Here is a 72089-nt window from a genome sequence, read left to right as displayed (position 1 = left end):
CTCATTGACTTATACATTGTTAATCAGCGCATATGAACGTTTGGGATTGACATATGATGCATTCAATGTTCTCAAGCGCATGTTGGATGCTGGTTGCGATCCTTCCCACCGTACGTATTCTTTTTTAATCAGGCATCTGTCGAAGATAAAACTGATAAATGAAAACAGCCATTTGGAACAACTTGATCTGGTCCAAAGTGTCACCTTTTTTAATGCTGCTGATGTGTGGAAGATAATGCAATTTGAAACGGCTCTAGAGCTTTTTGAGAAAATGATGGAGCATGGTTGCACTCCTGGTGTCAATACTTATGCCAAGCTCATCATAGGAGTTTGCAAAGTGGGGCGCTGGGGAGTGGCCAACAGTTTATTCAACCATATGATTGAAAGAGGATTGGTTCCTAATGAAGATATTTATAATGCTCTTCTCAGTTGTTGTTGTGAACTGAGAATGCTTTCATCTGCTGCGAGACTAGTGGAGGCCATGGTGGAACATGGTCATTTACCACTTTTAGAGTCTTGCAAGCTGCTTCTATGTGGCCTTTATGATGAAGGGGAAAATGAGAAGGCGAAAGCAGTTTTTGTTAATTTGCTTCTCTGTGGGTATAATTATGACGAAGTAGCTTGGAAGATTCTCATTGATGGCCTGCTCAAGAGTGGTATTGCTGATAGATGTTCTGAACTACTGTCTGTCATGGAAAAAAGGGGTTGCCAAATTGATCCCCTAACATATACGAAGCTAATTGAGGGACTTGATGGGAGTCATGGGACATAAATTTCTGAAATTGCTTCTTGTCTAATAGGTCTTCTCTGGGAAGAAGTCCTTTTCCATTGTGAACATAGAGAATAATGCAAATAGATGCACACCAGATTCGTTTGCCATGCAATCTCCAAATAGTGGACTGTGAGTTTAAGGCTTGAATCGACGAATCTGCAGCAGCCTGTCAATAAAGGAAATGTTGTTTCATGAGAAACACTAACTATTAGATGCAGCAGCTGCACCATGTAAAGAGAGCAAATCTTAGTGACAATAACGAGGCAAGTAACTATTAATCTTCTCTGGTTCTATCTTGACATTTCTTTATGCGGTAATCTTTATTTTGCTGTATTCTAGTTATTTTGTTGTAAATAATTATTCTCAAGCTTTTTTTTTTAGGAAAACAGTTACTTTATAACAAGGTTAACAGGTGCACCATGGCAGTGGTTCATATTTTGTTCAATCTATTGTTAGATTTCTTCTGACTTTCTGATGCTTCTGTTAGGTTTCACACTCAAAGCAAATTGGGGAAAGAAACATCCACAAGTTGTCGTGTACTCCTGTATGCTCGTATCAGATCTGTCATACATATACAAAACCTTCATCACAGGTCAAGCTTGTTCAATTAGCATATTGTATATCCCTCTCTTCAATTGCATGTATATTAAGGAATTCGTTTGGGTTGAAACAACACCCATGCTTTTTGCCTGTTCCCTTTAAAATGAGAAAAAGAAACAAAACCAAAGTTTTAACTTTCGTTTTTACTTTCACATCGTACCTCTGTTTAGGCAATGATAATTTTTCTTTATTTGTTCAGGAAAAATTCCTTCCAAGGACGGATAGAACAAGAGTTGATTGTCTCTTCCCATTGGCCTCATTTTAAATAAAAAAGGCCGAGCATTTAAACCTTAAATGTTGCTGCCCTGAATGTCTCAAGAAATAACACCCAGCCCAGAAACTGGTTCCTGGAGCATAGGTAAGTTTAGAAGTTCGGCGATGGATTTTTATTATTGTCAAATTCGTGCACGTTTTTTTTTCATTTTGTAATACTTGAAAACTTTTTGCTATGCATGTAGCTTTTTGGCAGCAAGAACTACATATTATCACAAAGAAATGTAAAATAGGCGGGGAAATACTGTAGCTAAGAGCACTATGTATTGCCATAACGGTTTTTTTTTTGGGTCCTTCAGCATTTTTTACACTGATTATTGATTTTTTTAAAAAAATTTATATTTCAACATCGTATTAACTAGAATTATATTAATAATTTGTTTTGATTTGTTTGTAAAGAGGATTTTGTGGTTGTAAAAAAAGCTCTCGACTTTAAGTTCATGCTTTATTTTAGAAAATAAAATTCAATTTTATTGCTTATAAAATATTGACACTACGAGGATCAAATTTAACACTAGAGCAAAAATAATGGCTTTTATTCTTTTTTTTTTTAATGAGGCATGTTTAAATAATTTGGCCTCCAATGTTTTTTTGTTTTTCAATTTTGATATTTGTTTATTGAGGTTTTATCATTTGGGTCCTACACTTCATTTATTTTGCTTTTTGCTTTTTGCTTTTCATTTCTTGGGTTTTGTGAGGAAAGAGATGTTAAAATGAAGGAGAGAAAAAGCTGGACATATTCCAGGAACAAAAAGTGAAATTGATGTCAATATATTCTTTTTGAGGAGAGAAGTGCAATTGATATGTTTTTTTAGCTTTTATATCATTGAAAAAATTATATCGGGATTGAAAAAGATTTTTTTTAATATGATTGTGTTTTGAATTGATTTAGAGGTTTTTCGAGTTGAGAAATTGATTTATTAAGATTTTAAAAGTGCATAGTTATGAAATTTGGCTTGGCCTGACATGTTGACCTAGGATTTGGGTAACACAGGGCCTTGATCGAGTTTTAAATAGTCAAAACCCAGGAAACTCACCAATCAACTCGAAACCTGGGTGACCTGGCATAACTAGGGTGAAACTTGAATTTTTTTTTTTATGACATTTTTTTAATAATTTTTAAAAAATAAAATTAATTTATGAATACTTAGCTTCATATAATTATTTTTTAATCTAAATTCATTAATATTGTTTCTTAACTTTTCGATATAAGATAGCTATATATAATTCATATTTACATGAATTGTTTATTTAACTTTTTGATATGAGATAATTATATTGCACTTCATAATTTTTTTTATATATCTTGCATTCACATGAATTGTTTTTAAACTTTTTAATATGAGATAACTATAATACAATTTATGCTTCATATTTTTTTTATAGTCTACATTCATATTCATATGTATTATTTTATAATTTTTCGATGTGAGATAACTATATATAGCTATATTCATATAAATTGTTTATTAATTTTTTGAAATGAGATAAGTATACTACACTTTATATTTTTTTTTTATAGTCTATTTACATGAATTGTTTCTTAAGTTTTCAATATAAGATAATTATATTACATTTCATGCTTTATATTTTTTTTATAGCCTATATTTATAAGTATTATTTCAAAACATTTTCATATGGAATATTAAAACCCTAAACATATATATTTTTACAATTTTCTCATATGGACTCGGGACCTGGTCCTTTAGTCAGGTCAATTCTCGGGCTGAGTTTAATAACAATGTAAGAGTGTTTGTTAGGTGTTTTTAGATGAAAATAATTTGAATAATGTGTTTTATTTTGTATTAAAAAACCTAGTTTGTTTTTTTAGTGGCCACAATCAAGACAAGTAAGCAATGCATTTTTTTATAAATATTTTTATGCCTTTAAACATAAAAATAATTGTAAAGAAGGTTAGACGCATGGGCTTGGTCTTGTTGGTTCATGAGCCTTGAGCTATTTTTAGGTTGGGCTACAAGCGAGAACTCTTTTTTCTTTGACTTGGGTGCCTCGAGCCTTATTTCTGTTAGGCCACGAGCGTAAGCTCCTTTTTCTTTGGCCATATACCTAGTCTCTTTTTATATATTTTTATTTTTAATTTTTTTTTGTGTTTTGATTGAAATGCAATTTAAAAAAAAATATTTAATATAATATTTAAATTATTACTTAGTTTTATCTTGATTGTTAAATAATATTATAGGTTTTAATAGGAATATTAACAATTTCCTTTTCATGAACCTAATATGTAAAAGGCTCATGAGTATTCAATGAAAATAATGTTTAATTTTTTTTATAGATTTTATTATATTTATTAATTTTTCTTTCAATCACATATTGATAGATTATTTTAATTATTTTAATCTTGTTTTTGAGATTATAATAGGTTGTTTTATTTCAAAAACAATGTTTACAATTAAAAAATATATTTTTGTTAAAACAATAAAGAGATATATCATTAAAGAAATAAAGTTTAGATAAAAAAAAATCATGCTTTTGTTTTTAAGAAGATCATAACTTTTTTATTATGATATTATCAATTGTTTCATGGACAATTTGTATTAGCTCGATATGCAAATATGTTTTTAAATAATTTACTTAATAAAATTGATTGAGAATAAATACATTTGTTTTCTTAATTTTGTAATTGTAAAATTTTTGTAAGTTTTTTTTTTCTAGTTTTGTATATAGTTGCAGAAAGATGATTAATTAATGATGTTTTTGAAGCTTGCTTGCATGATGAGTTTTTCTTAAAAAACAATGCTCATCATAGAAAATTATTTTCATGGAAAGTATAAAAAAAAGCATGAACAAGAAAATTTAGTTTTTTTTTAAGATATACATCTTTTTAGGGGTGATTATTTTCGGTTCGGTTCGGTTTTTACCTTTAAAAAACAACCAAACCGGAAGGTAAAAAAAAGAAAAATAGGAACCCAAACCGAACCGGAACCGGTCCGAACTGACCGGTTTCGGTTCGGTTTGGGTCCGGTTTTTTAGGTCCAAAACCGGAAAAACCTATGGTTATTTTTCTGGCTTCGTAATGGGATTTTAATGGGCTTTATAATGGGCTTTTAGTGGATTTCTGATGGGCTTATAAATGATATTAATAATATCTAATTTTCTTTAAAAAATCCAAAGTATATTTAATTTTTTTGCCACCAAATATTCATTTATATTAAGTTGTTATTGTCAATCTTGTGTTCAATATATTTTTTACCTTTCTAATTTTTTTCTCCTGCTTCAAAAACATTTAAATAACACATAGTCACACATTAATAAGTTAAAATCCAAATTAATCCAAATTACAAACCAATACCTTCAAAGGGCTTAAAGAAAAAACAATAAATAACATTATAATAAAACAATATTGTATACTTGTAGGAGGTAACAATAAATAACATTATAATAAAACAATATTGTATACTTGTAGGAGGAATTTTGACTTAGTCGACAACCTGAGGCAAGATTGAAGTTTCATTAACGATAAATATCAAAGATTTGAATAAGAATTTGCCATATAAATAAAGAGCACAAATCCAGCAGTAGTATAGCTTATTAAGACCAGAAATAAACTGGCATCATCATTCATGAAGCCCAATATTGTCAACATAATTATCTATCATAAATCAAGCTACACTTAACATCAGCACTAAAATCAAAATTGTGCATTACCAATACCTTTTTCTTTATAATCAATCTTAGCAAACCCAACTTGCAGAGGAAAGAACTAGTTGCACCTACTCTAGCAACAATAACCAAGAAACATAATTATATCTTGGTTCCATCAGTTCCATTCAGAATTGATGTAGATCAAACAATCAAATCTAGAACCCAACAGAAAGCAAGAAAACAGTACCTTATCTGTGCCATAATATTGAACTATGTTTTCATGTTCAAATCGACTTAAAAGAGCAATCTCCTGAAAACGACAGGGAAAGTAAATGATCATGAAAATAAAAACAAAGTTGTTGGTAAAAGATCAAATCCAGTTATATACCTCAGGATAAATTATTTTTTGTTAGCAAAGGGTAGAGAATATTGACACCATAAAATAAGATAAAGATTATCTCACCTGCTCAAGTTGATAAATACTTTGTTTTCCCTGACTTCCCTGAACAAGCAATGAAACCTCTTTGACAGCAAAAAAGAATCCATCGCTGAAGGAGATAAACAACCAATAAAGCACAGTTTACATGAAATCATTTCTTTTGATAAGCAAAGACACAAAGCATAGCATGAGTTTCTTCAGAAATTCGCCCTTCCAAGCCACACTTAAAGAGATTTGAAAATTATTTTCCCAGCAATCGGTTAATCCATCTTTGTCAGACTATGTTTCAAGTTTCAACTCATATAAACTTATTCATAATCATACAATATCTCAAAGCTTAAGCCACAGTAAATAATGGGGTCAATTTTCAAAAAGCTAACTTCAAATACAAACTTTTGTTGGCAGTTCCAAATTCCAATCTACCAGTGAGAAAGAAAAGAAGGAAAAAAAAATGAGGACATACTGTTTGCGATTAATTGTCTTCTGAGAATCTGAGACAGGGACAACGATTCCAATTCCCTTTGCAAATTGTGTTCTTTCGTCCACCTTCATTTTTACATTGTTCAAAATAATTAACACATCAAAATAGAAAAATAGAAACAATATAAAATCAACAAGCAACAATTAATTAAATCTGTAATTACATGACAAGATTACCTGAGCGATGTAATCGGCTTTGATAGAAGCAATAGATTGAAGAAGATCTGGAAGTGGTAACAGTTTCACCACTTCACAGGCACAATGGTTTCTTTCGAGATTCGAAGAATGGTCGTCCGAGAATAGCCTAAGCTCATTGACTAGTGAAGAGGAGGCGACTGTTAATGGGAGTAGGGGTGATTGGAGGGGGCGGCTGTGTCTGTGAAGTGTGAAGGGTGAAGTGTGAATGAAGATTGAAAGGGTTGGAGGGGAGGGGGCGGCTATATGAAAGGGAAAGCAAATAAATGGTCTGCTAGGGTTATTGAAAGGGAAAGTAATGGGAGGAGGCGGCCCGCTTGGTTTATATATATATTTTTTTTCATTCCTAACCCGAACCGATTCGGTTCGGGTTGGCCGGTTCAGACACACCAAAACCAGAAACCGAACCGAACCGAATATTTTCCTAAATATTTTAACCGGTTCAATCGATTTTTTTTACCGGTTCAGTTTTTTCGGTTAATTTTTTTCCGGTTTTCTTGGTTAAATCGGTTTTCCGGTTTTTTTTGCTCACCCCTACATCTTTTCCTTTTTGTCTCAAATCATTATAGTTTTTTTTTTCAATTTTGTTTTTCTGGTTGTTTTTGTATTATTTATTTAATGAATCTATAATCCTAATAAAAAAAATATTTTTTGTAAAAAGAAATACATGGATTAGAAGAGATAATTTCAATGAAAAAAATAATTCTCTCTTGATAATTTTATTAATATTTTTTATATAATTGTTTAATGAAATCAAAATAAATTCTAGAAAACACGATTATTAAACTTATTAAATGCTATGACATAAATCATGTATTAAATGAGTTGATAAAAGGTGCACTCAAGAGGTTGAATGAGCCACACTATATCAACTCTCTCTTGATTTACTTTAAAACCCGAAATGGTTTAGAGGTTAGGTTGAATGGTTATTATGTGAGCCCACGGGGCTTGATGGAGTTTACTAACATTATTGAAAACTTTCTCGTGGCAATGAATCACATCAGTTGACAAACAAGCACCGCTGAACTTACACAGCATCTCATTGAGTCATCCAACTTGCGATTGCACAAAATATACTATGAACTGTGTAATTGTTGATTTATGAACAAAGCTGCTCTTTTCTTAGCAGACTTTCCCCTTGCTTGTGGTGAATTTATCATATAAATAATGGGCTGTGATGGTCAAGAGATCACTGCTCTTTAAGAAATTATCATTTGCTTTGCTGTTGATATCGAGGCCAAATTGGATAGGCCCAAGTCCATGCAGTGTATGATGGATGCCCTTGTCATGTTTCCCTCCTCTTGTGTGCTCCAGAATCAATGAATTAACTCCAGCATATTATTTTACAACTCGATTCTCTGGAAGTTCTTGAACACTTCTCCATGCCTCTCTCTCTCTCTTTTAATTTCTATTTCTGACGTCAAAGGGATGAGAGTCAGGTTTCTTTCAGCTTCTGGATTCGATTCATCTGCCAGATAATGATGCACTCTGTCATATGTTGTCTTGTCATTAAGGATGGAGTGGGCGAAGGATAACTAGGGCATGTCGGGGGGAAAACGATGTAAATAAGAATGCAAGTTATAGGAATGTATCATGAAATTAAGATAATTTATATAAAAAAATTATAAAGCTTGATTTTATTGAAAAAATTTAATATTAAGAGATTAAATTAAAAAAAATCAGTTAAAAAAAAATCTAATTTTAAAAAAATTACTATCAACTTAGGTTAACTTTTCAAACTCATAATCCAAGTTTTGAGACTAGAACTAACCCATCAAGGAAAACATTAGAGTTTAATTCCCAACTAACCCATTAGTGAATGATTAAATTGAAAAAAAAATAGTTTTACAAAAAGACCAAAAAATATCAATAAAAAAATAAAAATTAAATTTCAAATAAAATAAATTTGATGGAAAACTTACCATTTCGGATTGAAAGATAATAATAAAAAACATATTCAATTTTAAAAAGGAAGTTTAAATAAAAAAATAACAAACAAAAGAATAAGGATCAAGTTTTTTTAAAAAATTAAAAGGACAATTTAAAATTTTGAATTGAAGAATGAAATTAAAAAAATAAATTTACCAAAAGAGTTGAAAGAAAAATTATCAATAAAAAAAATAAAGATTAAATTTAAAATAACAATAAAATAAGAGGTCAAATTTTAATTTTAGATAAATTACTGAAAATCTCAAGGAAAGGAGAAAATGAGGGAAAGAAGAAAAAAATGTTGCTGATGATAAATCATTGTGTTTTTTTGTTACAAGCATTGATTTATACAAAAAAAAAAAAAAAACATATCGAAGACCCTTTCAACATCAATTTAAAAAGAATTGAAGGATCAAAACATAAAATACCAAAGGAACAAAAAAAAAATAAAATCATTGTGAGTACATGCAACTCACAATGATCTCTCTTTTGGTATACAGTAATTTCAAGAGAAGATTTAGGCTTTTTATAACGTAATGTTTTTTCGGGTGTTTGGGAAAGTCAAGAATTGGTTTGGTTAGAAATGAGATAATTTCTTCACTTTTATCCAATTATATTGTTTGGAAATTAGAACCAAATTTGATTCTAGTGAATTTATAATTTTTAAAATTGACTTCAAACATCATAATTGTTATATCTCCAAAACAATGAATACTCATTATTAAAAATTATAATTTTAAAATCCAATTCAAAACAAGTTTCGATCATAGTTTTTATAACTGTAATTTTTATTTAAAGATTGTTTTGATCATTTTTTTTAAATCAGCATAATTTTTATTGGATTTTATCTAAGTCAATCTAATCACGGGTTAACTCAAGTTATTGTCAATTTCTTTGGTTGTACACATTTATTTTGGTATAGAAATATATTCACAATTAAATTATACATTAGTTTCTTTAGTTTTAACGACTTGATTGTTTTTTTAAACTAATCATTTAATTTTTCTATAATTTCCTTTTAATTTATTTTTTAAATAATAAAAGGAAAATATAAATGTAAATCGTGAAAAGATTATAAGAAAAAAAGATATTTTCTGAATAAAATAATATGAAAGTAAACGTTACTAATTTTGGTACTATTCAAATAATTAATTAATTCATTTTCAAAGTTAAAAGGATTAATTTATAATTTATTCATACGATCTTGAATATGAGGATTTTTAAAGGGGGCATGGAAAAGCTCCTGGTAAAGAAAAAAAGCGGGTAACATAAAGTTTCTCCATTATATTGGCCGGGGGGCTTCCTTCCTTGTATTGTGCAAACAAATAAAGGTAAAAAAATAATAATTTAAAAGCTTTTTTTATGTAGATATTGTAGTAGCGATTGGTTTTTAAAGTGTTTTTTATTTGAAAATATATTAAAATAATATTTTTTAAAAATTTTATTTCTTACATCAACACATCAAAACAATTTCAAAACACAAAAAATATTAATTTAAATAAAAAATCATTTTTTTTCAAAAGTATTTTTAAAACATAAAAACAAATAACATCTTATCATATTTATCTTTTTTAAGTCAGTTTCTAAGATAAATATGTCGACAACTATACTTATCAGTATAATCAAATAATGTTTTTTTTTTTAAAACACAAAAATAAATATGCAATTAGTCACGGTGGAACTTGATTAATAGGATAAGAATGAGGAAAAAGAGATAAGAAGATCGATCTTGAATAATTCCAAATTGTTTCATTTTCAAGCAATCTTTTCCTGTTGGTTTTTCATCTCTTCCTTCCTTATTTTCTCATGTGTAATCGAGCTACGTAGAATTCAAAAGCTGATAGTGAAATGGTTTGACAGATTGACATCATGTTATTTTCTCCTTCTCATATTTTAAATAAATTCTAGGAAAAATCCTCTAAGGAAAACTTATAGTATGTTAATGATGTATAATCTCTTAAAATAAATATTACATAGTAATGCCAAATTGAGCTGAAAATGTGAAAACCAGCTTTAATGAGTGTCTAAACAATCTGTATAGCAATAATCTTACATAGAAATGAGTTTCGAATGGCATGATTTAATGTTTGTTTTATGTTCTAGCAATACTTGTTTTTCAAAGTATTTTTTGTTTGAAAATATATTAAAATGATATTTTTTATTTTTAAAATTTATTTTTAACATCAGAATATCAAACCAGTAAAAAAACATAAAAAATAATAATTTGAGCATTTGTTTTTAATTTTTAGCAAACAACGTTTTAATTTCAATGCTGAACATGGTATTAATAGATTTTCACTGTTTAAAATTTATTATAATTAAAAAATAAAAATAATGAGGTATTTTATTATATACCAAGATTATTCACCATGAAACAAAATCACTATGAATTGCATGGCGCAACACACAGTGCACTTTTTTCTATTCATGAAGCATAAATATGTGTACTTCGATATTTACATTCCAATCATTTCCTCATTCAGGGGTTTTTTTGGTCATGTGATAAAAAAAGTATCAATCTTGTTATCAATTAGTTTCTCGTTAAATGAAAATTTAATAGAATTGATTTGGTCATTCAATCATATAAAAATAAAAATAAAAATAAAAATAAAAATGAATTGAACTCAAAAGATTTATTTTAAATTGGATTGATTTTGATTTTTTTTAACTTATTAGAGCATGTATGGAATTGAAAATAAGATTATTCTAACATTTTTTTTTTGGGAGGGGGGTTGAGGTGAATATATATTGAAATTTAGATCTTATAATCCTAGAACTTGAACCATGATATTTCAGTCAACAAAAGTGATCAAAATTTATTTTAGTGGATGACATGTATCTATTCCCCTTAAAAAAACATATGCATGGGCTTTATTATTTTTAAAGTCATGTGCATGAACTTGACTTTGTAAAAGGTTGGCTCGGCTAGTTTTTTTTTTTAATATTCTAAAATATTTTTTTTTCAAATAAAACAACTAAAATGATATTTTAAAAATCATACAATGATACCATATTCTTCTAATGAAATTAGAGTTTTTATAATGGTAATGTTAACAAATACTTTATGAATAATTATATATGAATTGCATAATTTTCTTTAAAAATCATATTTTTTTTAAAAAAATGAAACATTTTTTTAATGGTAATGTTAGAATACACCATATATGCTTCATATGGGTTTTTTTTTCTCTTCTTTATCATATGATTTACTTACCTCTTACTCTTACTCTCCATTCTTAGAATTTAATAAAATACAAAAAAATAAACTAATAATGAATTAGAAGAAGTTTAGGTTTATTTTTTTTTTGCTTTTTTATGTTTTTTTTTATTTTCATCATTTAATATTGAATTTTTATTTAACTTTATATTCAATAATGAATTGATTGTAAATCAGTTTTTGTGTTTTTATTATATACTAAAATAAAAAAATAATTCAATCCAATAGATTCACAACTAGATCAGGGGTTTTTATTGAACTTAAGAATTGTCCCATTACAATATAATCCCACTAACACCCTTCTCTCTCTCTATATGTGTGTGTGTGTTCAAGATAAGTGTTATTTTTTTTAAATATGAGTAATAATTTATCTTGAATGATTCAACTTAAATGAATCTCACAGTTTTAAAATCTATTTTAAACAAATAAACACTCAATTAGCAAAATTTAACAAAATATAAAAACCTACTCTTATTCTTAATTCTTACTCTTAAAATTTTAAAAAAATATAAAAAATAAACTAATAATAAACTATAAGAAATTTGATTTATTTTTTGTGTTTTTTTATGTTATATATATATATATATATTTTTTTCAATTTTATCTTTTAATGTTAAGTTTTTATTAAATTTTATTATTTAATATTAAGTTGAGTTGATTGTAAATTAATTTATATATTTTTTTTAATAAAATAAAATAAAATAAAATAAATCAATTCAACTTAATAGAGTTCATAACCTGAATCGCAAGTTTGATGGGTTGATTAAGATGAATCTAAATTATTATTATTATTATTATTTGAATCTATCTAGTTGACAAGTTCATACTAGAGAAATTTTACATGATTTAATTTAAAACCAAGATTAAATCAAATGGTAGGTTAGAAGTTTTCAGGTTTTAGCTATTATATTGAATTTTTTACGGTTTAGTTAATGCCCTGTAATTGTTATGCCACTTCCTACACCATACTTCCCAGAAACATTGTTTCACACAAATAAATTTATTTAAATAATTAAAATAAATCAGCTTAGGATTGCATACAAATAAGCGTTTAGACAAGCTGCAGTAGTAATTTGTACATCGCTGTGCTATAGGTAATTTCGAGTTTTCAACACTCCATGTACAGATGTACACTTGCGGAGCTGTGATTATTTGATAGGAAAAAAACTAATATAATAAAAAATATAGTTTTTAAATTTATTGTACATAACTTTTTAAAATATAGTTTTATTTAAAAATCTTAATATAAACATATGATGATTTTTGTATAAGATAAAAGATTTAAAACAATACCAAATTAAATTAAAGTTATGAAGTTAATTTCATCTATGTATGTGCTCTTGAAAGCTGGACATGTGTTCTTCATAGAACTTAATTTTGTTAGAAAAATCGTGTTTAATTGTATATTGGACATGATGATAGTAAGTTAGACATGAAAAAAAAAATGATAATTTTGGTAGTTTTATTAAAAACAAAATATAAAAAAATCTAAGTATAATTAAAACAAATCCATAAAATATATTTAATTAATTAGAAAAAAAACATTTACTATAACAAGAAATAAGAAAAATGATAAAACTAGCAGATCTAAAAAGAAAAAATAGCAGAATATATATATATATATATATATATATATATATATATATATATATATATATATATATATATATAAAACCTTATCAAATTCTTAACAAATATAAAAATAAAATTTTAAATTTAAATCACTAATTATGTTGTTTTGATAAATAATTAACTGACAGCTTTGCTTTAATTTTTTCACATTGTGTTGTATTATTATGTTTTTTTTAGTTAGAGTTCAAAGAAAAAAAGGAGAGAAATGATAAAGAAAAGTAATTAAATTAAAAACGTTATTTATCCATTACTTGTTGTATTCTTTTCTTAATTTTAATGGTAAAGAAAAGTAATCAAATTAAAAACGTTATTTTTCCAAAGAAGAGATAGTTTTAAAATCAAAGATAATTAATGAAATAATAAAATATTACTTGTTATATTTAAATAAAAAAAATCTAAAAACGTTATTTTTCCAAAGAAGAGATAGTTTTAAGCCAATGCCATGCACTGCACTACCACTACTCCTATGACGATTCCCAGGCGGCAGACAACTGTTGATCAAATGAGGCCACAAAGACCAACCAGATTCTTTTTACTTTTTGAGCAGTGTTCAGGATGTGGTAGCGATTTATCAAATCATGCCACAAACACAGTCCCGAAAAGGGTCTTCAATAATATCTGACCGCAACTTTTCCATTAAAAATGGACCAAGAACAACAACACATACAAAAATTATTACAATGTTGGAACTTTTCCTAGATACCCCATTCCCCATTCTCATAGCACTTGTTCTCTTCATTCTTTACTTTCGCTATGCTGTCGTTCTCTTCTTTCTTATCCTTCTCTTTGCTTTCTGTTCCCATTTCATTCTCATTCTCTTCGATCCCCTTTCTCGTCCATGACTATGGCTATTACTAATCATTCCTCACCTCCTCCATCACCCTCTACCAAAACGGTAATGAAAGATGATAAGAAAGAAGTGGGCTTTTTTGTGAGTTAGCTAATGGGATTTGATTCTTATTCATTTTTCAGTAGAGGATCTGTCTCTCTAAATTGACTAGCTCAATGCATAAATTAGAGGTTTTCTAGTAATGGGTTGAGAATGAATATTATGAGTTGAACGGAATAAAAATGCTACCTTCTTTGTGAATCCAATAATGGGTTTTGATTGTTAAGCATGAGTGAATAATGGTTTTCTCTAAATTGACTGTTTGAATGTGGAAATTTGAGGTTTTTGAGTGATGGGTTTTCTGGATGTGCAGGTGAGGGTAATGATTAAAGGGAAGGTGCAGGGAGTGTTTTATAGGAACTGGACAGTTGGAGTATGCAACCCAATTGGGGTTAAAAGGTTGGGTGAGGAACAGAAGGGATGGTTCTGTGGAGGCTCTATTCTCTGGTAATTCTGATAATGTACAGGAAATGGAGCAGAGGTGCCGCCGTGGCCCACCTGATGCTATGGTTACTGCTTCCAGGTTTTCCCTTCCACTGATGACCCCGGAACTGGATTTCAGCGCAAAGCAACAGTTTGATGAGTCTTAGCGAAAATTGCCTATAGAAGATTTCTGCTTCAGTTTGTATAGTTCCTGCTCAACATAAATTACAGTTTTATATCCTGTTTAGAAATTTACACGACGCAGTTCTGAATTATCAATTGTCTTGTTGAATACACAATGAAATTTCAAGTTTATGATATATTAGTCTTTTAATATTCTGTTTCCATTGGATGCTCCTCTTCTTCTTGTTTTCTTTAATAAACATTTCATAAACCGTCTGAGATGGGGGGAAACGATATGCTTGGTATATCACAGCACTTCAAACCTCAACCAGTGGTATGTTCTTGCTAGTAGATACTTGTTAGCTGTTCGACTGTTTCATTGGTCACACCAAACCAGTTGAAACTACAAGGCTTTGATTGGTCTGTAGATTTTATGTCTTGGAGAGGGTCCAGCTAAGACCAATGAGCATGCAGCTAAACTGGCAATAAGGTCCCTCTCCTCTCAAGAGTCTTGAGTTCGAGCCTCTCCCTTGTAAAAATAAATAAAAAACTATAACGTAGTTGATATTAGATCCCAGAAGGGTCACAAAAGTTTTCAACTCGATTTATAGGATACCTATGTAAATAGCACAATTGAGCACAACAACATAATGACAGATGGAGACTATTATATGCACACATTACCAGGTTACTTAAGGCTGGCACCGTATGAAACGCGGTTTCATGAAATCTCAATTTTTTTTTTATATATTTTCAGATAATTTTAATATATTAACATTAAAAATATTTTTTTAAAAATTTATTTTAATACAATTTAAAAAAAAAACTTTTAAAAACAACCATTATCATATTCCCCCATGCACCCTTTTTAATCTACTCCATCATTCATTCATGATTTCCATATGTTACCCAAGCTTTGTTTATCATATATGTTTGGTTCTTCGCACTGAGAGCATTTGGTTAAAAATATCAACTCCTGGATCTTTCAAGGGAAACATTGGCATTTGATACTTTTCAACTCAATCGATTGCATATCCAGCTATTCTGATGAGCACATCATTTTGGTTTTTACCAATATTATAAACTCCTGGAACTTTACTTCCTTTTGTTTTGAAAACCACAGCTTTATGCTTCAGTTCCTCCCATATCCCATGCCATTGGGCTTCAGCTAATATATATCATTGGGGTAATTCTGGCGAGTATGCTTGCATGCCATTAATTTGTTCTGTCCACATGCATAAGTTTCAACTCAGAAAGCCAGGTTTTCATGTCTTTGTTTGGTGTCACCTTTCATTTTATATTTGAACCTAACTCAATTTCAGGGATCCATTTTACTCTCTTATCACTGGTTTGAGCATGATTGTTTCTATACGGACAGTGCACAAGTATGCTCATCACTTCATAATCTTGGACCTTCATGAAAAACATTTCTGGTTATTCATGCGAAGTGAATTATGTTTCCATTTTCAAGTGAGTTGAAGGAAACATTTCTGGTTATTCATGCGAAGTGAATTATGTTTCCATTTTCAAGTGAGTTGAAGGTGTCACGGTTGTTATCTATGGTGAATATCATAGCCTGAAACTTATTATGCGCTGCCCAACTGTGTAAAAACTTTCAAATGAGTGCGTAAATAAATAAAAAGAGGAAAATGTATCCTGAGCATTTCTCAACATGTCTTAGTAATTGGCCTGTGAGATCTCTATCATCTTTGTACAGATCTCTCTTGGCTGATTGGATGCAAGAAAATGTTTTGAAGCATGTAAACCTTCATCGTCAAAAATGGTTAGCACAGAAGGGGGTTGGTTGATGTTTAAGCTGGCTAATAAGAAATTCACATCATGCCACCAGTTCTGTTGGTCCTCTCATCTATGATGATTTGGGTCCATCATTCGAGGTGCCAGAGGATGTCGAGGAGGTAGATTTTGTGGGTGAAGTGATGCGGATCAAGAACTAAAAGAATTAAGCAGGAAAGAAAAAGTTTGTCTAGAAAGAAATTAAGGATTATCCAGTAAAGAAATAAGCTTTGAAGAAAAAAAATTAAGAATTAAAAAAAAAACCCTAAAAAGAAGAATGGAGATTGAAAAAGTCTTAATTCATCAAAAACTTCCTAACATTTTAAAAAATAGAATATAAATACTAAAATTCTAACTAGAACGAGCAATTAAGCTTATAACCCACTAAATAAAATACTCAACAACCATTAAATTAAAGTCAACAAATAAAATCTAATTAATAAATCTCAACTAAAAATTCAAATAAATTAAACCAAAACATAAGCTAAAACCCAATTTCTCAATGATTTGTATTACCTTTAATCGTCTATTATCAAACGAGTGTGAACAATGTCCCGGGTTCAGTGTCCCTATCAATTCTTCCAAGGTTGGAAGAACTCGACCTTGTCGAGTATATGTCAAGGTAGCTCCGATAACGCTCCCATAGATAAGGATCAAGCCACTGTAATGTCTATATGATAATCCAAATATAGTTTTATATTACAATATAAGCTTGGTTAATAGTGAAAGCGTATATGAGCCTGATTTATTTTTTAAAATCATCATTCATACTTTTGCAAGATCTACGTGAAGTCATGACTTTATTTTCCTTTATGGAACATCTCATTCTGTAATCATTAAATTGTGTTATAAATTCATGGATAAATTTGTTCCATTGCTAAGATTATTCCATTGATCTAAAAGTTTTTCTCTATAAGATCAGGTAGGTGATTCTCCTGTAGTTTTTGTTTTATTTTAGTCCAATTAGTTATGGAAGGTGTGCCTCTCCTCTCTAAATAATTCTCAACATCTCTAAAAAAAATTAGACTTCATCAACGATCATCATCTTAACAAATCTAACTCTCTTATTATCAAACAAGTTGTGCCACTTAAATAACTAATTCATGTCATAAATCCACATATAAAATATCCAAGGGTCATGACTCGCTCATCAAAGTTATCGTGTTTTGAGTAACCTAAATGATAGCTATATTGGTGGAGCTTAGGGTGAATTTTCCTACAATGGTTAATCTTGTGATATTTATTGGTTTTTGAGTGTCTTATTTGAGAACTCTTTTGGGGTTCAATTCTTCTAAACATATTGGTCATTTGGGTTGATAATTTTCCCTGAAATGACCCTAAGAGTATCACTAAGGATCGAGTTGATGATAAGTGTAGACCTAAACTCGAACGTTAGAAAATCATGACACAAATACATGCAACACTAACTTAGAAATGAAATTGAGATTACAAATGGTTCTTGCAAGTGAAATTACAATACAAAAATAAAACTATTTTTTTTTAATGTGGAGATTAATCAAGAGTAAAAAAACAGTAAGAAAACTTTAAGCATGTAATGTTAAACCCTTAAGTATAAATAATTAATCAAATACAATGTCACATGCAAGACTCACAATTATCAAAGATGATAAAATGCAAGATATCAATGATGAAAAAGGTTGATAAACAAAAATTAATAGATAAAAAGGTATAATTTTTTTAAATTTTTTTTAGACAAAAAATAATATTAATAACAACTTTTAATGACAAGTGTAAAAAAACCCAACAAATCAAAAAATAAAGTAATTTATTGACTAAATTGCTTATTGGGAGGATGTTGGAAGCTGCTGGTTCTGACATGGTGCTGACATGAAAATGTGCTGTGATGTGGCAATTCATTGGTGACATGGCAATTCATCGGTGACATGGCAATGTGCTGTTGACGTGTCTCTGACATGACATTATACTGGTGACATGGCGTCCCGATTAATTTTCTTTTGCTGCTTTCACTTTTCATTTTTTTATGTTTATTTTTTCTGAATGTTCTCTTTTTTTTTTGTATTTTGTTTTGTTTTGTTTTGTTTTTTTTCTGATTTTTTATTTTTTTAATAATTCAATATAATATAAAATATAAATTAAACTAAAGAAAGTAAAAACATAAAAATAAAAGCAAAAGCTACGGTGAATTAATATTATAACAATAACTAAAAAGGGTTAGTATGCTTCTCAATACTGTTTAGCTAAACATAAATTACTGTGGATTAAAGCAGTGTAATAACAAAATTATTCTTAGCAAAAAAACTTGCTAGGCATGCAGTTGGGGGTAAAATTATCTTTTTCATGGGATACATTTGCATTGAAAGAATGATTGGAGACAAAATAGTCCGTTTGAGTTTTTTGGGCTACAATATAGATACTGATTTGCTTTTTAGGGAACCAAATTTTGACCTTTGGGTTGGAGGCTTCTTTTATCTTTTCAAAAAAAAAAAAGAACAGTGAAGATACAACCATGCTTCTGAGGGGGGAAATATGCATGTGTTGAGGGGTTTCACTGTCTTTTCTTTTATTGAAACAATTTAAATATGAAAATATCCTTGGGTTTCAACAAAAACAAGGTTTCATATAAGGGTGTTTTCGTCGTTTACATATGATTGCAAGACCTAAGTGCCTTGGATCTGACATGATTTTCAGACCCTTGTCACTTGGGTCTAACATGCTTGCCAGACCCATTCTTTGAGATTTATCTTAGGCAACCCATTCATCTCGTAGCCCCACCTAAACGATTCTAAGTAAATCTTTTGTCTTTTACTTTTGAACTAAAAAAAAGATAAATTTATTGCCTAGAGCAAATAATGAGGTGAAGGAAGTTTCAGGACATTGTTTTTTTTCCCTTATTTTTTTTTGCTCCACAATATAGACATTGAGTTTTTTTCAAGATAAATATTATATATACCATTGATAATTTTATATCTAAATTATTTTTATATCAATCTTACATTAAGCTGTGTATTTGAGATTTTCTATCGTTTTACTAAACCTAGTTGTGGATTTGATATGGTTACCGATCTAGATACGTGAGTCTAGTATGAATATCAAACTTACATGCTTGGTTCTGGAATGATTGCAAGGCTCAGGCATGAGGGTTTAGTATAGTAATAAATCTAATATAGTTACTAAACTCAAAATACCTCTATGGTTACCTAAGTCTACAATAATGTGGATACGATACTTCTAACTACTATTATAATAACTATTTATATTATTTATTAATCAGCTTGCAGCAACACGTGGGCCATTTGTCTAGTTACAAATAAAGAAATATAGATTTGCAATCCCATGTGGAGCTGCCGTGATTGACTTCTATGAGGGACTCCTGTGACTGGAGCATGACGTTGATCCAACGTGTGATTTGGCTGGTCTGGCTGCCAAGGCTAGTTGGACTACTGAGTTGGAGTTGCCGTGGTCTGAAGTTGGTAGTCGAGTTTGAGACTTTTGTCTTCCGTGTGGTTGATGACAGTGGTTGGCTGGTCGGGGCAGAGGCTGTGGTGGCGTGGGCTGTGGTGTTCGGATTGGGTAGTGGACTGATCTGCTGTGACTGATGGGTGAGTAGTGGTGGCTGGTGGATGTGGACTGGGCTAGGAATTTGTTGGGGGAAAATATATTTAAGGGCATGTTTGGCTGAGTGTATTTTTTTTTTCCAGATCTGCTGCTGCCATCCCGGGAAAGAAAAGAACAAGTCTTTGCAAGCATGACTAGTTTTCTTTTGTTTTTGTTTTTTTGCAAGCATGACTACTTTTCTTTGCAATCATGCTATTTAGAAAAGCAAAATTAATAATAAGGTTTTTTTTAATAGTGTAATATGACCTTTTAATTTATGTGCTTTCCAATGATAATTTTTTTTTTAAAAACTAATTATATTTTAATATATTTAATACACAGCTATTTTAACAATGTAATATGACTTAATTGATTTGATATGTCTAAAAATAATCAAGATAATCTAATATTAAAAAATAAAATTATAAAAAAATAAAATTTAATTAAAAAAAGACCTAATCAACTTAGGTGAACTAATTAAACCCATGACATAGATCATGAAACCAAAATAATCTTATAAAAATAATAAATAAATAAATATATTTAAAAGAAATCAAAAGAAAAAAACTAATTATAAAAAAAATACTATTGTAATGAATAATATTTTGATATTTTTGCAAGATATTTAGGAATAGTATTTTGGAAGGGAAATGGTAAAATAGTATTTCGTTAGCACTACCTATATAACATATAAAATAAACACTGGAAAGCCAATATATATATATATATATATATATATATATATATATATATATATGTATAATTTTCGCTTTCCATTTCGATATGCTCTTACCAGCGCACACTGTTTGCCGACACATGATAAAGTTTTGTCTAGGTTCCTACATTATTTCAAACCATGATATACTACCCACTTTTCCCTGTTCGCTTGTCAACTATATGGACCGGAGAAAAGTGCGAAACTGATTAAGCAAGAAGAGCTTCCAGGTTGTTTCACTAACAGTTTTGTGCTTCAGGAATCTGGAACAATATTTATAGTACTTGATGGTTATCAAATGCTGAAGAGAATTAGACCATTAGTTATACAAGCCAAATTAGATACCGATCGAGAGCTGCAGATGATGGAAAATGTATCAAAATCAATGGATCTAATGTAATGGGAAACAAAAACATTTTAAAACATTTCAGTAGTAATCGATGGAAAATATTATGCAACAGAACTTTTTAAATGATTATTGTTTAAGAGGGCTTTGACGTCGGAACCTAGCTTTATGCTAAATATTGTGATCCTAATCTAACCCTCATCACCTTAATTATGGTTTGATTTGGACAGTAATTGGAATTATAGTGTTCATTAGCTTGTAAATAAATTAAAATAATATTTTTTATTTTTAAAAATTTATTTTTTTAAAAATAAAAATGCCTTTTGAAATGTATCAATTGAATTAATGACAAGCGACCACTTTCTTATTAATTTCATAGTCAAGCAAGATACACAGCACATTAAAATCAAGTTGATTAGCATGCGTGTGATTTTCCATATCCGTACCATGCTAGCTCATTTTGTTGCCGGAGTCGAAGCAATGCAGTACAATCTTGAAGGTACGTGTTCCCGGCAAACAGAGACGTTTAAATTTTAAAATAATGCGCAAATTGAATATTGTAATGGGTAGCTAAGATATCTTGCCAGCTTAGAAACAAGATCAGATTCTAAAACACATTAAATCAAATTCATGAGTGACACTTGTTCAGTGTAAAAGCATTTCTCATGAACCAGAAAAATCATACCTGCATTTTCTAGTTCATCTTCCAAAACTGTTTGTTTTCTCCTCAAATATAGCTTTAGTTTTCATTATTTTACCTTTTAACAAGCTTTCCTAGAAGAAGAGACACTATCGAAACCATTCTAGCTTGAATACAGCAAACAATTTTGTGGTTTTTTATGTAAACTTAATTTTCGTTTTGCTGGGGCTGCTAAACTAAGGATCAAGAAGAAGGTATATATTATTACTAGAAGGAAGGTAAAAGCAGGTCCTTGCACAGAATACTGGTTCTTACAGGCATTCTACCTGCAAGAGAAATATAGGGCAAGCCTGTCAAGACGAGTGATTTTATCCTTTTGTATGGTTAAGGAGTAGCAAGTCTTTGTCAATACTACACCTTGAATGTTAAATATCAAGGAAGCATCTAAATGTTGACATAAAGCAACCTAGACCGAACCCAGCACCAGCATGCTTCCATCACCCCCACCCTGAAATAAGACATATCCTCAGTAATCAAACGACAACCTAGATTGTCTTCTTTTTCAATCATTAGTGACTCCTCAAGTCTCATCCATTAGAATTATTTGTGATTATCCGAATTTTTTTTTGAAAAATGACACAGTTAGAATAAATTTTTAAGAGAACGATATTGTTTGAAATAGTTTTGGGGAAATAACATAATTTAACACACTCGCTTTTCAAAATCATTTTTTTTAAGACAACCGCTATTTATAAACACGTTTCTAATATAAATCGCGATTTAGAATCATGATTTTAATATAAATCAAGATTTAGAATCACAAGTTTAATAAAAACCACGATATTGAATAGTAGTTACATAATACAATTGTTTTTCAGAATCATGTTTTTTAAGACAATCTCTATTTAGAATCACGTTTCTAATATAAATCATGATTCAGAATCATGATTTTAATATAAACTGCAATTTAGAATCACAAATTTAATAAAAACCACGATCTTGAATGGCAGTTGCATAATACAATTGCGATTTTGAATCGCGGTTATGATGGGTATACAATCCCCCCTTTGTTTTTAATTGTCGTCGCTCCTTCAGAAAAAAAACTCTAAAAATAAAAAACTCCAGAACAAAACCAGCTTCCAATCGCCCAAAACAACCTCCAATCCTCCACTAAAACACCAAAATCATCTTTTCTTTGTCCCAACAAGTCTTTTAACTATTTTTTTATAGTTGCAAACCACTGGCTATTGATAGCCTCCCCACCGCTACAACCGGTGGAATAGCCACTTAGACATAAAAAAATTAAGGTAAAACAGTTGCATTGTCTCTTAGTTTTATGGGTTACATTATTGAATTGATAAATTTTGAGTTTTGATTTATGACTATTTGTGTTGTCTTTGATAATTAGGTATTTTGTTGATCTTGAGATAATGTTAGGTTTAGAGTGTTGTAATTATGTATTTTTAATATAATTGATGTTATTTATGGAATCAATTAGGTTTGAATTAGAGAAATTATGGTTTAAATTTATTATTGGGTTACTTGCCAAATTTAATAATATTTTTTAAATTGAGATAATTTTTTTTAATTGATGTAAGGAGATAGACTTTTAATCAACTGGTGTTATTAATAAAGTTATGGTCAAAATCATAGCAACTAGAGTCTGCATTGAATTTTGATAAAAATCATCATAATTGAGGATTTTGTTCAATTAAGATCATTTAGTTTTTAATTGATGCAATTAGATATATTTTTATTTATATTATTAAGGTCAAGTAATATCAATTAGGGTTTGCATTGAATTATGAGATAAAGTTTTTTGATGAAATGTGTATTCTTATTTTACAGAATATATCTTCAAACTTTTTTTATGTTGGTCATTATTGTTGATGTTGGTAAATGATGAAAAATAATTGCATTATTGATGTTTCAATAGGTTGTTTGGAATCCTTATTTTGAAGATGACACATTAGTTGCTTCTGTTATATGTACATTGGCCATAGATTTATGGACAACAATTGCCCCCCTCAAATTTTTTATCTTGTTGAGATGCATTGCTCAAATCGTGTAATGCAACAATTTATATTTAAGCAACACATCTTGTCTGACATAAATACGAGCGATCAATTGCATTTCATTAGTTGTTCAGGTAGATATGTTGATTATAATTGGATGATCCACCATCTCTAGTATATATTGAAATGGGATGCATAAAGAAATTTTATTTTTAGAGAGGTGTATGCTTAATTTTTAAGGAGGAATACATGAACTGGTATCTGAGTATAACATGTCGAACCATTAGACAAAACCCTGTGCAGGTTTCTTTATGCAAGGAGATGGAGTATGAGATATGCCAGATTCAAAATATTATAACTATTTGTTACTTTTTATAGGCTTAGACAAAACCATTGCATTTTTTATGAATTAATAATTTCTATTTACTTAATATTAAGTTGGAAAGTTTTTACGTGATTGTCAACGTGCTACAACTGATCTCGATGATGATAGACTTGCTCGTTATTATATATGCATCTTTTTAGCTCGAGACATGTCGTACTATATTTGACCTGTTAAGAGAGACAATGAGCCTAAATGAAGTTGTCTATGAGGATAAGACCACATAGACAAGTGGAAGTCGTGCTATTCATGAAGTTATCCCCTCTACTCGTCATCGCAGAAGACATAAATGGATTTAAATGTATTATTATGTTGTGTTATTTTTTTAGTTATAATTTATTTTTATTATTAATACTTTTGTAATATTGTTTAGCTAATTATCATGTTGGTTTTAATGTTGTCTTACATATTATGCATTTTCATACTTATTTTAGATAAGCATGATTTAAAATCATTAATTAACATGTGAACATGTCATAAATAGGTTGTTTAAATTTTCAAATCATCCATTTACAAGTTAAAAAATGCACATTGTTATGTTTTATTATTGTCATTATCAATTATCTTTATAATTAATAAATAAAAACAATGTTTAAAAATAACACGTATTAATTTAGAATTATAATTAATAAATAAAAATGATGTTAAAATATCACACCCTTAATTATAGGTTTGAGGTTTGGTAATTTATGGTTTTGGTTGGGTTTTGGTTGTGGTGTTTTAGGTTTTGATAACACAACCACTATCCAAATTAGAGTCTGTGTATTGAAGAACTACTATTGTCATTAGCAATTATTTAATACAGACACAAATGTAACCTTTTGCTTTATTAATAAAACTGCAATTCTTATTAGCGGTTGAAAGAAAATGTGTTATTCCTCTAATACTTTTCTTTTTTTATCTTGTGCTATATCATGAAATCTTTTATCAAACTGTGTTAGTTTGGTAAAAAGACCTTGATTATCGTTACCCAATATTGTTCCTAACCATATGTTCCCTTATGGATATATATGAAATGTGTAAGTTAAATTTTTTAGATACATATATTAGACTAGTGAGCAATGATATTTAATTTATCATAACAAGACATGCTAAACATAAATTTTTTTTCAAGGAAAGCTTGGAGTTTAAACAAATTTAAATCTATAAGCATGAAAAAGCATAACTAATGGCAAACATGCTTTCAACACAAAAATAATAATAGAATACTAGTATACATACTAAGCATATATTCAAATTTGCAATTAATATAAAGTAAAAAACCTAGCATGTATATTAATAATAGAATTAACAATGCTTAAATTAAAACAAGAAGTGTATTGGCTTGTTGAAGCACTTTAAAGTAATGAATATTTTGTTATTGTCAATGATGAATCCTTTATCCTTAAAGTTTTATTACTCTTTATTTGTGCAAACTAGGATGTTTGCAATATATTTATCAAGATTCCAACATCATCACCTTGGTTTAGATGCACTTCTAAAAAAGGTTTTTGAACAAAAAATTTATGTAACTCAAATATCTCTCAATAAGATGAACTTAAGCTCTAGATTTTGGAGGAAAATCAAGACATAAAAAGGAGAATAAAAAACACTATAAATGAGGTGAGGAATAATGTTTAATATCTGAAAAATTCAAGATAAAAACTCTTCATTCGCTGTCATTTTTATAGTGAATTTTGAAAGTTAAAAGGTTATAGAATTAATAAGAATTAATTCCTATCATTACCAACATTTAATTAGTCACCATAAATCAAGAATTAAATATAGAAAAACTAATGGATCTTTGAGTAGAAAAATCAAGAATTTTTTTAGATTAATTTCTCATTCATCTATTATTTATTTAATAAAAACAAATTTCCAACAAAATATTATTTTATCAGTGAATTTTATATAATTATTAATGTAATATACACACACCCTACTATAACAATACCAAATAAGGCACATTTCTATGCATTGGACTACTTTCAAGATATTAAATACATCATGCTAGCCGACACTATAGAAACTATCCCAACTAAAGTAATTCTCAAAGTAAATGCTTATGAACTAATTGCTATCGACTCCCTGTAATTGAACACGAAGTTGACAAAGGAATATCACAAAGCCTAAAAAATTCTATTTCACATATATAAGATCGATTGAACGTAACGTAACGTAATGTAATAATCTAATGTTCAATTTAGTCAGCTTCTCATCCATTTATCAATTGCCAGATATATGAGGGCATAAATTAAAAAGAAAGCTAAATGACATGGAGATTTCACTGTAGCTCTAGAGACATATTATTGTGGATTGAGATAATAAAATTACCTTTTAATGGCTTAAATTTACGCCTTTGATTTAGGGGTATTTAGATTTTTTCATCTGCTTAGTAGTTATTCGAAAATTGTTAGGAGTTGTATGCGTCTTTTCTAATTTTTTAACACAGCAAACCTACTCTTTTACCCCTAAAGTCAAAAAAATATAGAACTGATGATCAAGGGTTTTTTTGGCTTTTCACAATATTTATAACAATAAAAATACTTCTTTGCCCCCAAAATAAAAAAAGGATAGGTTGCTGGACAAGGGTATTTCAGATTTTTCCAATTTTTATGTACAATAAAATAACATTTTTAGCCTAAAAAAGACAAAAAATAAGCTTTGCTTTTGGGTATTTTGGTATTTTTACATGGATATTTTGTGTAATTAAGAGGATCATAGGAGTGTTTTAGTATTTTTCATAATTTATTTTTTATTTTTTAATCAAAAAGCTCCTAACGCGTGTTCCACATGCCCTAGTAAGTGGCTGGCACCCGTGCCATTAAGGAGGGGCATATGACGCTTCCTGGTGGTCAAATCTAGTCATCCGTCATCTAACTAAATGCGCAGTTGTGCCCTTTTCGACATGGTGTGGCGTATCTAGATAAATAATAGTTGGATTGCTGCTCGTGATTGATTATTTATATTTTTTTCTTTCTTTTCTCTCTGCTTACAACTAAAGTACACAATTGTCCTCTTTGTTTGTTGTTTATTAAATCAAACATGTTTGTCATACCCAAGTAAGTGGAGTCTTGCATGATTGCTAGACCCAAATACCTTGGGTTTATCATGATTGCGAGACCCAAGACTTTTAGGTTTGATATGGTTGTTTATATGTGCAGCCTTGCATTGTTTTGTTTTAATTATTGCTCTATAAATTTTATGTGTTATGTGCAACCTTGTATTATTTTTTCATAATTATTGTTCAATAAATTTTATGTGTATGTTGGTATCTATTACAAATTGTATGTGTTTTGCTATTACAAATTTATTTTGATAGAGGAGTTTATTAAACATGACCAGGTAAATTACCCGTGTTGCAATGTTAGATATCTTGATCTTTTTTTTTATTGGTTTTTTCAATTTTATTTTTGTTTATTGTTGATGATTTTTTTTCATTACTTTGCACAATGGTTATTGAGTTGTTTAATTAGATGCATGAATAAGTTTTTCAATTTACATGTAGGAGTTTTTGTGATATGTGTGTGTGTGTGTGTGTGGATTTTGATGGAGAAAACTATTTGGCCAATGCTTGTCCAAGAAAGTTTAAAGGTTTTAGGTGCTTTTAGGTTGCTTTCTCTTGGGAGAAAAATTCACCTTCTAAGACAAGTGTTTAAGGTATGTACCATACTCATTTTATATATTGGGTCCAAATACATAAATGAATACATAAAATATTTTTGCAGACACTTAACTAAGTTATTCAAGTTCTTGCAATAACAAGAAGTTGATAAGTATTTGTTACTCTTTACTTACTAACAGTTGTTGAGACTTTACTTTTCATTTAAAACTTAGGTTTCCATACTCTTTTTGCTCATCATGCCACCTTTTGTTTTAAGTTGCTCAAACAATACTAGATGAATGTTCATTTACATTTTACAATTTGATTCTTATATGAAATTTCAAACAATTTAAACAAGTTTTTTACATGCTACTTAACTGTTGTTTGAAAGCCAAATATATATCTTTTAATGCTACGTCCCAACTTTTGATTGCATGCTTAGAAAGTTTTTTTTTTTTTTTTATTGTCACACAATTAAAAGCAGCGCGTGGACAATCTTTGTTATAATTAGTGTGCTCTCACGAAAGTAAATTGTCTACTTCTAGGTTACAAGGTTATGCCCGTTTTGATTTGAGATTACACCTGTTTGTTAAAATTTAAATTTTGTATTTTAAATTAATTTTTTTAATATTTTTTTTAACAATTTGATGTGTGTAGCTCTACCTACCCTAAAACACCATGAAAAAAGATGCGATGCTAAGAAAACTACAGTATAAACCGTGTTTCAAGACCCCACTAGTTACAGAGAGCTTGGGAACAATCAAATGCTGCATTAATTTAAATGTTAAAGGATTGAGTACATATGGTCCCGTTCTGTCCTTCAGAAAATTCAGCTAAGCTTCCAATGCCCTTGCCCTAGACCACCTAGCTAGTATATATTTCCTCCTAGCTAGCCTAGATTCTCCATATTTAAGAAAATTGAGAGAACAAAAAATATCGGTTCTACGCCAAGTCTCCACCACTCTTTGAGAAATCCATAACCATGAAAAACATGGAAGAAAGCCTTAAAAGAGCAATGATGCTGAAGCTTTTCATAAAAAAGCTGAAGCGGGTTCTCTTACTCTCAGCTTCTAGAGGAGCCAATGTGTGTGAAACCGGGTTTGATGAAGTGATGGAAGCTGCAAAAATAGTTCCAGTTGATGTAAAGAAGGGACATTTTGCAGTAACTGCGATCAAGGGTGAAGAACCAAAAAGGTTTGTTGTGAAGTTGGATTGCCTCGCTAATCCAGATTTCTTGAGCTTACTGGAGCAGGCTAAAGAGGAATATGGATTTCAACAGGAGGGAGTTCTTGCAGTCCCTTGTCGACCAGAAGAATTACAGATGATTCTAGAAAAAAGGAGAAGGAGAAGGGCAAGCACCGAATGGTAGAGTATGTGTTGCTTGTAATGCTACCACCAAATTAATTTGCTCTTGAGGAAGAAATTATGTGACTTTAATTTTCAGTTTAAGATTCTCCAACACAGTTGTTCTTGCTTTCTTAGACTAGAGACAACACTGTTGATTCATTTAACTGTAAATTCGTTTATTATGTTAGAATGTTGTTCTCCTTGATCTGCCTTCTACGTAAACATATAAACCCATATGAATCATCATGTACAAAAGAAATCAACTCACAAATTTGTTCATAAAATATGAATTTTAAGATTTCTTAATTAGTCTTAAAACAATTTATTATTTGTCCTTTAGTGTTTACAATGTGATTGCCACATATTATTTCTCGGATCTACAAAATCTCTTATTCTATATATCACAAATAATAATAAACAACTAGCATATTTGAACGTTGTGTGGATTTGTGGAAAAAATAAAATAAAATTATATGGAGAAAAACGGTTACAATCCATAATATTTTCAAAGTTAAATCTTTAACCAGATTAATATTTAAAAAATAAAATGAACAAAGAAAATTTTGAGAAAAATCATAAAAAAAAACGAAAGGAAAAAAAACCATGCAGGGAAACACTGTAGCAATTTATAGTGTTTCATGAGGAAATCTACCTTTGTAATTCTCAACCAGTTCAATATTAAAAATAATAAAATCGATAAAGACAATTTTGAAAAAAATCATAACAAAAAAAATCATGTGAGGGAACACTGTAGTAATCCGCAGTGTTTTAAAGAAAAAAATCACAAAGCTAAATTCTCAACTAGCTCAATATGAAAAAAAAAATAAAATCAACAAAGATAATTCTGGAAAAAAAATCATAAAAAAATGAAAAAAAACCGTGTGGGAAAACACTGTAGCAATCCACAGTGTTTTAAAGAAACAAAAACTACGAAACTAAATTTTCAACCAACTCCATATTAAAAAAATAAAATTAACAAAAACAATTCTGAAACAAAAACACAAAAAATTTAAAAAGAAGAAGAAGTCAATTTTGAAAAAAAAAGCAAAAACAAATGAAAAAAACATGTGGGGAAAGTTAAAGCTGGATTCTCAACCAGCTCAATATAAACAACAAATTTGACAAAGATAATTTTGAAAAAAAAACATGGGGGGAAACACTGTAGCAAAACAAAAATCATGTAGGAAAACATTGTAACAATCCACAATGTTTTAAAGAAAAAACTACGAAGCAAAATCGACAAAAACCATTTTGAAAAAAAAAAAAGAAGAAAAAAATTCATAAAAAAAAGAAAAAAGCCATGTAGGGAAACATTGTAGTTATGCATAATGTTTTTTAAAAAAACTACAAAACTAAATTTTCAACCAGTTCAATATTAAAAAAAATCGATAAAGATAATTTTGAAAAAGAAAATAAAAACAAAAAAGAATAAAAAAGAAGAAGAAGACAATCTTGGGGAAAAAAGAAGAATAAAAAAACATGTAAAGCCCAAAAAAAAGAAAAAAAACTAAAACAAATGTGGGGAAAAAAAAGGAAAAAAAAACAAAAAAAAAGAAATACAAAAAAATGAACAAACAAAAAAACTAAACAAAACAAAAAAAAAAAGCATGTGGCGTGGGGAAAGCTACAGTACTTTTCCCAGAGTATTAGTTAATAAACCAAATTTATAAAGGTAACTTTGTCGTAACAATTATAAGAAGGAACATAAGATTTCACAAAAGAAAAATAAAAGAATATAGTTGTTCTACATATTAAAAACTTTTTGGATTTGTTTATTTATATAAACAATTCTTAATTAATCTAATATTTTTTATTTAAAAATTAAATTTTATTTTATTTTAAAAGACATTTTTTCTAGTGAGAGCTATTAGATTTATTCGGCTAAATAGACATGTGAAAGAGAGAGAGTTAAAATCAAATAGTAGGGGTGAAATTAAAAAATAGAACAATTCAAAATAAATAAAAAGCAATCAAAAAAATGAAAACTACAATTGAAAAAAATAGGATGACTTTTTTTTATTTTATTTTAGGTAGACTAGCATGAATCCCAAGAAAAGAGAGGGGAGGAGAAAAAATTACATTCACTACCAGATTTAACAATTTTACCGACGGTAAATTCTATCGATGTTTACACTAATATTCTGTCGATAATTATTTTACCGACGGATTTATGAACAGAAACTATCCGTAAAAAAAACATCGTCAATAATTTCTGATATGTTAGTAAGTTTGTCGTTAATAAAAAATATTACCGGTGGCTTTACAGACGGACAATACATGCCAAAAAAATTTTACCCGCTTCACTCCGTTGGTAATTCCATTGGTGAGTTACAGTGGCATTTGCAGTGATATTTGCAGCAATTCTTCCAACTCTCTGGCATATACTGATGAAATAATTTCGTCGGTGATTTAACAGTTGCAGTGATATTTGCAACAATTCTTTTCTAACTCTTTAGAATATACAGACAAAATACTTTTGTTAGTAACCCTGTCAATAATAATTTAAAAATATTTTTTAAAAAACATCCATTGAACATAAATAGAAAATAATTTTAAAAAATAAATTTGTATAAAATTCAAGTATTTAAAAATCAATTATCTTAATATAAAAACCAAATATATATTATAAATTTATACATTGAAATACAATAAAACTAGAACAAAGGCATCGTTAGAGGAGGAGGAGGGTGATCGCTCTTGCACTTCTTGATCTAACAAGGCTATAAACTCTGGAGACTGAGTGCTCGAGATTGATTGCAAGCACCCAACGGTTGAAGCATTATGGGTTGTCTGTAAGTTCTTAGTCGTAGTGTTAGAGAGTTCGTACACCCTACTTCTATCGGGTCCATCGGACGATCTTACCTTCAACCACAAATCCGAATTGAAATACAGGTGAGTTGAAGGATTCTCCTCTTATCTCTCTTTCAACCAACTGTTATATGTCTCCTAGAAATAAAAAATGAAGTAATCAAATTCAAGAAAATAATAACTTGAGAAAAAAAATGGTTGAAAACCAACACCACAAAGTGTTAAGCTCGGCTGTTGATGAATTGTTGCACCCTTTTTTGACAGTCATCACTCCACACGTGCATTTCCACAAAAAACCCAGTTAGGCTTGGCTCACATCTAAGAGTTGTAGCCTGTAAGATAAAAATGTCGTCAGGTAAATATATTTATAAATAATAACAAATTAAAAAATAGATGTGATTAAAATAAATCTTACCATCCACTTTGCATGCGATGGAACATAGCCGCCGGTGTACGTGGTAATGGAAACATGAATTTGTTGGCTCCGGTTCCCTGCACCAAACAATGACCGTCATGTAAATGCTCGGACATCATGTGCTGAATGTATTCCACCCATATATTCTCCGGGATGTATGGCAGCTTGAAATCTTTCCGAACCACCACGTCATTTCAGCCCAGTAGAGCACTTTCTTTGGCATATTTTTTAGATTTCTTTTGCATCTTGTACTAAAAATCATGCAACCTATGTGGTACAAACGTATTATCAATGAGTAAATGAAAAATAAAATTTTAATATTTGGAATTTAAAAAAATTATCATAATTTCGATGTTATCTAGTTGTAGCGTGATTCTCCTAAACCCTCCTCGCAATATTATCATTTGTTCTATCCCACTCATATTTATCCTTGTAATATGAGATTATTAAAAAAAATAAATAATTTCAATAAAGTAAAAAAATTAACATAATAAATAGTAAAAATTTTAAGTTAATAGTAACCTTAAATTTTGTAAACCATGCATCGTCTTGCAGTTTCTATTTAGAATGTTTAGAAACCTAATTCCATTGAAACAATGAAATTTCCATTAACGATTTAAATACCGATGTTATTATTTAGACAGCCTCAATGTTTGTGAACCTAAAAACAGATAAATTTAATAAAATATTATTTGTTCATAAATTATTAAACATAAACCAACTCAAAGCAAAACAATCTTACCTTTTTTTTTTTTTTAATATTATCGATATTTTTCAAATGAGAAAAAACATAAGTTGGGCAATATCAAAAAATACCCTTAAAAAATTTAACCAATGATTCAATTTTAAAAAATTGATATATTTTGGTGTACTTAAATTATTTTAAACTTTTAATACTTTATGTTTTTTTTTTCTAGTCTTTTTAGAGTTTTGATAGTCAAAATAAAATACCAACATAGTATTATATGGTTTAGAAATAATTTAAGTAGATTATTTTAAGTTATTTAAAATTTTATGTGGTGTGTAAATAAAATATAATAAAATAGGGATTATCCTATATTTTATAATTTATTATAAAAATTAGCCTATTTCTTAAGAATTAATAATTTTCATTTTTAAAATCTTATCCATGGTGGTCTTTTCCTTAATATGAGGTGAGATTGAATTTACTTGCTGGTATTATTAGTATACTATAATCATATAATAAGTAATCAAAAGTTTTTAAGGAGTTTGTACTTTTGACGTATGAACTAGTTTCTTGGCACATGCTTCACATTGTATTATTTAACTAATTTATTATATCTTTTCTAATTCCTAATAGATTGTAGGGAGTTATTTATAAATGAATAAATTTAAATACTTATTAAATAAAATATTTTATTTTGAAATAATTTTATATAAGTTTACATAATAATAATTAAATAATTTTTTTTAATTTTTGAAACCATATAAAACAATTTTTAGGTGGACTTAACTAATTATTGGAAACATAAATTATCTATTTAGATGTATAACTCTTAAAAATAATAATTTCTAAAAAATATTCACTTAAAATAATATAGGAAAATACGAAAATATCTTTAATAATATGATTAATTCTCATGTAAATTAATTATTTTTATATTTTAATACTTTATTTGTTTTATTGGTTTGTTTTTAAGATATTTTAGAGTTTTAGTAGTCAAAATAAAGTGTTAGTGTAGTACTATACATAATTAGTATATATATATCAAGAGTGATTTAAGAAACTTAATTTAGGTTATCTATTTTTTTTTGTATAAATAAAAAATTAATAATGAAAACAGGGTTAACCTATATTTTAGGATTCATTCCAAGAAACAATCTATTTTTAGAAAATAATAAATTTATACGTTTTAGTAGTATACTAGATTCTTGGTTTGCGCTATACCGCATGTTGGATTTTTTTTTTCTAATCTTAAAAAAAAATAAAGATGCTAGGAAGTCAAAAATATGATGTAAACTAGGAGAAATATTTTAAAAATATTAAGACAGTGATATATTGGATGATATATTTTTAATAAACAAAACTAAAAGGGTGACACATTGAATTGACCTGAATCAACCATGGTTAATCTGCAAAACTTGCGACATGAGGCACAAGATCATGATAACCTCATGGAATGCAAATTAAAATAAATTAAAAAACTCAATTCTAATCAACCAACTATTGAAGGCAAAAAGTAAAAAAAAAATTCAATTAAAAAAAGAACCCAAGAAAAATAACTCGAGTAAATCTAGATTGGTGGCTTATGTTAAGTTGCGAGTTAGACCAATTTATATATATATATATATATATATATATATATATATATATATATATATATATATATATATAAATGATGCTAAAGAAATCGTAGTGCTTTTAAAAAAGTATAAAAAAAAATTGAGACCCATGTTATTGACCTGACTAGATCCAATAAGCCCAGTTAAACTAATAATATGATACTAAAAGAAAAAAGCAACAAAAATAGATAAATTATACAAAAAATTCATAAATAATTAACTATACAAAACAACCCATCAATATCATACTTGCAAGGAGATAAAAAAAAAACAGTCAGAGACTCATTATCACTCTGTCGTGAAAACAGACGCACCATTAGGAATATCTTACCAATACGGTTATAATGCCTACTATGAAAGGTTACACGATGACAATGAAAGAGGATGTAATCGCTGTAAGAGCAACAACCTAGAAAAAAACCAAATAAAATATCATAAAGTGAACATCTCATAATTATATTTAAGCAATTAGTTTAACTCAATTCAAAAATATTTTTTAAAAAAATTAATTTAATAAAGAATGATAAATAAAAAGACATGAAAAAACCTAAGTCATTTTCAAAATTAGTAAAAAATCCTATAGAAAGCAAATAAAAAAAATAATAAAGCTCAATCCCCAACTAGATTAAATGGTGAAGGATAAAACTAAAAAAACACAATCTTTTTTTTTTTATATAAAAATCAACCAACCTCGGGCGAATGTCATAAACATGATTAATCTATCAAATTTATAACCCGTGAAATTTTAAACCTAAACTTATTCAAGAAGCTTAATTCTGAACCACTTTAATGTTGAAGGATAAAACCAAAAAGAAATATCAAATTTTGTTTCTCCAAAGATAAAGAAATAACAATAAAAAAAATGATGATCAAATCTGACAAATAAAAATAAATTAAAGGAGGATAAAATTAAAAATAAATTTTAATTTTATAAATTAATTAAAATAAGAAAATAGCAATTAAAAAAGCACAGATCAAATCTGAAAGGAAAAAAAATTGAAGGGATGCTATGAAAACTCAAAAGGCCGGACACAAAAATCAAGGGAAGAGAAAAGAAAAAAAAAGTCAGTCGGCGTGAAATTAGGGGAAATTAAGATGCATGCGCTTCTAAGGGTTGAAGGTCCTGCCATGACGAGGCAGAAAACACCAAGGAAAACTATTTTTTTTTATCGTCATAAGTCGCCGCATGCACCATCTGAATACAATGGGTTGGCTTACTCGTTAATATGCACAACACACATGCCAACTACTTCTCTTTTTTTTTTTTTGTTGTTGTTGTTGTTGTTATTGTTATTGTTATTAAAATACCAAATTATCCCTCTCTTGACCTAATAATAACAAAAAAAGCATGGATGAAAGTATGAAAAATTCCTCACCATCTAATTAAAGAAATTTTATTTTTGAGAACAATTTAGTTATTTTATTATATTTTTAAAAAGAAAAGAAATAAAAAGTATCTCTAGAAGCAGCTGATTCTGTTTTCCTTTCAAGAACAATAAAATCATTTTATTTAGGAAAAAAATTGAAAAAACTGCGCTCTACCCAATTATTTTTATAATGAATAATAATCCTTGTAAAAAAAATCATCATCCCCTGTACCAAAACCAAAGATTTTTTTTTCGATTGACAAAATCATTACTGCACGATTTCAAACCACATTGCACTGAATCAATACTTTTTTCACACCTTTTAGGTTTTATTGATAATAATAATAATGTTAGCATGCATTTACGGTATCACTCAAAAGCTTTTAGGGATTCGTGTGTGTGTAGTTATGGATTATAAACAGTAGAGTATTACTTATTATTATTTATTGATAGTGATAAAAGTTATTTTTTATTTAAAAATATATTAAAATAATATTTTTTATTTTTAAAATTTTATTTTTAACATTAATATATCAAAATAATCTAAAAATATTAAAAAATAAAAATATAGTGGACCTTAATACTTAAACTTGGCTTAGATTCATATATTTAGAATTTGGCTATTTAAATTTAATCATTTAATACTTTCAATTTAGAAGGGCAGGCCTTGCTTTCTCGTTAAAAAGAAACCCAGGAGGCCATTTATAATTTGAAACCTAGGCGAGTAATAAGCCAACCATACTCGAGCGGCTGTGCAGCAAAGCAGAGAAGTTGTTCTCTGATCTGATTGGTGAAACCAAAATAGCAATGGAGAGAGTGGTATTCTATAAATAAACCCAAACCATACTCGCATCCTTTAACCTCTCTAAGTATCATCTCTCTCTCTCTCTCTCTCTCTCTCTCTCTCGATCCCTAACTTCCTTTCAACCTGTTTTTCAATCCTCCAATTTCCCTCCAAAATTTATGGAAAATTCCCTTACTTTCTCTACAATTACCCTAAACCCACTAAAACCCTAATCTTCTCTCTTTCTTTTAGATACTTCCTCAGGGTATATCAAATTAATCAACCATCTACTCACAATTACTCTTGCTTTATTTTCCTATTTTTCTTTGTCAATTGTCTAATTTATTTGTGGGTTTTTCATTTCTCTCTTGCCTATTGAGGAATTACCATTCCTTTGTTCAAATCGTTGCTTGGTTTTTAGATTAGGGTTTTTTTTCCTTTCTGCTTGTTTCCTGAGAAAACTAGGGCAGAAAGAAAGAAAACAAGATTCTCTTTTCTTATGATTCTTCCACGTCGTATAATCTATGGTTATCTTAAAGAATCACTGGTGAAATGGTGGTTGATTTGAAAAAGCCTTGATTTTTATTGACATGAGGGTTCAAATATGAGCAATGGAGGTGAAGACAATACACCGGGAAGACCCAAATCCGATGACTTTGGTCGTGCTGTTTCAAGAATGGCAGTGGCTCAGATATGTGAGAGTGTGGGCTTTCATGGGTTTAAGGAATCTGCTTTGGATTCTCTCAATGATATCACAATCCGATACCTCTGTGACCTAGGCAAGATCGCAAGCTTCTATGCCAATTTATCAGGTAGAACCCAATGTAATTTCTTTGATATAGTTAGAAGTTTTGAAGATATAGTAGGAGCTTCACAAGGGTTTTTAGGTGCGTCCATTTCTGGTAATTGTCTTGTTAATTCTGGTACGATTAAAGAAATTATTGACTTTGTTGGTTCTAATGATGAGATTCCGTTTGCGCAACCGGTGCCAAGGTTTCCTGTTATTAGGGTTAGAAAGTTAATTCCTAGTTTTGAAAGTATGAGTGAAGCGCCACCTGGGAAGCATATTCCGGCATGGTTGCCTGCTTTGCCTGATCCTCACACGTATTTGCATACACCTATGTGGAATGAGAGGGCTGTGGATCCCCGTGCAGAAAAGATTGAGCAAGCTAGGCAGAGGAGAAAGGCAGAAAGGGCTTTGTTGAGCTTGCAGCAGAGGTTGTTGAGTAATGGCTCAGCAGGGGCTTCATCCTTGGGGGTCAGTAATAATGTGAAAGAATTGGGAGTAGTTGAGAGTAATCAATTTCTTGCCACTCCGTTGGAGTCTGGGAAGAAGGATGTCTCTTCAGTTGTGTTGCCAGATAAGCTAAAAAACCATGTTTCTGTGATGGAGGCATTTGCACCTGTCATTGAAGCAGCAAAAGAAGGCGGGATTTGTGATGATGTAGATGTTGAGAGGAAGAGTCTTCCTGAAAAGAGGCTTGCTGTGGCTTTTAAGTTTAAGACTGGGAAGAAGTTGTTAGGAGAGTCTTTGGACCTGAGTCTTTTGAAGAAGGGTGAGGGGAGAACGGGGCATTGGTTAGGGCGCGATGATGAGAGGGATGACAAGAAGAGGAGAGCAGAGTATATACTTAGGCAGTCAATGGAAAACCCACAAGAGCTTACACAGTTGTAAACTATTTTCTTGTCTGACTGGCTCATTCAGAAGTTGCTTTTAGTAGGGGCTATTGGTTCTCTAATTATTTCAGGGGCATATTTATTGTTCCTGCGTGGATTTTATGAGATTCTGTTGTGAGTGTCCCATGCGATCCTACTAACAATTTTTGAGGTATGTGAATGCTTATGTTTATGTTACTTTAGCTTTAGTCTCAACTGATTCTTTGACGGTGAAGTTTGTGCTTCTTTGTACCGTCATTAGATGTTGTATCATCACATTGAATTTTATTGTGGGATGGACAAAGTGTGCTCTTTGATTCTGGCTATTATCGTCAATATTCTGTTTTTGTACATGCAACAAAATATTCTGTTTAGGGTACAATACATTTCCACATAAGCACCTTAATGCCATTACAAAATTTTCTTGTACTGGACATTTTATGCATAAGTTTTTATGAGGGGAAGATATTGGGTTTATGATGGTCTTTTCACCACCATTGTGTGCGTGTGTGTGTAAAGAAAGTTTCTAATAGAAACAATTTTAGAAGGACCATTGTAACTCAAGAAGGAATAAACATAATAAATATTGCTCAAAAGTTGATGACGTGAAAATTTAGAAGTCTTGTAAGATTGAATTTAAGTGGATGATGTTGTGTTAGATGAGGCTGTAATAAGTGCAGACTTATGCTATATATCATGGGTATATTTCCATTCATTTCCGTTCTACATAGCAAACCCAATTTCAAAAGTTAACTACATGTAGTTGCTAGCATGAAAATTGGACTTCAACATGAATTTTTGCCCCTGCCCGCAGTATTGTTTTTATGCATGTATTTTAGTTTTTGGCTTTTATTGTAGTCTGGAGGAGCATGTTGATTACTTCTAGTTATATGCCATTTTGCCAAGATGTCATAGAAAGCAATATCTTCATTATCGTTCACCCCTGCATGGTTTCTGTATCACCCACCAGTATAATTTTGCACCTGACCTGATAACACATGAAAACCAGATGTTGATACTGTTGCATTCCTTAATTGCTCAACTTTTCTTTGTATCTAAAGTATCTAAAGGGCTTCAATAACAGACAAGAACAAACCAGAGATTAAGAATTCGGTAAAATATTAATGCAAAAAGCTTGTAGCGCAGGGATAATGATAAAAGGAATTGGAAATGTGTAGCAGATTCAATAAAGCAGTTTCCTTACCTAATTCAAGTCACTGACTTTAGGCCTTGATGTTCTTAGTACATACAGTTTGGAACCTAGGAGATGTAGAAGGTAAGCTCTCTGCTTTCACACTCTGTGGAGAAGTTTGACTTATGTCATCTTTCATGTCCTCCATTTATCAAATTAGATGCAGCAGGAGAGGAATTTGGGTATCACATGGCGACATGGTCACCCCCTGCTTTTATCCACAGTTAGACAACCCAGCTGGGAAATAAAAGCTGATTAGTGCTGCCAAGTGCTATGTCACATTATTTGTGCTATGAGATGTCTGGATTGAAGGGACATCCCATCAATCCAGACCATGCTTGTCAGTCTAATGTTGTGCTGCGGAGAACAATTTGTTTGATTTAGTGTCAAATAACTCAGGGATGGCAAGTTTATTGCTATTCACAACAATGCGTGCATCTGGGCCAAATGATATTCTTTTTGTTATAGAATTAAGAAGTAATTGCTTGTGTGTATGTTGAAACAGTTACACTCTTCCATTATGTTCTATTCGGATTGCAGAGTGTCCTCTGATCAGTAATGTCCTTATAAGCAATGAAGTAGTTATTTAGTGCCAAGGGCACTGGTGTTGAAAAGGGTTGAGCTGACAAATATTTATTTGAATTCAATTCGCTGTAGAATTGTTCATTTTGGATGTTGATTCTTTTCAGGCCAGCTGCTTTATAATAACATTCAGGAAGTCGATTTATTTACAGTGAAAATAGGTAAGAGAAACCTCAAGTGCGCAAGCAATGTTGATAAATTGTAGCTTGTGCATACATATAGCATTGGTTATTTGACTTCAATGGCATCAAGTTGCTAAAGTTGAAAAACTACCAGTTCTCGCGACAAAGGACGAAGATATCAGAATCAAGAAACAATAATTTATATGAAAAAAAATTCGTCCATGAGAGTTGAGAAAGCCATTAATGTTTTCGAGCAGGACAACTCAATTCCTCCAGTTAATCAAACCCAAGAGGACCCTTCGACGAGTGCTTTTGGGAACAGAGGGGACAGGTAAGACGTGCATAATGCTTGCTATAAACCTTATAAAATGAATCTTCTTACTCGCATATTGAATACATTCCTTCTCTTCCCTCCAATCCAAACAATCCGGTTGCAGTGAAAAGAGAGTATTATCCTAACCTGGTACAAGAGGATAAAGTTAACCACGAGCACGGTATCCCAATGAAATCTTTTCGATTTCTCTGCATATCATCCTGGTGAAATTTCCTTTGTGCGTGGATTGATCATAAAAAAAATAGAAGCAGTCAAGACGAGGTTACCCCTTCGTCATAATTCATCATTCAGATTCCACAAGCATGCCCTGCCTGGATTCAAATACAAAACTCTAATGCAACTGATGAAAAAAACACATGAACTGAATTCTAGTTACATGACTGTGATGAGAAATATAAGACCATTACAAATCCAGATAAAAAATCATAATTATGTAATCCCAATAACTTGACAGTAGCATTATTGAGTTGACAAAGTTCTCTCAGAGTGTTAATTTGATTGAGAAACATTGGTCTTCTTAAAAATGTTGGACGTGAACCTTCCATTTCTTAAATGACCTTAATGCTTTAATTTCATGTCGATTTCTGGAACGAATACTTTTCCACGATGGTTGAAGATCATGAAATCCAGGTTGTCTGGCAAAGAAACCATCCTGCATTGAAGAATATATGAATAATGTCAATGGCCAATTATTTTGTAAAAAATAACATTACAAACAGTCACATTAGGTGTAATTCACATCTCTAATGCACGAGAATCAAGTAACACCACTAATGCATGCCCTTTAAGGAGCACGAAATTTGACAGTGTATTTGGCCATGTTCAGCCTATTCCTGGTCTAGGCTAGACATATGTGGAGTTGATTGCCATTGTAAGTAGTAGCCATCAAAAAAGAAATGTGCAAGTATTCAGATTTTTACGAGACAATAAGGGGCTGACTTGGGTCTTAATTGTTCCCTGTATTTCATGAATCACTGTTCAGTGTGTTCATCTTATACTTTGCTAATTAAGCTACCAACAGCTGAAAACAATCTTCAAGCAATAATTAGCAATCTAAACACAATCAACTACAATGCAACACAATAACAAAACATGCGTCCAAGCAGAGAACACAAGCAATTAACATAAAACCATCTAAGATGGAAACCTATGGGGACACTAATCAATGAGAACAAGAGTGCTATTTCCGTAAGGAATTTCCAAATAACACAATAAACCCAATTGACAAGATATCCACCAATGGCTCCATGACTAACAGAGTTTTGGAACACACCCAAGTGAGTACAACCATAAAAACAACCGCTGTGCCTTGATCTAGGACTACCCAAACCCAAGAATGAGGACATCTCTTTTTTATGGCTCGAGGAAAAACACAAGCCCAAATACAAGGCTGACATGTTCTGGTCCTTAAACTGACCCGGTATCTCTATGCTCTATATTTTTTTTAAGGGTTTACGCTGTCATCTATCACTTGCAACACCAAGCCTACATCTAAGTTAATCCAGTCCAATAACACTAGTATGCCAAGAGGCCATTGCCACGGTCAAGGCTTCATAAAAATCAAAAGCCCTCTTGCATATCAAGCAAATTTTAGTTTGATTTAGTCCCTTGCAGTTTGAAATCTTCACTCAAACAAGCTTAACATTTACATGTACATGATTATGCTCCCCAGGGCACACCTTAGAGTAAACATATAAATGACGATGATGAAATGGTAAGCTACAGTTCAATGTAAAATTCCTAAGATATTTAATCATCAATCAGAATGTATTCATGCTATATGAAGGTACAGCAACCCAATTAAAGGATCCTTAAGGATTTCAATTTGTTCCTTAACTATCAAGTTATGATCTATAAGATACAGCGACCCTGTCCAGAAGACCAATTAATGGATCTTTGATTTACCACAAACTATGCATATCATGTGGCATGAATTAACAGGAATTGCACTTGAGACAATTGTTGTGCCATGAACATTACTGGACAGCAATGGCAAATTTAAACAACAATTTCAGGTTCAGAAGATGAAAAGTCAGAAGAGATAAAACAATTCCATCTTCTACTCCATTTAGGAAAATTCAGGACCATCTCATGAATTAAAAAAGGATATTTTCCTTATAACTACCAGAAACTATGCAACCAGATAGCTAAATTATATCTAAGTTTGCCATTTTCAATATAAAGTGACAATAAAAACACTGTACACCATTTGTTTCAAAGAACAGCGTCCTGTATGGGTTTTTTTTAAAATGGAATGAGAATAGCATTGTATGGCACCCAAAGGAAAGAAACCTCCAGAAATAAGTGTAACAACTAGCAAGAGTATGCGAGCAAACATGCTCTTGATGAACTAAATCACTTAAAGTTCAGTAGCACAGGTTCATTTCTTTTGCTTAATAAGCATGTTAATCCAGATTCCATGCATCGACCAACTCAAGGAAGCTAGAAATAGTTCAAACTCATTTCAACCAGAAAGAAGACTTTCAATAGAAGTTTACAACAGAAGGACAACACCCATTTCTATGGAAACCAATTTCAGTGGCTGTTTATTTTCAATCTAATACATAAAAATAACAGACTCCTTAAAGGGAACTGATTACCTCATTAAATGACGCTCAAATACAAGTAAACCAGTCTTTATTATTATTATTATTATTACTACTCTCAATTTCTTAAAGAGTAATCTGACTGCTTGACACTGAATTACCCACATCGATCCTTTCAAAAACAAAAATATTTTCAAAATCATTGCTTCTTTTCTTTCTTTTTTCAACTAGAACGAAATCCAAATTGACAAAAATAAGAGCGAGAAATTAAAAAAAGAAGAAGAAGAAGAGAGAGAGAAAGTAACCTATTCTCATCAGAATGTGGATGAATAGAGAGGAAGTTGCCAGGCACAGTTAATGCTGCCCACATACACAAAACCAGCCCCACAATCAATTCCACCACCACCTGCATAAACACCCAACCCAACCAAAACAACATAAATATATATATATATATATATATGTGTGTGTGTGTGTGTGTGTGTGTGTGTGTGTGTGTGTGTACATATACAAGGAAAATAAGAGTATAGAGATTGGTATGATACACTGAAAGGAGGTCCAGAAAACTCATCCTCTGTAATCTTCAACAAACCCCGATCTGCACCATCATCATCAATCACGATTAAACAAGATTATAATTATAAAAAAAAAAAGCAAAAAAGATTCAGGAAGAGAGGATGGTGAACGAACATTGACTGGTAGAATAAGCGGCATGAGAGAGAATCAAGACTCCAACCAATCCAATCACAAATCCTACAGAAAAACCCATTTTTATTAACTATCTAATCTATCTGATCGGCACTGTAAAGTATACTAATTTAACCCAAATTGCTCTTCCTACCCTAAGTTAAGCTGAGTAAGCTATTCCGAGGGCGAGAGGTACCCTTCAGATTTGTGTTTTTCTGTTTTCTTGTTTTTTGGTTGTTTTATAAAGCAAACGACACGACGTTGTTTTCGGTCACGCGTTACTTAAAAAGCACCGTTTTTCGAAAATATCCACTTTGCCTCTCCCCGAGTAAATACGCATCGTATTACACTATTACTATTTAGTTTACTACTCCAAATTCTAATACAATTGCAATTTCGATTACAATTACAGAACACACTTTTATTGGTGCTTGTATCAATTTATATAATATAAGAAATTTTAAATTTTTACGCATTCAATCCTCATTGTTTGAGAATTTTATATTTAGATCATAACCTTTATTTTATTTGTATTTTGATCCATGTGTATCAAGGAAGGAGAGAGGAAGTTACCACCATACAAAAAAAAAAGAGAGAAAATATTCTATCGATCACCTTTCAACAATGAAAAAGATCAATTTTTGTGTCATTAAGTTTGTCTTAAGGAATAGAGTTTCATGAACGTAATTTTAAACTTTCATCTTGTTGGAAAAAATAATTCAAAGTTTTGAAAAGTTTTTTAAATCAATCAAATTTTTTTTGGACTGATCTCATAGTATTTTGGGGTTAAAAATAGATTTAATTGGGTTGCAACAATAATTTTTAGGTGTTTTCAAGTGAAAGTAAGGTAAATAGGGTTTTGGGGTCTAAGAACCCAAAACCTAATATTTCAACCTTAGAATGTTGCCAAGATTTGAACTAGATGATGACTCATTTTCTATTTTATTTTGTATTTTAAAAAGAGTCTATTGCACGGGTCTGACATTGTAGGCATTGGGCTTTTTTTTTTACCAAGCACTCAAGCCAATCATCTTAGCCCTAACGCCTGCCTTTTTTATACTACCCTTTTGCATTGAATACAAGAACAATAATACATGTACAAGAGCACACACATCCAATGATCATTACAATTATTTTCTCGAATATTCTTTAATGTAAGTACTTGTTTCTAGACAAAAATACATGTACAAAAACTATGCTTATCCTCTGAACATTTGACTACTTTGCATCTGGATTTTCTTCAACCTTACTTGTTGGTTAAGTGCTATAAAATCGGTCTTTCTATTATAGAGGATGATATTTTTTAGGTTGACTAGCCAAGGGACTTTTTTCTCTATTGTTATTATAGGTGAGTTGCTGCTCTTGCTACTTGACTAGTTGTACCAACTTGTTATGTGTCATATGATTTAAAGAGGACCACACACTTATAAAGAAGAAGAAGAAAGAATACACACACACACACACACACACACACACACCAAGGCCTTGGGTTGCTCTTGTTTCAGTTATATATTAAGGACGACTATCTTTTGTTTCAGTTGACAGTAATAAACCAAAAAGAGAAAAAAAAACATAATTATCAAATCTGGTTTGACCTGGAAGGTTAACTTGGAACTTGGGCTACCCAAGGCCTTGGCTAGGTTTGAAGTATATAAAACTCGGGCCTACAATTGGCTTAGTGAAACCCCAGACGACCTGTCGAGTCAACCTGAAAATCAGATGACCCTGGATAACCTGGGTGAAACCTTTTATTATTATTATTATTATTATTATTATTATTATTATTATTATTATGCTTACATTTTTTTTAATATACCAAGAAAAATAATTTATGAATATCTAGCCTAACATTTTTTTTGTAGCATGTTTATGAACTTTTCATGTGGAACAAATGTACATTTATAGGCAGTGTCATGTGTTCTCAAAGTGCATAAATATTTAATAGAACAAAAAAAATATTATTGAAAACAAAAGGTACAAAAAACATAGACATTACCTCATGCATAGGGGGGACAATTAGAGATTTTTCTCTTGGTCAACCTAACCTTATGCACGTGAGCCTACCTCCCTTTTCCTTATTAGTTACTAGCCCATGAAAAAATTCACTATATAGACACTAGAAGAAGGTTTTATTTTTTTAATGTGGGATTGGAAGCCTATTAATATATATACTATATATTCACAAGAAAAAAAAATTGTTTTTTTAATATGGGATAAAAAAACATTTTTAAACAATCTTTTAAACTTCATTATTTACAATATATATAGCCTACATCCACATAGATTGTTTTTTAACTGTTTTCACGTGAGATATTAAAACCTCAAATATTTTTTTTAATTATCCTAGGTTGACCTGGGTCAACCCATATGACCGAGACTTGTCCTTTTGATCGGGTCAACTCATGTTCTAGGTTTAAGTACATAAACATTGGCAGCTTGAGTACAACAAATTTCAATATTTGATTACTAACTCTTTCACTATTAGATCGAGCTGATATTTTGACACCAAGTTCTAGACACATAGCTCTTCATTTTTTTTTTATGATTGGATTAAATATTAAAGGTTTCCAAGTTAGTTGTTTTGTCATAAAATAGGGCTATTAATTTTGTGAGGATTTCTCTTTATTCTCTCTTTAATCTTATTGTATTCTAAAATCAACCATTGAATACTTTGAATAGAAAAAGAAAATAAAATCTACTAATTTTATTCTTGCTAATTCGAATTCAAGACATACTACATAGTTTTCTTTGATGTCTTTCAATAATTAGGGTGATATGTAAAATGATGATAATGATGGTTTGTTTTTTGAGTTATTAGTTGATGATCATATGCCAGCTAATGATGATGATGTTATTTCTAAACATATTATTTAAGAAACTCTAGATGAGCCAAAGTTGAGGAGGTCCACTAGACCTCACCAAGCTTCCACCTAATATTCTCCTCGTGAGTATGTGTTAGTTACTAATAGGGGAGAGCTAGAATGTTTAGATAAAGTTATGTCATATGAGAAAAAATGAGCGACTAAAATCCATCTAGGAAGAGATGAAATCCTTGTATATTGATCATACTTTTGAGTTAGTGAAGCTTCCTAAAGGAAAGAAAGCACTCAAGAACAAATGAGTGTATAGGTTAGAAATGATGATAATAGGGGGGAGATAAAATATTTTGATTGAGTTATGTCATATGAGAAAAAAAATAAGTGATTGAAATCCATCCAAGAAGAGATAAAATCCTTGCATATGGGTCATACTTTCAAGTTAGTAAAGCTTCTGAAAGGAAAGAAAGCACTCAAGAACAAATGGGTGTTTAGGTTAGAAATTAAAGAAAATCTTTTCACCTATTCTCATGATGTCTTCAATTTGAGTTGTACTTGGTTTAACTGTTAGTTTGAATCTTGAAGTTGAATAATTTGATGTGAAAATTGTTTTCCTCCATGGTGACTTAGATGAGGAGATCTACATGGAGTATCCTAAAGGGTTTGAAGTGAAAGGTAAAAAATAGCTAGTTTACAAGTTAAAAAAGAGTTTGTATGGGCTGAAGCAAGCTACAAGGCAATGTCATAAGAAGTTTGATTCTTTCATGGTGGAGCATGGTTATGGTAGGGCCACTTCTAATTATTATATGTTTATAAAAAGGTTTTCAATTGGTAACTTTAATATTCTCTGTTATAAGTGGATATGCTGGTTATTAGCCATGATACTAAAAAGATCTAAGTTTGGAGGAAAAGTGTAGCAAGTCTTTTGCAATGAAAATTTAGAACCAATAAAATAGATTCTTAGCATAAAGATTACTTGTGACAAGAAGAATATAAAACTTTGGCTATCTTAGGAGAGATATGTTTAAAAATTATTTAAAAGATCTAGTATGAGCAAGTCCAAACCTATTTGTTCTATACTTGCAAGTCACTTTAAACCAAGTTTTAAATAGTGCCCTTTAAGTGATGAAGAAAAAGATAAGAAGAAGAAGATTCCTTGTACATCTATAGTTGATAGCTTGATATATGTCATGGTTTACACAAGGCCAGATATAACTCATGTTGTTGGTATGGTCAGTCAGTTCCTCTTCAATCCTGGTAAAGAACATTGATCAACAGTGAAATTGATACTCATGTATCTTAAAAGTACTTCTAGTTTCAATTTATGTTTTGGTAATGGTAAACATGTGCTGGATGGATGCACAGATGCAGATATGACATGTGATATTAATTTTAAAAAGTCCATATCGGGATACTTAATGACCTTTGCAAAAGGAAGTTTTATAGCAATCAAGCTTACAAAAATGTATTGTATTATCTATTATAGAGGCTAAATGCATTGCTATTACTAAATGAGGGAAAATAGTTATTACGGATGAAAAAAGTTCTTACATGAACTTGGTCTAATGCAAGAGAACTTTGTGTTGTATTGCGACAATCATAGTGCAATCTATCTCAATAAGCATCATACTTTTTACTCTCAATCAAAGCATATTGAAGTTAAATACCAATGGATTCAAGATGCTATAAAGATGAAGTCATTTGTTGTTAAGAAGATCTATATCAATGATAATATGTCGAACATGATAACTAAGTCTCTACCTAAAAAGAAGTTTGAGTTCTGTAGAAAGCAAACAGGCTTAGTAGAACCCACCAAATTAAAGCTTACAAACTGATTGTCATTAATGTGAATTCTTTACATGGTGCGTGAGAGAAAGATTTGTTATGGGTCTCGCACCATTTAAAAAAGACCACACACTTATAAAAAAAAGAAAAAAGAGGTTGGTCAGAATATATATATTAAAGTCAGTTGTCTTTTGTTTCATTTGGCATAACAAACCCAAAAAAGAGAAAAAGAGAACAAAAACATTAGCAACTTAAGTGAAGTCAGTTTAATCTTTGATTGATAGCTTATTTATTGTAAGACTGAGCTGAAATTTTGACATCAGATACTAAACACATAATTATTTATTATGTACGGTTAGGTTGAAGATTAAAGTGTCTAATTTGATTATTTCATTATAAAATACAACTTTTAGCTTTGAGAGGATTTCTCTCAACTTTCTCTCTTTAATCTTATTGTACTCCAATAATAAGTTAATATTGATTATTTATATGTTGTAGTCCTTAGTTTTAGCTAAGAAAGAACACTTTGTGATCCTATTATTCATTACTAGAAGCTTTTAGGTGGACTGCGGTCCCGTGATTTTTTTCACATTGGGTTAAAAATCTTAGTGTTGATTTATGTGATTGATTGCTTAATTTTGTTAATTGTTTGATCATATTTTAGCTTCACAAAGAGAAAAGATAATTGGGACTTATGAATTATGAATTTGTTATATTGGTTCTTTTACCCAACACAATTGTCCCTTTCATTATGCTATGCTAAATTGTTTTGCTTTTGAGATGTGGTTGTTCAGTTACTAATTGTTATGTCTGGTTTCTAATTGTTTTTTTTATTATGCAATTTAATTTAGCAATTTACTTCACAAAAAAAAACATAATAATTTACCTCATCGTCTCTTTTAACACCTTTTTCTACTATTAATATTCTTGAATCCTTTCTCGTAAGATCATTATTGTAACAATGATCTTTCAACATTTTCTCTGAAATTGCAAGAAAATCCAATGTGGTTCAACGCTCATATGCTAGAGCTAGACTGGAAAATTAACATAAAGGTAGTAAAAATGTTGCAAGTATAAAATGGTAAATATAAGGGTTCTTGTAAAAAAAAAATTGTAACATTAAGAAATAATTTAAAGGTAAAATAGTAAAGATTATTAATTCAATTCAATTCTACAAGTATTCTAAATAATATTATTAAATTCAATTGTGTGGTTTCGTATTTTATTTAAAACATAAGAATTGTAATATGTTATCAATTGAATTCAAATCATCTCTGGAATTGAATTCAGTTCCACATATGATCTGATTTCAAACAAGTTGTGAGCAATTTTTTTAAAATAAAAAAAAGGATTTCAACAAAAAAAACTCTTATTCTACAAGTATGATGGGAAGTAACTACTCATATTTACTCTTAAGAAAAAAATAGATACAAAATGAATAGAGAAAATAATAATAATAAAAAAATAGCTTAGATAAAACTATTAGTATCATGTTTTCCTGGTCTCGGATTTGATTTTTCATCAAATCATTTATTTTTTAAAAATAAATTCATGAAGTAACTACATTACTTATTTCTGAGCACCATCAAATTATTTATTAAAATATTATTTTCCTGCCAGTTATTCAGTAAATTAATACAAAGGAGAGATGGATCAACTTCTGAATTCAGTAGGTGGAACTCTAATGTTATTAAACAAGTTAACATATTATGTTTTCCCCACCAAACACACAAGAGTTGCTTTAACTAAAATCACGTTCATACTTAGGGAAGAAGATTACCAAACCTCGAAAATTTCATATTCTTTTATCACCCTTACAATATTCTTTTCTTTTTTAGGAATCCTTATTTTCATGTGGCTATCTAATTTTTATTTTAATGTTATTAGCAGGTGGTTTAAAGGTAAGAACAGACCTGTCCAAAGCTTTAATGAATCTAAAGTACCAAGAAATCTAGCTTACGTTTTATTGTTTATAGCAACTATTGTCTGAATGGTACTATTTTCTAACAATTATATATATATATATAGCTTCAGTGCTAACACCCCTCATTGGGATAGAAAGATCAGCAGTGCCTAAGAAGAGGGCAGTAGAGTTGATTGTTACTATGGGGAATGCACCTTGTTGTGTGACTATCCAACAAAACTTCATTAATCATTAGCACCTATCTCCCATGCAACACCATCATTGGAAGGCCATTGCTCCATCATATCAGTGTAATGGTCAGCACTAAGTATTTGACCATGAAGTTCTCAACAGTTAAAGGGGTAGCAGCGGTGAAGGGGAACCAGGAAGCCTCAAAAAAATATGCAAACACCTTTTTAAAGGGTAAGAAGGCCCTACTGGTCGATCACCTACAAGGCTCTGGCCTTCCTCATGTGTGGCACTTAGATCACCTTAAGCTATATCATTGTTAAATACATAAATAAAGAATACATATTTGTATCACTTGTGTTTTTACTTTATCTACGTTCCTTTCTCAAGAATACTTCTTACCGATCCAATCGAGGTCACGCACCCCTATAACATCCACGACCCACTTCTCCAGGACAGTAACAAAGTCCTAAGTGAGCATCAACCTCATACTGTCACCAATCGGGGTTATACACCCCTGTGGCATCTGGGACTTGCTTCTCCAAGGCAGTAGTAGGGGATCAATACTTCACTCTTCAGGGCGGCTGTCAGCGCCCCCTCCCTTCCTTCTATTTAGCCTTTTTAGTTAGAATCAAGAGTGCTGAGGCAGCCTTATCAAACTCACACTGTCTATCCAACTCGGGTTACACACTTCCCATGGATAGCACGGGTACCAGTCTCTACAACATCAAGAGTGCTGGGACGACCTTATCAAACTCACACTGTCTATCCAACTCGGGTTACACACCTCTCCTGGATAGCACGGGTATCAGGCTCTACAACATCAAGACTGTTGGGGCGGTCTTATCATGCTCATATCGTCTATCCAACTTGGGTTACACACCTCCTCTAGTAGCATAGGCACCAACCTCTACAAACATCAAGAAGTGCTGAAACCAACCTCTACAACATCAAGAAGCGTTGAAACCAGCCCTCATACAATAACACCTCTACTGGTCCAAACAGGGCTACACACTCTTGTGGCGTCTAGAACCCAATGTTCCTGAGAGGAAGAACTGGAAACACATCCTGAAGATTCAAACAATGATCTTTTTGGGAACACCACCCCGCTAGTGAGGCCCTGACAAGGGGAGTATAAAAGATGCCCTGACCAAAATCATGACTCAATTGAGGTCAGTCCAAAGTCTCTTTAGCCTTAAGTCTCCCAATTTCTCCAAAAAAATAAACTTGAGGGGCTACTGATGGGTCATGGTTTCTTAACTCAACCTCATTTAAGAGATAATGCATGAAAGTTATAACCCAAAATGGGGCTATGTCTTTTCGAGTGTCCAATCTCAAGTTGGGTTGGGGTACACCCACACCCAACTCTACGGTGGGCGTGGACATGTCCACGCCCAGTCTCACAATTGGGCCTGGGCGCGACCACGCCCACCTTTATGTTGGGCGGGGATGCATCAACGCCCAGTCCCATGATTGGGCCTGGGCGCAACCACACCCAACCCTAAATTGGGCGCGGATGCCCCACGATGGGCCCGGACATGGTCGCATCCAACTTCACGTTGGACCTGGACGCGTCCGCGCCTCGTCTTTGGACCTGGACGTGTCCACGCCCAGCTCCACGGTGGACCTGGATACACCCTCGCCCCGTTTTCTCCTGGGCTTCTGGCATGGATTGAGCCCAACATCCCTCATATTGGGTGCATAACTGATGGGTCCCTCTATACTAAGCCCCCCATACTATGGGTTTGGGTTAGTAATTATGTTACCCATTGTCATAACCCAATTCTGAGTTATTCCCTAAAATTCACTTTTTTTCAAAATAAAAATAAAAAAATAAATTAAAGGCTGGCAATGTGGAGAAAGTTGATCAAGAAAATAGGCAAAATAGGCAAAAATCAATCTGCAATTTTCGGAGAAAATTCAAGGCCTTTTGGCGCCCCATTGTGCCCAAAATCGGAGAAAAAAAATGCAAATTCAAGGTCAAATTAAATGATTATTGGACAAATTTGCATAAAAATTAAGTCCAATAACATAATTAAATTTTTAGTAGGCCAATTTGATTTAATCATGGGCCAAATTAAATTTTAATTATGTTGAAGAATTAATTTAGGTCCAAATGAAGGATTTAATTAAGTGCAAGGACTTAATTATACTTTAAATGGGTCAAATTAATTTTATTTGGGGCTTAATTGGTGAAAAATTAAGTTTGGGAGCCCAATTTGGGCTTAATGGAGAAGATTGGAATTTTAAGAGACGAAATTTAATTTTTACCAAGTTAATTGATTGAAATCAGGGGTCAAATTGCAAGAAAATTGAATTTTTGGGGCCAATTAGGGGTTAAATTGACAAAATCCAAAGCCAAGGACCAATCTGCAAAAGGTGCCAAAATATAGGGGTCTAATTGACAAAAGTCGAGGGTCAAATTGAAGAAATTGAAAGCTGGAGGACTCAATTGAAAATCGGCAAAAATCCCTAATTTTTGATCCAAAACGGCGTCGTTTTTGTGTTTAAGAAAAAACAAAGAGGGGGAAGGGACCAGGCGACGCGTCGCCTGGTCACTGTTCATCTTCTTCCCCACAAAGCTGCCCGAGTAGCAGTTTTCCAGGAGCATTTTCTACCTCGTTTGGCCTCCAAATCCGACAAAGCGTGCACCAAAATGTCTATCTGAAACCCCTTTATCCTCGAGAATGGTCCGCTCGAGTCAAAAAACTTTGAAACGGCTCCGTTTATTGGCCCAAAGTGGCCACCTCGTTCAGTCTGCAGCCTTGGATTGCCAAATTTGGCAATTCGAGGTGCACACTTTGAACCAACGGCTTGGATTCCTCGAGTCAAATCAAAGGCTAAGACTTTTTCCCCGTTGAAGACAAGATTACCCTCTTTCCAGCCCTATAAATAGGAGCCAATTTCATGCTCAGGGGGGACATCGAGCTCAAAATTGGCAAAAAAATCAGCTTTTCCTGCCCGGTTTTCCTGCAACCAACCTTCTCTTTCCTTTTTCTCTCCGCCGTGGCCTCCAGCCTCCACCACTGATCTCGCCATCGTTCTTCCCACGAAACACCACATCCCATCCATCACCCAGCAACTTCACCACAGTCACAGTACCTCTTTTTCTCTCCCTCTCTTCTCTGCAAAAATCTTCTCCTCTGCCACCGTGACTCCAACAGCGGCGGTGACAACAGAGGTAGCAACCATCTTGCCCAGAAGCTCTCTTCCACTCCTACCAGCAGCAGCCGGAGTAGCAGCTCCTTCCTCAGTCAACCAACAGCTCCAGCCGTGAGTTTTCCTTCTCCTCTCCAGGAACCTGCTCCTTCTTCTTCCAGCCGGGACCAGTGCACGCCGCCGTCCTCGTCGCCTCCAGTCGCACCGCGCACCACCAGCCAGGCCGCCGACTCTCTCCACGCCAGGTAATTCTCTCTTCCCCGCTTCACCCTTTTCTTCTTCGTTCTTCGTAACCGCTGCATGCAGAATTCATTTCTGCATGCAGTGGATAATTAATTAGCCACCTGCTTGGGCCGGGCCAGTTCTGGCCCAGCCCAAGTGGCTGGGCCCGGCTCGGCCCTGAAAAACAAAAATTCAAAAAAAATTCAAAAAATTTTAAAATCATTTCAAAATTTTTTTTGATTTTCTTAAACATTTTTCTACCAAGTTTGCTTAATATTGAGTTGTATACTTACATGATAAGATACAAGTCCGGTATTAAAACACCTGGTTTCCTTCGAAATAATTCAAAAAAAGAAAAAAATATTTTATTGCATACGGCCAAGTCCTAAAGAATTTTCCAAGCATATTTTCAAAAAAACTTTTGCATCTTTCTCACGTTTTAAAAAATCCAAAAAAATAGATATCATAACTAGTTTATGATCATCCGTTAGGGTTTGGCCAAAATGTCAAAATCTTTTATTTCAACTTTTTTTCTAGGATCCAGATGTAGACTTTAATATTTATGGGGTGTAAAATTACACGATAAAGTACACCCTTAGGTATTAAAGATACAAGGTGTAAATAAATGTCATTCAAACTTTAGAACGGTTAGGATTTAACCCAATAAGGTAGAGACTCCCTCACGAAGGGAGATCTACCTTGAACCTTAGAAAAGACCAACGAATAGAAACTTGACCTAGAAAAATAATCAAACAACAATGCAGCTTACCTTAGGTAGGGTGCACTAGGGGTGATGCGTCTTCCCCTTGCACAACCAGTCCCTTACTCAGACTCTCGTAGACCATAGGTTCCTAGTGACCATAATACTAGGTGGCGACTCCAATGAACCAAGCAAAACACAATAATAAAAAAATCACCAGCCGACGTCGCGCGGATTTTTCGACGTGCGACAGAATGACGACTCCACTGGGGACAACCATGTCTGGACGGACTAAGCATTGATCGTTTGATTGTTTTCCTTTTTGTTGGTCTTTAATTTTAGCTCGCATTTTTACTGCTTTAGCATGCATTTTAATTTTGTGAATAAACCCAATTCTAGGTTAGGTGGGGAGTAGCGATCTGCCTCATGACTTTCAGTCGGGGTTCAGATTCGTGAAACATCCAACTATGAACTGAGTGTTTACTCGGTAATGGCGGTCACAATGTGTCCCAACCATTCCTTGTAAACCCTTATACTGCCTTCACGAGAGGTGGTCACTGGGCAGTTCATAGACCCTTTTAAGACCAGGTAGAAAGCCTACCCATCATGTAATGACCTAAAACCTTCTTTTAGAGCATGAACCCTTTACATATTCATTTTGCATGGGTTTTTGCCAGTCATACCCAATGTACATACATTTGCATCCACACACAGATCCATCCATTGTAAATAACATACATACATACAACAGGTTGAAATATAGGTCCCTAAAGAGCCTATAAACACCCGACTCCGAGCACAAAACATGGAAGGTGAAGAGCGTGCTCACCGTGACGCCCATTTCCAAGAAGAGTTAGAATCTCTAAAAGAAAGCGTGGCTCGCCTCACTAGCTTACTCGAGCAAACATTTAGAAATGCCTCTAGTGAAGGTCCTTCCAACCGGCCTGCTATTTTTGTTCAGCCTCCAACAACAGCTCAACCCGAAGAAATAATGAGTGAACATGGTCATGAACCTCCACACAATCCAGCTTTTGTGCACTCAATGCCACCAGCATCAACCCCCGCAGTCATAGATGCATTTGCCAATGAGTCCCACAAGACCAAGTCATCTGATGACATTGATAAGATGGCAGCGCTAGAAGCCCGAATCAGAGCCATTGAGAGGGTAGACTTGTACGATCCAGTACGAGCAGTAGAAATGTGCTTGGTCCCAAATGTGGTTGTCCCGAAGAAATTTCGTGTTCCTGAATTTATCAAATATACTGGGACACAATGCCCCACAACTCATCTCAAATCCTACTGTAACAAAATGGCAGAAGTAGTACATGATGAAAAACTACTGATGCATTTTTTCCAAGATAGCTTAAGTGGGGCGGCATTAAACTGGTACATGAGATTGGACAACACCAAGATCCAAAGATGGAAAGACTTGGTGGATGCTTTTGTCAAGCAATACAAGTATAATATGGACATCACTCCTGACAGAACCAGTTTGTCCAACTTAGAGAAAAGGGACATGGAAAGCATAAGGGAATATGCTCAAAGGTGGAGAGACCTAGCTGCTCAAGTACATCCTCCACTCCTGGATAAAGAGATGGTCACTCTATTTACCAACAAGCTCAAGGACCCATACTACGAGCATGTGATGGGTAGTTCGGCCCAACAATTTACTGACGCTGTGGTAGTAGCTGAACGCATAGAGCAAGGAGTAAAGAGTGGTAGAATCTCTGTATCTGTGGAGAAAAGGGGCTTTGAAGGTAAAAAAAAAAAGAGGTCGACTATGTTGAAAGTGGATATAGGGGTAGGAAGAACCCATTCCAGAACTATCACACTCCATCCCCTTCACCCCAAATTTCTAACATCAATCTCAACCCTATATTCCCCACAAGAAAACCTGAGCCTCAAACCACACACCAAAGAGTCCAAGAACAACTACCTCCATTACCGCTACCCTTAAATGAGATGTACCAAAAGCTACTAAGCATCGGGCATATAGCTCCAGAACCCTTGACACCTCTGCAACCACCTTACCCTAATTGGTACAAGCCTGACCTCACTTGCGAGTACCATGCTGGTGCCGTGGGACATAACATTCATACTTGCAGTGCCTTCAAGAAAGAGGCTCATGCATTTGATTAAAGCTGGATGGATAACCTTCGAATGAACTCCAAACGTGAGTTCGAACCGTTTACCCAATCATGCTTCAGGTACTGGATCGGTGAATGCACTGGAGGTGGAATGCTCCGAAAACCTCAAAGCACTGATGGCAAGAGCAAGGTGTGAAAAAGGAAATGTGCACTCTCAAGGATAGAGGACAAAGTTCTGCTATAGAATGGGAAGATGGAGCCTACCCAATTATTTCCTTTTGTTTGATCATGTCTGTTTCAACCTGTTTTAGTCTTGTTAGCAATTTAGCTTATAATGCCACAAGACTTTCTCTGTCAAATGAGCCTTTCCTGTTAATAAAATCATGTGTTTTCCTGTGTTCATGACATGTCTTCATTTTTTTTTTGTTTTATGGAAATAACACATTGAACATAACCTTTAAACATGAAACCATAGCGCCAAGAATCTTTGGGCGTGTTTCCCCTTTCTTCCAAAACTATGCATGTTTTCACAAGGATTTTTGGGAAATCAAAGTTTAGTACAAAAACAGAAATCATGTTGGTGTTTGTTTAAATAAACAAGTTCTGAAAATTCGGGTGATTCCTTAGAGAGGTAACCATACACCAAGAAAACCCAAAAAAACAAAAACACCATGAAGTGACTCTAAAGCTGAGTTTTATTTGAATGAATAATGAGAAATCACTTTGCATACTCGTATGAAAGCAAGGCTTACCGATCCTAAATGCATGCATTTGAGATGAAGAAAGGCCATCTTTGATAATCCTTTCACAAGGCTAAAAGGGGAGGAAGGAGGGAAGCGGATCTGAAAACAGTGGAATAAAAAATCTAAAATCGACTGTGTTGTTGCGATTTTGTTTGTGGTTGCAGGTGATTGTGTTTGTCACCACCGGTAGAGAAGGGAAAAGGAAAGGAAGCAGAGCCAGGCCACCGATTTCCAGCCTTTCCAGCGGTGGCGCGTGAACCCACGCGCCTCCAGTGGCAGTGGTGCGTGGGAAGACGCGCCGCCACTGTTCCAGAGGGCTTCCTGACACTGTTCCGGGTTGTTTTGGGTCATTTTTGTAATTTTGAAATTGTTTTGTGTAATATTTGTTTAGTTGGAAGTTTTATTTGTATGTTGAAAATGTGGATGTAAAAAGAAAAAAAATAAAGAAAAAAAGAGAAAAGAAAAGAAAATATAGTGAAAGTGAATATGTGTGTTTGTGTTTTGTTTATGGATTTTTCTTGTGATAAAATTGCAAAGATTAATGAAGAATTTAATATTTTGGTTTATTCACGGTCAAGAATTATTAACTTATACGTAAGTTGTATTTCTAATATCCGATGAAAAAAAACAATTATTAAAACTTCTTTAACACATCAAACCACGAAGCAGCTTACCTCAGGTAGGGTGTGTTAGGGGTGCTAATACCTTCCCTAACCACAACCAGTCCCTTACCCGTGAATCTCTGACAAGACCAGTACATCCGGTTTCCTAGTAGCCTTCAATAAATTACTAGGTGGCGACTCCAACGAACCAAATCAAATCAAACGTAACAACGAGAAAATCACCAGCCGACGCCGCGCGGATTTTTTGACGTGCGACAGAATGGCGACTCCACTGGGGAAGGTACTGTTTCTGACAATATTGGACTAAGCTTTGTGTATTTGATGTGTTTAAGTTTTTTCTTTTTTTTCTTGTTTTATTTTTGTTTTATCCATGCATTTTTAGAATTGTTTCATGCATCACTTGTATTTATTTTTGAAAGCATACACAAGCTTTTAGGTTAGGTGGGGAACTAGCGATCTGCCCTAAGACTATTGGTAAGGGTTCAGATGCGTGAAACACCCAACTCATATCTAAGTGCCTGCTTGATAATGGTGGGTATATGTACCTTAACCATTTCTTGCAACGCCCCTATACTGCCTTTACAAAGATCGTCACTGGGCAGATATGAGACCCTTTTGAGACCAGGTAGAAAACTTACCCATGATCACATAATGAATAGAACCTGTCCTTAGGTTGTATGTGCTAATTTTATTTGCATCAGGGCAAACCCTTCTTGAAGCATCTTGAACTCAAGACTTTTGGGTGACCCAATGGCCGTCACTCAGAAAATTTTCATTATAGAGTTTGGGCAAGAATCAAGATTCTTGTTTCATCATACAAGAGTTACGACCATATGTCACCCCTCGAAGGGCGAGTTCTTCATATAGATTACATGTTCATACATTTATCATGCATGTACCATGAGGAAAAATAGGTTCCCTTGTCTGAGGTTTACTACACTGGATGGAAAAGATGGATAATAAAGAAAGGGGTCAGAGAGAGGCACAGAGTCAAAAGAAAGTTGAGAGCATCAGAGGTGAAGTAGCTAGAATCAGATATGTTTGAACAAGTGTAGAGCATCAAAGGGAAAGAGAATGTCTACACAGTCTTCTGTGGGAACACCGCTTGTCCATGTCCCATTGAAGTTACACCTCCTCTTTTCAGTCATGAATAATTGCAGCAATGCCTTTAGTCATCAGCTAATGACAACCTTTGTTCTTGTCCAGTTGCACTGATAATTATTCATCGCCTCCGTATCTGCTAATGGAACCAAATAACTACTAGCTTCTGTGCATGGTGCATTAGCCTTCTTTGAAGTTACCCCCACTGTGAGCTCAAATCCAGTTCAACATGAGTAGACACTGAACTTCTACGTGGCAAAGCTCTCTCTGTAGGGATTTGTTTAGGGATCTGCTAGTGGGAAAGGCAAGAGGGAATGTAGTGTTTTCATATGCTACAAAACTTTGCCCCATCAATTTCAGAACCGAAACACTGGAGTGGGCAGAAGGGTCAAACCTGGTCTGAAAACATGAGCCGTCATTGAACTTCAACGCGGCAGAGCTCTCTCTACAAAAATCCGTTTGTGGCTCTGCAAGTGGGGAATGCAAGAGGGGATGCAATACTTTCATACGCTACAAAAATTTGTCTAATCAGTTTCAGCACTGAAACACTGGAGTAGGCCGAAGAGTCAGACCTAGTCTGAAAAACATGAGCACACATCAAACTTCAATGTGGCAGAGCTCTCTCTACAAAAATCTGTTTATGGCCCTGTAAGTTGGGAATTCAAGAGGGGGTTTATTAGTTGCATATGCCATAAAAATCTCTCATCAGTTTCAGCACAAAGAGACTGTGGTAGGTTGAAGAGCCAGACTTGGTCTGAAAAACATAAGCAGACTTCTATGTGGCAGAGCTCTCTCTGTAGAGATTTGTTTATGGATCTGCAAGTGAGGAATCCAAGAAGGGATGCAATACTTTCAGATCGTCTATAATTTTCTCTTACCAGTGTTGGAATTAAAACACAAAAGTAGGGAGAAGAGACAAACGTGGGCTGAAAAACAGGAATAAGACTGAAACTTCAATGGAGCAGAACTCCCTCTACAAGTGTTTGTTTGCTACACTGTCAGTGAGGGATCGAAGAGGAGACAAAGGAGTTTTAGATTCATCAGGTTCTCCTCCAATAAAAACAATGCATCATTTCACACATTGACAGTGATAGCGTTGCATGATTCTATGCGCTGGCAAGATTACCTAGCTGTTGGAAGGTTTCCAACAATCCACAAACGACCACAACAACATGGGAAGATTGACATGATGTTGTAAAGATTGTCGAAAGAATTGAACGAGCCATGAAGAAGTGAAAGATTGAAGGTTCTGCCATGAATTCCAGAACAATGAAGAGAGATGAATAAGAAGATAACTCTGAAGGCGGAAAACCTTATTCATGTGGTTTAGCCAGGTCTCACTGTAGCATCAACTGCTCAAGTACCTTTGTCAGGATTGACTTCCCTTTGCCATTTGAGTTTATTTACCAGCATCTGCCAGATTCTAGACTTTTTACCTGACTTCGACAAATCCCATGCAACCATCATTTTCTAGGTGGTATAATCCAAACAAGAGATGTGATGTCATGTTAGGGTCCTCGGCCATTTCAGTTGAACAAATGCAAGAGTTTTAAGAATCGAGCTCAGTTTGTGAAAGATGATGTCATCGATCATTTTGTCACCAGAACATCCTCAGAATGACGAGTGATCAGAATTGCTAGGCAAAACACAGATATTGCCTGAAAAGATGATTCAAGAATGGCGATGAATTGTCAATCATATTGTTGTGGAATGTTGCATTTTTGTTTTGTGATCATATCTCATCCTTCAACGAAACATGTCTTGTTTTTGTCTCTTTGTTGTTTTGAAATCAACATATGTTTAGCATTCTATTCTGACAAAATATTTTGATCAAACTCCAACATGCGATAAAGGTTAATCAATCCTGAAGATTAAAAGTGTTTTGATTATAGAAATGACTCGATGATTGTTGAAATGACATGATAACATGAGGTGACAAACAAATTTTGAGCTCATACCTCTTAAAACTGAACCACACATCATATAGCTAAGTTTTAGCAGTATGCATAATGACATGTAGTGGATTCGGTAGTTATGGACTCGGGAGTCATGATTCTTACAAGTCCCAATCATTACACTGGATGAGGTCAAAATTTATCGGTTCTAACCGACCTTGCTTGAAATGAGAAAAGGCCATCTTTGATATCCCTTCACTTTCTAAAGATTATATCCCTTGAGTCCCATTTTGAGCTGGATAGAATATTCTTTTCATAAAAAACCCTGACTAGGATCACACCCCACACTGGGGGTAAATGAGAGATATTTTGAAGACAGTGATAGGATTAATGGATAAAAGAAAGGCTTAGAACAAAAGTCCAATGATTAGGAAAGGGCTAGAAGGAAAAAGCCATAGATTGAGGGCCCTCCAAGAAATCTTTGAGGAAGGCTATGTAAAAAAAAAGAAAGAGTGGAATGGAAGGAGAATGCTTATCAATTCTAAGAGGGGCAAAAGAGGTTTCAATTAAAGAAAGACACAGTAAATGCCAAAAGTAAAAAAATTTAAGCTTCATGTCTTTTGGTATGTCTAGGATAAAGCCTCTAATGTCTTCAAAGAGATTAGATTGATTATTCATCAAAGAAAAAGTGGATTTGCATTATGACCTATGTTAAGAGAAATCTAATATTTAAGGTTAATAAGGTTATATGTCATTTCCTCTACAAAGACAACAATAGAAAAAGAGTTGATGAATAGTTTGATGTTGATCCTAGGTCTTTGAAACCCACAAACACCTTTTGAGCCTGAATTTTCCTTTCTTTCATAAGCCATGAACCATAGCCTGCATTACGTGCTTTTAAAAGCCCTTTTTGATCAAGTAAGCAATCTGAACCGATAAATGACGATCTCAAAACTTGAAGAGTTTTTTCCATAAGAGTCGTGGCTTCATGAATTAAGCTACTGGTTATTATACATGCTGATAAAATTGGTGCTAAAAAAGAAAACAATCTTTCTTGATGAATCCTCAAGTTTTGACTTGAGTCTTGTTTTTGAAATTCACATAAAGGTCACCTCATCGCAAACCATCAAAAGATATACCCAAAATCAGAGTTTAAAGTGGACACAAAGAACCATGGAAAGGGCCATTTTAATATTACAACGGGTTGATTTGTGTTTTCAAAATACAAGACAATCAAAGGATTGCATTGAATGACGTGTGTTGGGTCTTTGACCAAAAAGCATGATTTTTAAAAGATATTTTTCAAAATTGATATTTCTCTGATTTCATCTCAACAATTAGACTTGAATAGACATGACCTTTGAAGTATGAGATTTGATTCCAGAATAAGAAAGATTGTCGAACAATGAAGAACATCGAGTGAGTCTGCGAAATATTTGACATGAAATGACATCAACTCTTCTCAATACTCCTTGAAAAGTTGAGACACTCTGGGGGCAATACAGTGGACCCTGAGAAGGAAAAACAAGCAGTATTCAGATCAGCTATAAGGAAAATAAAGATGATCAAATGATGAATCAATGCACTGAGGACAATGGTGTTTAAAGAAAGCTAATCAGCAGAACAAGCATTCGGATCATTACTGGGGGCAATGTTGTTCAAAGACAGTCAGTGATTTAGTGAACTTCAGCAGCAATTGATGAGTAACGTTGCACTTGAAGGGCATTTTATTATCGTTAACTTGGGTTACCCTCTAAACATGGCCATGACTCCTGACAGATGTTATCAAGTGAGTGCATTTGAATGAACATCTAACATATGCACACCACCAACACTGACGGTGGATCAAAGATGTACCTGAAGGACATCTTCATAGCATCATCTTTTGAAACATGGCTAGCAATCGATGAGGATACATAAATAAATATAATTGAATGGTGAAAAGATGCACACCACCAAGATTGATTGTGGAACAATGTTGTACTTGAAGGATAACGTCATATTATCATCTCCAACATGGCTATGACTTTTGAACGATGTTATCGCATAGTTGTATTTGAATGAATATTGGAAGGATGCACTCACCAAGACTGACTGTGAGACCATCTTGTTTTGAAGCCCGAAGGCGCACTTCATCGCATGAATATGGGTGATAAAATGAACATCATTGATGATGCCACTGCATTTCTTTTCACAATCTGATTAGAAGAGCTAAGGCGAATCTATTGAGAATAACACTGAGCATACAACCATGAGCCTTTGTACTGCAAGCTATGAGATGCATGTCTGGATGACTGGATAGTTTCAATGAAGACTGATGATAACATATACTTGAAGAGTATTGTTTCAACCGGGGGCAAGTTCATGACTGATTAACAATCTTGATGGGTGTTAGCATGATGCACACAACCAATCGAAAGATAATTTTCAGAAGAATCCAGGAGAGAAAATCCTTCATAATGAATCAAGCAACACCGCACTTGGGGGCAGAGTCAAGCTTGATAAACAACAAGAGCAGTAACCGTCGAAGACAGCCTAGGATGGGTACTGCACTTACAACTGAGTGGATGGCTAGCACAGGAATGAGCCAAGGCATCAAAAGAACAAAGAAAGCTTTGGAATGCAAACAAAGGCACCCTATGACGATGGATTATCAAAAGGGGGGACCTATATTTCACATCAGGTAAGGATGCATGCATGTCATCTAACCTCAAAGCATTGCACATTCTTGTGATTTGTTACAGAAAGATCCTCAATGAGGTCCAGCAAGATTGTGGACAAAGAAAGAATCATTGAGTTGATGATGACAAAGAATCGGTTTAGATCCTGGAACGAGAAGAGAATGAGATGAACCCTGCCAGTAGGAGAATCTCAAAGAAACGAGGAGATTAACCCCGTCATCAAAAGGAGTCTTCAAGTCAACCTGCAACCAGAAAGCGCCAAGTTTGTCAGCCTTATCCTGCCAGGACTGCTCCAACCAAGTCTTTTTGCCAGGTAAGTCATATTCTATCTTTGGGTAGGTCACCCGTAACAATGAGACCATTTTTTTTAAAAAAAAAACATCATTTTTCTGGGTAGGTCACCCATCACAATGAGACCACCATCTTCCACCTGGGTAGGTCACCCATAATAATGAGACCACTTCACATTTTTCTCATCTTCCACCTGGGTAGGTCACCCATAACAATGAGACCACTTCATATTTTTTCTATCCTCCATCTGGGTAGGTCACCCATTACAATGAGACCACTTCATATTTTTTTTTATCCTCCACCTGGGTAGGTCACCCATTACAATGAGACCACTTCATATTTTTTCTATCTTCCATCTGGGTAGGTCACCCATTATAATGAGACCACACTTCACATTTTTTCCATTTGGGTAGGTCACCCATCATAATGAGACCGCTTTCCATATTCTTTCCACCTGAGTAGGTCACCCATTACAATGAGACCACTTTTTGCATATTTTTTATTTGATTTAAAGAGGTCGCCAGATGGGATCTCATGTAGCTTTGGTTAAAGGGAATCGCCAGATGGGATTTCAGGTTGACCGAGCTACACATATTTTTCTAGTTTTGGTTTAATGAGGTCGCCAGATGGGATCTCATGTTGGTTCTGGTTAAAGGGGATCACCGGGTGGGATCTCAGGTTAGCCCAACCACACAGATGTTGGTTCTGATTAAAGGGGATCGTCGGACGGGATCTCAGGTTAGCCCAACCACGTAGATTTTGGTTCTGGTTAAAGGGGATCGTTGGACGGGATCTCAGGTTAGCCCAACCACACACAAGATATTGGTTTTGGTTAAAGGGGATCGCCGGACGGGATCTCAGGTTAGCCCAACCACCCACAAGATATTGGTTCTGGTTAAAGGGGATCGCCGGACGGGATCTCAGGTTAGCCCAACCACACACAGGATATTGGTTCTGGTTAAAGGGGATCGCTGGACGGGATCTCAGGTTAGCCCAACCACACAGATATTGGTTCTGGTTAAAGGGGATCGCCGAACGGGATCTCAGGTTAGCCCAACCACACAGATATTGGTTCTGGTTAAAGGGGATCGCCGGACGGGATCTCAAGTTAGCCCAACCACACACAGGATAATGGTTCTGGTTAAAGGGGATTGCCGGACGGGATCTCAGGTTAGCCCAACCACACAGGATATTGGTTCTGGTTAAAGGGGATCGCCGAACAGGATCTCAGGTTAGCCCAACCACACAGATATTGGTTTTGGTTAAAGGGGATCGCCGGACGGGATCTCAGGTTAGCCCAACCACGCAGATTTTAGCTTTGGTTAAAGGGAATAGCCAGATGGGATTTCAGGTTGACCGAGCTACATATTTTTTTTAGTTCCAGTCTAATGAGGTCGCCAGATGGGATCTCAGGTGGCTTTGGTTAAAGGGAATCGCCAGATGGGATTTCAGGTTGACCGAGCTACACTTTTTTAGTTCCAGTTGAATGAGGTCGCCAGATGGGATCTCAGGTTAACGGAAAAAAAAGAAGAAAAAAAAAGAGAGATAAAGAAAGAAAGAAAGAAAGAAAGAAAGAAGAGGAAGAAAAGAGAAGGAAGAGAACACAAAAAAAAGAGCAAGTTCTTTAGATGAGTGGATATTGAGCATGTTAAGCAGACAGAAAGACAAGTTTTTCTTTACAAAGCTTACTATGCAAAACATTGAGGAGTTTTGCTTCGTAAGCATTGTAAAGAGGGGGCATCTGTTGCTACCCAATTTTTGACCCATGTTTTGATAAATTTTCAGAAAAATTCAAAAATAGCGAAAAAACATTGAAAATCCAAAAAATACATTTTTAATATAGTTGCATCGTTTTTAGCATTTTCAGCGTCATCTAAAAAGAATTTAAATTTTTAAAGGTCTTTCGAACGCGTTCAACTTTTAACGCGTTAATTTTATGATCACTAATTTTCCTTGTTGAGTTGACGTTGATATTGCTTGCTTTTAAAAATACAAAAAAATAAGAAAAATCAAAATTTACAAAAAATAGAGGAAAAGAGAAGGAAAGGAAAGTTGAGGGACTAGTTTGAAAACCTAACAAAATTTTTCCTATAAATACCATGCTACACTGATTTTGTAAAGGGAGGGCAATTTTGACAACATCAGAAAAAAAAATACAAAAAAACCTAACCCTAAACCCATTTTTTTTCAAGAGCAGCCGCCAGCCCCCCTACCCCCTGGCGTTGATTTTCCTTCTCCCTCCTGTTCGTTGGTCCTCCTCCCAGCCAAGAACAAACCAAACAGCCCCTTTTGATTTTTTCTCTTCTCCCACAGTAGCCTCTCTCCGCCACCCTCTATTCTGCAGACAAGAGGGACATTGCCCCTTCCCCCCTGGTTTTGATTTTCCTTTTCCCCCACTGCTCACCATCTTCCTCTCTTCTCTCCCAGCTGGCTTGCCTTTCTTCTTCACCCGTCCACCACAGCAGCGCCGTCAGGCACAGCAGCCCTGTTTCCCTTCCAACCGCCAGCCACACCTGAAGAAACCCACAACAGCAGCCGAGCTCCTCCACCACAGAGCCCTCCCCATCATCTTTTCAGCAGCGACGGCCTCCACAGAAACAAGCCTCCACCTTCCAGCTTCTTCACCTGCCAAAAGACAGCAACACACCAGCCATCACAGACCGAACCAGACCTCCCGCAACACTTCCACCGAACCAGCAACCCTCCCCCTCTCCATAGCGACTCCACCGGACGCAGGTGACAGCAACGAAACAACAGCCCACGGATCCAGCTCCAACAGGAAACGCCCCCCTTTTCCTCCACACCGCGACCCGCCTCCACCAGATCTGCCATTTGAAGAAGGAAAGAACAGCAAACCGGGAAGAAAGAAGGAAGGAAATAGATCTAAAAGGGGAGGAAGGAGGGAAGCGGATCTGAAAACAATGGAATAAAAAATCTAAAATCGACTGTGTTGTTGCGATTTTGTTTGTGGTTGCAGGTGATTGTGTTTGTCACCACCGGTAGAGAAGGGAAAAGGAAAGGAAGCAGAGCCAGGCCACCGGTTTCCAGCCTTTCCAGCGGTGGCGCGTGAACCCACGCGCCTCCAGTGGAGGTGGCGCGTGGGAAGACGCGTCGCCACTGTTCCAGCGGTTCTAGAGGGCTTCCTGACACTGTTCCGGGTTGTTTTGGGTCATTTTTGTAATTTTGAAATTGTTTTGTGTAATATTTGTTTAATTGGAAGTTTTATTTGTATGTTGAAAATGTGGATGTAAAAAGAAAAAAAATAAAGAAAAAAAGAGAAAAGAAAAGAAAATATAGTGAAAGTGAATATGTGTGTTTGTGTTTTGTTTATGGATTTTTCTTGTGATAAAATTGCAAAGATTAATGACGAATTTAATATTTTGGTTTATTCACGGTCAAGAATTATTAACTTATACGTAAGTTTTATTTCTAATATCTGATAAAAAAAAACAATTATTAAAACTTCTTTAACACATCAAACCACGAAGCAGCTTACCTAAGGTAGGGTGTGTTAGGGGTGCTAATACCTTCCCTAACCACAACCAGTCCCTTACCCATGAATCTCTGACAAGACCAGCACATCCGGTTTCCTAGTAGCCTTCAATAAATTACTAGGTGGCGACTCCAACGAACCAAATCAAATCAAACGTAACAACGAGAAAATCGCCAGCCGACGCCGCGCGGATTTTTTGACGTGCAACAAGCCTAATAGATTTTTCTTGAAAAATAACCTTGGCTAGGATCACACCCTACACTGGGGGGCAAGTGCCAAAAAAAATCCTTAAAATGCCCAAATAACTCTTGGGGGGCACGAAAAAGTCCTCAATGATTGAAAGTTCCCAAACAATACTGGGGGGCATAAAAGAAAATTCTCAATCATCGAAGGTGCCCATGCAAAGATGGGGGGCATAAAAAATCCAAAGGATCCAAAATTTTGAGCATAAAAAAGTCAAGCCAATGCAATGATGCTCAAAATCAAATGAAGAAAACAAAGACAAAGAGAAAGAGCCCAAGCCCAACACTGGGGGGCACCGTGGATCATTTTACAAATCAAATTCCAAGGTTCAGAAATGTATGAAAAAAAAGAGTTTGGGATATAAGCACTAGTGATCCTTAGTCTTAAAGTCCCTTAAACACATTTTGAGCCGGAATATCCTTTTCTTCATAGCCAATAGCCCAAGCTTACATTACGTGCCTAATGAAGCCTTTTCTGATCAAAGGCAAGCAATCTGGATCGGTAGGCAATGCTTTCTCATGCGGACCAAATCATTATTCATGCAAATAAAATGAATGCTTTAAAGATGGTTCTCAATAACCCTTAAATTGAAATTTAAACCTTTTTTGACCAACCAGATGTCACTTCGTGTTTTTCACATTTTCGTCGAAAGACGGTTCTCAATAACTCTCAAATTAAAATTTAAACCTTTTGTGACCAACCAGATGTCACTTCATGTTTCACATTTTCACCAAAAGCAAAACAAAAAGTTTTCATCACATTTGAAAACCTCTCTATAGGAATCACTTGAATTTCTTCAGAATGAGTTTGCTTTGAATCGATGTCAAAATGATTTTTGTGTCTGGAATAGCTTTGAAATTCCAAAAATTTTGCATGAAAACAACTCCTTGTAAATAACCAAACCTTCTTTCACATAGCCTTATCCCCAAAACCTGATTTGCATACTTGGGGGCATGATCAAGCTGGAGGGCAATCAAAAACATCTGGTAGAGTTGGCTCCATGATTCCCTTTCTAAGAAACTATTGGGCAAAATTAGCAACCCTTGAGATAAAGGGGCGGAGGACAAAGAGGTATGATGATATTCAGTCCTTCCTAGAAGGTCAAAATCACAAGATATGACTCGAGTAAGCAAGAGCAAAAAGAGCCATCGAAGCTTACTATCAGAGACTCAAAATTTTGAGGAAAGGAGAACTCCATGAAGAAAAGGGGACCTATATTTCTCAGGTAAGTATGCATGCATATTGATAATGATGCATTACTTTCATCCTTGACAGATCAGTGTCTCACTATCGCCTCTATTTTTGAGTGGGCTTTCGAGCCCTCACCTCTTAGGTAGTGTGTTCTCTAACCCTACCTCCTCTTTTGAGTGGGCTTTCGAGCCCTCACACCTTAGGTAGTGTGTTTTCTAACCCTGCCTCCCTTTTCAAATGGGCTTTCGAGCCCTCACATCTTAGGTAGTGTGTTTTCTAACCCTGCCTCCATTTTTGAGTGGGCTTTCGAGCCCTCACATCTTAGGTAGTGTGCTTTCTAGCCCTCACATCTTAGGTAGTGTGCTTTCTAGCCCTATCCACCTCTTTTTGAGTGGGCCTTTGAGCCCTCACACCTTAGGTAGTGTGTTTTCTAACCCTGCCTCCATTTTTGAGTGGGCCTTCGTGCCCTCACACCTTAGGTAGTGTGTTTTCTAACCCTCCCTCCATTTTTGAGTGGGCTTTCGAGCCCTCACATCTTAGGTAGTGTGCTTTCTAGCCCTATCCACCTCTTTTTTGAGTGGGCCTTTGAGCCCTCACACCTTAGGTAGTGTGTTTTTTAACCCTGCCTCCATTTTTTAGTGGGCCTTCGTGCCCTCACACCTTAGGTAGTGTGTTTTCTAACCCTGCCTCCATTTTTTAGTGGGCTTTCGAGCCCTCACATCTTAGGTAGTGTGCTTTCTAGCCCTATCCACCTCTTTTTGAGTGGGCCTTCGAGCCCTCACACCTTAGGTAGTGTGTTTTCTAACCCTGCCTCCATTTTTGAGTGGGCTTTCGAGCCCTCACATCTTAGGTAGTGTGCTTTCTAGTCCTATCCACCTCTTTTTGAGTGGGCCTTCGAGCCCTCACACCTTAGGTAGTGTGTTTTCTAACCCTGCCTCCATTTTTGAGTGGGCTTTCGAGCCCTCACATCATAGGTTGTGTGTTTTCTAGCCCTATCTACCTTCCTTTTGAGTGGGCCCTCGAGCCCTCACACCTTGTGTAGTGTGTTTTCTAACCCTGCCTCCTTTTGAGTGCGCCTTAGAGCCTTCAACCACCTTGTGTAGTGTGTTTTCCAACCCTACCCCCTTTCTAGTGCGCCTTCGAGCCACCAACCACCTTAGATAGTGCATTTTCCAACTCTACCTCCTTTTTAATGCGCCTTAGAACCACCGACCACCTTAGGTAGTGTGTTTTCCAACCCTGCCTCTTTTTTAGTGCCCCTTAGAGCCCTTATCTCTTAGGTAGTGCGTTTTCCAACCCTGCCTCCTTTTTAGTGCGCTTTCGAGCCATCAACCATCTTAGGTAGTGCATTTTCCAACTCTACCCCCTTTGTAGTGCGCCTTCACGCCACCAACCACCTTAGATAGTGTGTTTTCCAACCCTGCCTCTTTTTTAGTGCGCTTTCGAGCCATCAACCATCTAAGGTAGTGCATTTTCCAACTCTACCCCCTTTTTAGTGCGCCTTCAAGCCACCAATCACCTTAGGTAGTGTGTTTTCCAACCCTGCCTCTTTTTTAGTGCGCTTTCGAGCCATCAACCATCTTAGGTAGTGCGTTCCAACTCTACCCCCTTTTTTTAGTGCGCATTCAAGCCACCAATCACCTTAGGCAGTGTGTTTTCCAACCCTGCCTCTTTTTTAGTGCGCTTTCGAGCCATCAACCATCTTAGGTAGTGCGTTTTCCAACTCTACCCCCTTTTTAGTGCGCCTTCAAGCCACCGACCACCTTAGGTAGTGTGTTTTCCAACCCTGCCTCTTTTTTAGTGCGCCTTAAAGCCCTTACCTCTTAGGTAGTGTGTTTTCCAACCCTACCTCCTTTTGAGTGCGCCTTAGAGCCATCAACTATATTAGGTAGTGCGTTTTCCAACCAAGCCTTCTCTTTTGTTAGTGCGCTTTCTAGCCCTTAAGAGGATTCATCATTCCTCAACAAGATGAGTCAATCATATCTCATCCTTTTTTTCTTCTTTACAACGCTTACTATCTAAAGTCTCTTACGAGACTTTCTATCATAAGCATTGTAAAGAGGGGGGCAACTGTCATAACCCAATTCTGGGTTATTCCCCAAAATTCACTTTTTTTCAAAATAAAAATAAAAAAATAAATTAAAGGCTGGCAATGTGGAGAAAGCTGATCAAGAAAATAGGCAAAATAGGCAAAAATCAATCTGCAATTTTCGGAGGAAATTCAAGGCCTTTTGGCGCCCCATTGTGCCCAAAATCGGAGAAAAAAAATGCAAATTCAAGGTCAAATTAAATGATTATTGGACAAATTTGCATAAAAATTAAGTCCAATAACATAATTAAATTTTTAGTAGGCCAATTTGATTTAATCATGGGCCAAATTAAATTTTAATTATGTTTAAGAATTAATTTAGGTCCAAATGAAGGATTTAATTAAGTGTAAGGACTTAATTATACTTTAAATGGGTCAAATTAATTTTATTTGGGGCTTAATTGGTGAAAAATTAAGTTTGGGAGCCCAATTTGGGCTTAATGGAGAAGATTGGAATTTTAAGAGACCAAATTTAATTTTTGCCAAGTTAATTGATTGAAATCATGGGTCAAATTGCAAGAAAATTGAAGTTTTGGGGCCAATTAGGGGTTAAATTGACAAAATCCAAAGCCAAGGACCAATCTGCAAAAGGCGCCAAAATATAGGGGTCTAATTGACAAAAGCCGGGGGTCAAATTGAAGAAATTGAAAGCTGGAGGACTCAATTGAAAATCGGCAAAAATCCCTAATTTTTGATCCAAAACGGCGCCGTTTTTGTGTTTAAGAAAAAACAAAGAGGGGGAAGGGACCAGGTGACGCGTCGCCTGGTCACTGTTCATCTTCTTCCCCACAAAGCTGCCCGAGTAGCAGCTTTCCAGGCGCATTTTCTACCTCGTTTGGCCTCCAAATCCGACAAAGCGTGCACCAAAATGTCCACCTGAAACCCCTTTATCCTCGAGAATGGTCCGCTCGGGTCGAAAAACTTTGAAACGACTCCGTTTATTGGCCCAAAGTGGCCACCTCGTTCAGTCTGCAGCCTTGGATTGCCAAATTTAGCAATTCGAGGTGCACACTTTGAACCAACGGCTTGGATTCCTCGAGTCGAATCAAGGGCTGAGACTTTTTTCCCGTTGAAGACAAGATTACCCTCTTTCCAGCCCTATAAA

General features: G+C 33.7%; 4 protein-coding genes and 3 long non-coding RNA genes across 9 annotated transcripts in view; 5 read left to right on the top strand and 2 right to left on the bottom strand.

Moving 5' to 3' along the window:
- Positions 1-1032, top strand: part of LOC133690263 (pentatricopeptide repeat-containing protein At5g65560) — a 3184-nt gene extending 2152 nt beyond the window's left edge. Inside the window, exon 1 of the mRNA XM_062110495.1 lies at positions 1-1032. This exon is cut by the window's left edge and continues 2152 nt beyond it. Within this exon, the coding sequence (XP_061966479.1) occupies positions 1-772 (772 nt within the window). The 3' untranslated portion in view covers positions 773-1032.
- Positions 1033-1260: 228 nt separating this feature from the next.
- Positions 1261-1953, top strand: LOC133690264 (uncharacterized). Its single transcript, XR_009841401.1, has 2 exons — positions 1261-1364; positions 1572-1953. It is a non-coding gene; the product is annotated as an uncharacterized LOC133690264 (long non-coding RNA).
- Positions 1954-4854: 2901 nt separating this feature from the next.
- LOC133687809 (uncharacterized) lies at positions 4855-6645 on the bottom strand. 3 transcript variants are annotated; one of them, XR_009841041.1, is made up of 5 exons: positions 6348-6645; positions 6154-6236; positions 5715-5799; positions 5321-5561; positions 4855-5097 (listed from the first exon to the last, which is right to left on the bottom strand). It is a non-coding gene; the product is annotated as an uncharacterized LOC133687809 (long non-coding RNA). The 3 variants fall into 3 exon arrangements; XR_009841040.1 differs by having other exon boundaries at positions 4857-5384; positions 5499-5561; XR_009841039.1 differs by having other exon boundaries at positions 4858-5561.
- A 7113-nt stretch (positions 6646-13758) lies between these two features.
- Positions 13759-14791, top strand: LOC133690318 (uncharacterized). The gene is made up of 2 exons (XR_009841420.1): positions 13759-14038; positions 14346-14791. It is a non-coding gene; the product is annotated as an uncharacterized LOC133690318 (long non-coding RNA).
- A 4946-nt stretch (positions 14792-19737) lies between these two features.
- On the top strand, positions 19738-28998 carry LOC133689428 (auxin-responsive protein SAUR72-like). Its single transcript, XM_062109285.1, has 2 exons — positions 19738-19911; positions 28555-28998. The coding sequence occupies exons 1-2, from the start codon at positions 19738-19740 to the stop codon at positions 28996-28998; spliced, it is 618 nt and encodes a 205-aa protein (XP_061965269.1).
- A 7721-nt stretch (positions 28999-36719) lies between these two features.
- On the top strand, positions 36720-38636 carry LOC133689583 (transcription initiation factor TFIID subunit 8-like). Its single transcript, XM_062109493.1, has one exon. It carries the CDS (start codon positions 37259-37261, stop codon positions 38327-38329), a length of 1071 nt encoding a protein of 356 aa, XP_061965477.1. The 5' UTR covers positions 36720-37258; the 3' UTR covers positions 38330-38636.
- A 2105-nt stretch (positions 38637-40741) lies between these two features.
- LOC133689584 (membrane magnesium transporter-like) lies at positions 40742-44015 on the bottom strand. Its single transcript, XM_062109494.1, has 4 exons — positions 43777-44015; positions 43632-43684; positions 43392-43492; positions 40742-41192 (listed from the first exon to the last, which is right to left on the bottom strand). Exons 1-4 carry the CDS (start codon positions 43853-43855, stop codon positions 41099-41101), a joined length of 327 nt encoding a protein of 108 aa, XP_061965478.1. The 5' UTR covers positions 43856-44015; the 3' UTR covers positions 40742-41098.
- Between the last annotated feature and the right edge of the window lie 28074 nt (positions 44016-72089).

Source organism: Populus nigra, chromosome 3, assembly GCF_951802175.1.
Source record: "Populus nigra chromosome 3, ddPopNigr1.1, whole genome shotgun sequence".
Lineage (NCBI taxonomy): Eukaryota > Viridiplantae > Streptophyta > Magnoliopsida > Malpighiales > Salicaceae > Populus > Populus nigra.
The sequence above is the reverse complement of the archived record's forward strand: the minus strand, read 5'-3'. Positions and strand labels throughout refer to the sequence as shown.

Coding starts and splice junctions, on each gene's coding strand:
- LOC133689428 (XM_062109285.1), top strand. CDS start 19,738: ATGACGTTGATCCAACGTGTGATTTGGCTGGTCTGGCTGCCAAGGCTA. Junction 19,912..28,554: donor CTGTGGTGGCGTGGGCTGTG/GTGTTCGGATTG, acceptor GAAAATTGAGAG/AACAAAAAATATCGGTTCTA.
- LOC133689583 (XM_062109493.1), top strand. CDS start 37,259: ATGAGCAATGGAGGTGAAGACAATACACCGGGAAGACCCAAATCCGAT.
- LOC133689584 (XM_062109494.1), bottom strand. CDS start 43,855: ATGGGTTTTTCTGTAGGATTTGTGATTGGATTGGTTGGAGTCTTGATT. Junction 43,685..43,776: donor CGCTTATTCTACCAGTCAAT/GTTCGTTCACCA, acceptor ATGATGGTGCAG/ATCGGGGTTTGTTGAAGATT. Junction 41,193..43,391: donor CCACATTCTGATGAGAATAG/GTTACTTTCTCT, acceptor TCTTCAATGCAG/GATGGTTTCTTTGCCAGACA.